The sequence below is a fragment of the Coregonus clupeaformis genome, unplaced genomic scaffold (genome assembly GCF_020615455.1).
Source record: "Coregonus clupeaformis isolate EN_2021a unplaced genomic scaffold, ASM2061545v1 scaf3279, whole genome shotgun sequence".
Lineage (NCBI taxonomy): Eukaryota > Metazoa > Chordata > Actinopteri > Salmoniformes > Salmonidae > Coregonus > Coregonus clupeaformis.
This window is the reverse complement of record NW_025536733.1, coordinates 1-50700: the sequence shown is the minus strand read 5'-3', so window position 1 is coordinate 50700 and position 50700 is coordinate 1. Positions and strand designations below refer to the sequence as shown.

The 50700-nt window shown below is 44.0% G+C and overlaps 3 protein-coding genes and 1 pseudogene across 3 annotated transcripts; 1 reads left to right on the top strand and 3 right to left on the bottom strand.

Annotated features, from left to right (window-relative positions):
* Positions 1 to 14489: 14489 nt before the first annotated feature.
* LOC123489774 (zinc finger protein 135-like) lies at positions 14490 to 15588 on the top strand (the record flags this gene model as incomplete). Its single annotated transcript, XM_045220172.1, has 1 exon — positions 14490 to 15588. A coding segment is annotated over one exon (864 nt), but the record flags the coding sequence as incomplete, so codon positions are not given.
* A 2184-nt stretch (positions 15589 to 17772) lies between these two features.
* On the bottom strand, positions 17773 to 18792 carry LOC123489773 (annotated as a pseudogene).
* Positions 18706 to 25430, bottom strand: LOC123489771 (zinc finger protein 771-like). Its single transcript, XM_045220170.1, has 2 exons — positions 24993 to 25430; positions 18706 to 18911 (listed from the first exon to the last, which is right to left on the bottom strand). The coding sequence occupies exons 1-2, from the start codon at positions 25174 to 25176 to the stop codon at positions 18802 to 18804; spliced, it is 294 nt and encodes a 97-aa protein (XP_045076105.1). The 5' UTR covers positions 25177 to 25430; the 3' UTR covers positions 18706 to 18801.
* Positions 25431 to 30707: 5277 nt separating this feature from the next.
* Positions 30708 to 45668, bottom strand: LOC123489772 (zinc finger protein 251-like). Its single transcript, XM_045220171.1, has 5 exons — positions 45457 to 45668; positions 41169 to 41266; positions 40850 to 41033; positions 35486 to 35996; positions 30708 to 30909 (listed from the first exon to the last, which is right to left on the bottom strand). Exons 1-5 carry the CDS (start codon positions 45623 to 45625, stop codon positions 30708 to 30710), a joined length of 1164 nt encoding a protein of 387 aa, XP_045076106.1. The 5' UTR covers positions 45626 to 45668.
* Between the last annotated feature and the right edge of the window lie 5032 nt (positions 45669 to 50700).

The window sequence follows — 50700 nt, the reverse complement described above, 5'->3', positions numbered from 1 at the left end:
CTTAAGATAACAGCCGAGAAACAGCCTTTAAGAGTGTTCTGAAGACTGTTGCTAAAATGGAATCGAGTTATCTTCAATCTTGTCCGTAAAGTTATCGCACCCAAATTGTCCGACTCTGTTGGGCTGTCACTAGTTACCACAGCCACAAGGTCCCAACGCGGATGTTGAAGCGGCGACCTGCCAATGAGAGCTGGGGTTTCTGGGATATCATCTTCAAATCTAGAAAAGTACTGCATTCTTGCCAGAGAGGTCTCCAAAAACACCTGTACACACATAGTTACCCATTTTTACATTTTACATTTACATTTACATTTACATTTTAGTCATTTAGCAGACGCTCTTATCCAGAGCGACTTACAGTTAGTGAATACATATTTTTTTTATACTGGCCCCCCGTGGGAATCGAACCCACAACCCTGGCGTTGCAAACGCCATGCTCTATCAACTGAGCTACATCCCTGCCGGCCATTCCCTCCCCTACCCTGGAGGACGCTGGGCCAATTGTGCGCCGCCCATGAGTAAGTACCCTGTACACACATAGTTACCCAGTGCACACATAGTTACCCAGTGCAGGTTTACATTTGCACTACACCAAAAGCATTGTGAATGTGACTTTCAATTACTCTTCATTGAATTTAGCCTACTGTTAAACAATGAAACAGTGTACATTCTGGAGCAATAACCTTATTAAACATGCTTACTTAAACGACAAAAACGTTGGTCAACAATAGACAATACAATAGTGTAGTAGGGTATTCACAGGGGGTAATAGTGTAGTAGGGTATTCACAGGGGGTAATAGTGTAGTAGGGTATTCCCAGGGGGTAATAGTGTAGTAGGGTATTCACAGGGGGTAATAGTGTAGTAGGGTATTCACAGGGGGTAATAGTGTAGTAGGGTATTCACAGGGGGTAATAGTGTAGTAGGGTATTCACAGGGGGTAATAGTGTAGTAGGGTATTCCCAGGGGGTAATAGTGTAGTAGGGTATTCCCAGGGGGTAATAGTGTAGTAGGGTATTCCCAGGGGGTAATAGTGTAGTAGGGTATTCCCAGGGGTAATAGTGTAGTAGGGTATTCACAGGGGGTAATAGTGTAGTAGGGTATTCCCAGGGGGTAATAGTGTAGTAGGGTATTCCCAGGGGGTAATAGTGTAGTAGGGTATTCCCAGGGGGTAATAGTGTAGTAGGGTATTCCCAGGGGGTAATAGTGTAGTAGGGTATTCACAGGGGGTAATAGTGTAGTAGGGTATTCACAGGGGGTAATAGTGTAGTAGGGTATTCACAGGGGGTAATAGTGTAGTAGGGTATTCACAGGGGGTAATAGTGTAGTAGGGTATTCACAGGGGGTAATAGTGTAGTAGGGTATTCACAGGGGGTAAAAAACGAACTGTATAATAACACAGGTCTAATGGTAAAATGAACATAAGGCAGTATATAGCAGGACTGTATTAATCCCCATGGGTACAGTCATGTGATAGGGGCAGTATATAGCAGGACTGTATTAATCCCCAAGGGTACAGTCATGTGATAGGGGCAGTATATAGTAGTACTGTATTAATCCCCATGGGTACAGTCATGTGATAGGGGAGTATATAGCAGTACTGTATTAATCCCCAAGGGTACAGTCATGTGATAGGGGAGTATATAGTAGTACTGTATTAATCCCCAAGGGTACAGTCATGTGATAGGGGAGTATATAGTAGTACTGTATTAATCCCCAAGGGTACAGTCATGTGATAGGGGAGTATATAGTAGTACTGTATTAATCCCCAAGGGTACAGTCATGTGATAGGGGAGTATATAGTAGTACTGTATTAATCCCCAAGGGTACAGTCATGTGATAGGGGAGTATATAGTAGTACTGTATTAATCCCCAAGGGTACAGTCATGTGATAGGGGGAGTATATAGTAGTACTGTATTAATCCCCAAGGGTACAGTCATGTGATAGGGGAGTATATAGTAGTACTGTATTAATCCCCAAGGGTACAGTCATGTGATAGGGCAGTATATAGCAGTACTGTATTAATCCCCATAGGTACAGTCATGTGATAGGGGAGTATATAGTAGTACTGTATTAATCCCCAAGGGTACAGTCGTGATAGGGGCAGTATATAGCAGTACTGTATTAATCCCCAAGGGTACAGTCATGTGATAGGGCAGTATATAGCAGTACTGTATTAATCCCCAAGGGTACAGTCATGTGATAGGGGCAGTATATAGTAGTCCTGTATTAATCCCCAAGGGTACAGTCGTGATAGGGGCAGTATATAGCAGTACTGTATTAATCCCCAAGGGTACAGTCATGTGATAGGGGAGTATATAGTAGTACTGTATTAATCCCCAAGGGTACAGTCGTGATAGGGGCAGTATATAGCAGTACTGTATTAATCCCCAAGGGTACAGTCATGTGATAGGGGCAGTATATAGTAGTCCTGTATTAATCCCCAAGGGTACAGTCGTGATAGGGGCAGTATATAGCAGTACTGTATTAATCCCCAAGGGTACAGTCATGTGATAGGGGCAGTATATAGTAGTACTGTATTAATCCCCAAGGGTACAGTCATGTGATAGGGGAGTATATAGTAGTACTGTATTAATCCCCAAGGGTACAGTCATGTGATAGGGGCAGTATATAGTAGTCCTGTATTAATCCCCAAGGGTACAGTCATGTGATAGGGGCAGTATATAGTAGTACTGTATTAATCCCCAAGGGTACTGTCATGTGATAGGGGCAGTATATAGTAGTCCTGTATTAATCCCCAAGGGTACAGTCATGTGATAGGGGCAGTATATAGTAGTACTGTATTAATCCCCAAGGGTACTGTCATGTGATAGGGGCAGTATATAGTAGTACTGTATTAATCCCCAAGGGTACAGTCGTGATAGGGGCAGTATATAGTAGTACTGTATTAATCCCCAAGGGTACAGTCATGTGATAGGGAAGTATATAGTAGTCCTGTATTAATCCCCAAGGGTACAGTCATGTGATAGGGGCAGTATATAGTAGTACTGTATTAATCCCCAAGGGTACAGTCATGTGATAGGGGCAGTATATAGTAGTACTGTATTAATCCCCAAGGGTACAGTCATGTGATAGGGGCAGTATATAGTAGTACTGTATTAATCCCCAAGGGTACAGTCATGTGATAGGGGCAGTATATAGTAGTACTGTATTAATCCCCATGGGTACAGTCATGTGATAGGGACAGTATATAGCAGTACTGTATTAATCCCCAAGGGTACAGTCATGTGATAGGGGCAGTATATAGTAGTTCTGTATTAATCCCCAAGGGTACAGTCATGTGATAGGGGAGTATATAGAAGTTCTGTATTAATCCCCAAGGGTACATATGATAGGGGAGTATATAGTAGTTCAGTATTAATCCCCAAGGGTACAGTCATGTGATAGGGGAGTATATAGTAGTACTGTATTAATCCCCAAGGGTACAGTCTTGTGATAGGTGAGTATATAGTCAGTGGCGACGTGTCATTCAGGGCAGGTGGGGCATTAATACGTGTCACAAATCAGTTTGCAAACAATGTAAAAAAAATATATATATTCATTGAGTTAATGAAGCCACATACAAACATGGTCTCTTTTTTGCTTTCTTGAGTAAGGCAGCTCCAAAATGTTTCAGCCTAGCTCAGTGATTGGCTCAGCGCTTTCTGTCACTCATGGGGACACTACGTCGCTACGGGGAGAGATCGAAAATTCAAGCCCCTTGGGTGCTGCAATAGACTTACATTAGAAGTGCCCATCCAAGAAGCTCAAGGTCATTGGCCACAGATAAAATGACGTCAAATCACGTTATATCTACCGTAGCTTTGATTGGACTGATCATGTCAACATCATACTTTCAAAATCTTAGCTAGCAAGCTAGACAAGCAGTCATCATCATGAATCAAGTCGACAATCTACTGGCAAATCCTTTTCAGTCCTTGTCATATGAAGATACATTATAGATAAAACGTATCGGTAAACATTACACAACAAAGTTGGAAATCGCAAATTCAACAATGAGTGCTGAGGCGCGACTGCAACCTCTGTTTCGATCCCAGGCTGTGTCACAGCTGGTCGTGACCGGGAGACGCATGGGACGGCGCACAATTGGCCCAGCGTCGTCCGGGTTAGAGAGGGTTTGGCCGGCCCGGGATTTCCTTGTCTCATCGTGCTCTAGCGACTCCTTGTGGCGGGCCGGGCGCCTGCAAGATGACTTCGATCGTTAGTTCGACTGTGTTTCCTCCGACACATTGGTGCGGCTGGCTTCCGGGTTAAGCGAGCAGTGTGTCAAGAAGCAGTGCGGCACTCGACCTTCACCGAGTCCGTAGGGGAGTTGCAGCGATGAGACAAGATCGAAGATTTGGCCGATGGCGTTGTATGTGAATGTTTATCCTTTTACATTTTTTTACCCCCTTTTTCTCCCCACTTTCGTGATATCCAATTGGTAAAGGGCGGCAGGTAGCTTAGTGGTTAAGAGCGTAGTGCCAGTAACCGAAAGGTCGCTGGTTCTAATCCCCGAGCCGACTAGGTGAAACATCTGTTGATGTGCCCTTGAGCAAGGCACTTAACCCTAATTGCTCCTGTAAGTCGCTCTGGATAAGAGCGTCTGCTAAATGTCTAAAATGTAAAATTTGAATATATTGGCCATGCTGTCAATTCAGCATGACTTCTGCCGCGTTCAAAACAACTGGTCGACAGATTGTTTTTTTTCAGAGTTCCCAGTTGTCTTGAACTCACCGACGTCTGAGATTTCCCAATTCCGAGTTTCCAGTTGTTTTGAACGTGGCAGAAGTCATGCTGGATTGACAGCATGGCTAATCACTGAGCAACTAGAGAAGATTACCAGCCCCAACGCTCTGTATTTTCCGCTGGCTGCCCCTCCACCACAGAAAGCACGGAGCCTGGCTGAAACACCTGCATTTTGGAGCTGCTTTACTCAAGAAAGCAAAAAAGAGACCTTAATGCCCAAATAACATGCAAAATAATAATATATATATATATATTGGATTTTATGTATTCATTTTTTGCCTGTTAATACGTGTCACATATCAGTTTGCAAACAATGTAAAAAATATATATATTGAGTTAATAAAGCCCCAAACAAACATGGTCTCTTTAATTATTATATTATTATTATTAGTTTCAGTTTTTTCAGCTAAACAGGTGGGGCTCAAAACAGGTGTGGCTCTGATGGCAGCCATCCAATATGCTGTAATACAAATAAGGCCTCATAAAGAAAATGATGGCACCTACCGCAACTGGAAAGTATATATATCCCAAAGACAGATACACATTATGTAGCTAACTACTGTGTGTGTGTGTATATGTGTGTATATATATATATATATATATATATATATATATATATCACAGTTGAAGTCGGAAGTTTACATACACTTAGGTTGGAGTCATTAAAACTCGTTTTTCAACCACTCCACAAATTTCTTGTTAACAAACTATAGTTTTGGCAAGTCGGTTAGGACATCTACTTTGTGCATGACACAAGTCATTTTTCCAACAATTGTTTACAGACTATTTCACCTATAATTCACTGTATCACAATTCCAGTCGGTCAGACGTTTACATACACTGCTATCACATTGCATGTGATGCATTTGCTCTATTGTTTACAGGATGAGTTGTATCTTATAGAGCGTGGCTTCAAGGGAATAGTATGGTCACATCTAGATAAAAACGAATGTGAAAAATGAACAGAGCAAATGTGTATTAACACATTACCTATTCATGTAAGTATTTATTAATAATCTACATATTCATATTAAGCTTCTACGTCTGTGTTCAGGAAAGTATTATTTGTAAGACGTAAGAGAAAATATATCAGCTTATTGTTAAATTATTACGACATTCTCTGCCAATACGAACGATGTAGTAAATATTGTTTCCAAACTGCGTTACCCACTCCAGTCAGCAGATGGCGATGTGCGTCTTTCAGGTGATGATTCTTGCGTGACGTATAATGGACTGGACGGGACACTTCTTCAGCAACAACCAAACGGCTACTCTTTCAACCACCTCGGTAGCTTGCTAGCCAACATAAAACCGAAAGATTGAGGCTTTAGACCATGTTTATGTACATTAGCTAATCTCAGTGTTTTAAACACATTTCATTTGACGTAACATTAACTACTGGGTAACTTTAACCTAATTGGAAACGTGTTAAAGATTGATACTGAGCCTAGCACTAGGCTAGTCGCTAATGCTAACTAGCTAGCTAACTAGCTTACATCCCTGACCATGAGCTCACTAAACTACTCCTCCCCTGCTAAAGAAGAGGAGGTCTGGTCTATGGAGAAAGAAGCTCTGGGGCTCAACATTGCCGTGAAACAAGAAGAGGAGGGTGTTACAGTGAAAGGAGAGAAAGATCCGTTTGGAGTGAAAGAGGAAGAGGGGATAGAGGCTGTCACAGTGGAAGAGGAGGAGGTAGAAGCTTTCAGAATGAAAAAGGAAGTGGAGGCTGTTATAGTGAAAGAAGAAGAGGAGGTCTGGTGTATGAAGAAAGAAGCTCTGGGGCTGAACATTGCCGTGAAAGAAGAAGAGGAGGGTGTTACAGTGAAAGAAGAGGAAGAAGCTTTCAGACTGATAAAGGAGGAAGAGGATGGTATTACATTGAAAGAAGAGGAGGATGTTACGGTGAAAGAAGAGAAATATCCGTTCGTAGTGAAAGAGGAAGAGGGGATAGAGGCTGTCACAGTGGAAGAGGAGGAGGTAGAAGCTTTCAGAATAAAAAAGGAGGAAGAGGAGGCTGTTACACTGAAAGAAGAAGAGGATGTTACAGTGAAAGAAGAGAAAGATCCGTTTGGCGTGAAAGAGGAAGAGGGGATAGAGGCTGTCACAGTGGAAGAGGAGGAGGTAGAAGCTTTCAGAATGATAAAGGAGGAAGAGGACGCTGGTGTATTGAAAGAAGAAGAGGAGGATGTTAAAGTGAAAAAAGAGGAAGAACCTTTTAGAGAGGAAGAGGATGCTATCTCAATAAAGGTGAAGGAAGAAGATGTATTGGGAGTGAAAGAGGAGGAGGAAGGAGAGAAGGAGGAGACTGAAGATCTGATTAACACCAGTGAGTATTGTCTTAAAAACAGTGGCACAGACTTTCTACACATGAATAGGTTGTTCAGTACTGTAGGAATTGTTAAAGGGGCAATCTGCGATTGGTACATGGACATTTACATTAATAATATAAAAGCTCTTCGAAAACCCTTCTCTGTATGTAATGTTTTCAGCCATTACATTCTCCCACATTTGGCTCCATGTAAACTACAATTCTAACGCTGTGTTCTGACGGTTTTAGAAACATATGCCCCTTATAGTTCATATCAGCGACAAAGACTCTTTCAAAAAAAAAAATATAGACTTACTGTAGCAGTTTTGCACAGATCCAAACACTGTGTGCCTCCAGTTGACGAACAAAACCTCCTCCCCAGTTAGTTTACACACAGGTGTTCGGAGCATGCTAAATAATCAAATCATATCAAGCTTTATTTATACAGCACATTTCAGACATGGAGTGTCCTTCTCAGGATTTATTTTTTATAAAACAATGAAAATACAAACTGAAATATTTATTACACAACATAAGAGAATAAAAAAACTAAAGAATAACTAAAGAATAACAACTGAACGACTAAAAAGCAGCCTGAGGAAAAGCAAAGCTAAAAATGTGTGTTTTAAGATCTCTTTTAAATATGTCCATAGTTTCCTTCCCCCTCAGGTTCTCTGGCTATTCCAGAGGCTGGGGGCATAGTAACTAAAGGCTGCCTCTCCATGCCCCAGAGGCTGGGGGCATAGTAACTAAAGGCTGCCTCTCCATGCCCCAGAGGCTGGGGGCATAGTAACTAAAGGCTGCCTCTCCATGCCCCAGAGGCTGGGGGCATAGTAACTAAAGGCTGCCTCTCCATGCCCCAGAGGCTGGGGGCATAGTAACTAAAGGCTGCCTCTCCATGCCCCAGAGGCTGGGGGCATAGTAACTAAAGGCTGCCTCTCCATGCCCCAGAGGCTGGGGGCATAGTAACTAAAGGCTGCCTCTCCATGCCCCAGAGGCTGGGGGCATAGTAACTAAAGGCTGCCTCTCCATGCCCCAGAGGCTGGGGGCATAGTAACTAAAGGCTGCCTCTCCATGCCCCAGAGGCTGGGGGCATAGTAACTAAAGGCTGCCTCTCCATGCCCCAGAGGCTGGGGGCATAGTAACTAAAGGCTGCCTCTCCATGCCCCAGAGGCTGGGGGCATAGTAACTAACGGCTGCCTCTCCATGCCCCAGAGGCTGGGGGCATAGTAACTAAAGGCTGCCTCTCCATGCCCCCAGAGGCTGGGGGCATAGTAACTAAAGGCTGCCTCTCCATGCCCCAGAGGCTGGGGGCATAGTAACTAAAGGCTGCCTCTCCATGCCCCAGAGGCTGGGGGCATAGTAACTAAAGGCTGCCTCTCCATGCCCCAGAGGCTGGGGGCATAGTAACTAAAGGCTGCCTCTCCATGCCCCCAGAGGCTGGGGGCATAGTAACTAAAGGCTGCCTCTCCATGCCCCAGAGGCTGGGGCATAGTAACTAAAGGCTGCCTCTCCATGCCCCAGAGGCTGGGGGCATAGTAACTAAAGGCTGCCTCTCCATGCCCCAGAGGCTGGGGGCATAGTAACTAACGGCTGCCTCTCCATGCCCCAGAGGCTGGGGGCATAGTAACTAAAGGCTGCCTCTCCATGCCCCAGAGGCTGGGGGCATAGTAACTAAAGGCTGCCTCTCCATGCCCCAGAGGCTGGGGGCATAGTAACTAAAGGCTGCCTCTCCATGCCCCAGAGGCTGGGGGCATAGTAACTAAAGGCTGCCTCTCCATGCCCCAGAGGCTGGGGGCATAGTAACTAAAGGCTGCCTCTCCATGCCCCAGAGGCTGGGGGCATAGTAACTAAAGGCTGCCTCTCCATGCCCCAGAGGCTGGGGGCATAGTAACTAAAGGCTGCCTCTCCATGCCCCAGAGGCTGGGGGCATAGTAACTAACGGCTGCCTCTCCATGCCCCAGAGGCTGGGGGCATAGTAACTAACGGCTGCCTCTCCATGCCCCAGAGGCTGGGGGCATAGTAACTAACGGCTGCCTCTCCATGCCCCAGAGGCTGGGGCATAGTAACTAAAGGCTGCCTCTCCATGCCCCAGAGGCTGGGGGCATAGTAACTAAAGGCTGCCTCTCCATGCCCCCAGAGGCTGGGGGCATAGTAACTAAAGGCTGCCTCTCCATGCCCCAGAGGCTGGGGGCATAGTAACTAAAGGCTGCCTCTCCATGCCCCAGAGGCTGGGGGCATAGTAACTAAAGGCTGCCTCTCCATGCCCCAGAGGCTGGGGGCATAGTAACTAAAGGCTGCCTCTCCATGCCCCAGAGGCTGGGGGCATAGTAACTAAAGGCTGCCTCTCCATGCCCCAGAGGCTGGGGGCATAGTAACTAAAGGCTGCCTCTCCATGCCCCAGAGGCTGGGGGCATAGTAACTAAAGGCTGCCTCTCCATGCCCCAGAGGCTGGGGGCATAGTAACTAAAGGCTGCCTCTCCATGCCCCAGAGGCTGGGGGCATAGTAACTAAAGGCTGCCTCTCCATGCCCCAGAGGCTGGGGGCATAGTAACTAAAGGCTGCCTCTCCATGCCCCAGAGGCTGGGGGCATAGTAACTAAAGGCTGCCTCTCCATGCCCCAGAGGCTGGGGGCATAGTAACTAAAGGCTGCCTCTCCATGCCCCAGAGGCTGGGGGCATAGTAACTAAAGGCTGCCTCTCCATGCCCCAGAGGCTGGGGGCATAGTAACTAACGGCTGCCTCTCCATGCCCCAGAGGCTGGGGGCATAGTAACTAAAGGCTGCCTCTCCATGCCCCAGAGGCTGGGGGCATAGTAACTAAAGGCTGCCTCTCCATGCCCCAGAGGCTGGGGCATAGTAACTAAAGGCTGCCTCTCCATGCCCCAGAGGCTGGGGGCATAGTAACTAAAGGCTGCCTCTCCATGCCCCCAGAGGCTGGGGGCATAGTAACTAAGGCTGCCTCTCCATGCCCCCAGAGGCTGGGGGCATAGTAACTAAAGGCTGCCTCTCCATGCCCCAGAGGCTGGGGGCATAGTAACTAAAGGCTGCCTCTCCATGCCCCAGAGGCTGGGGGCATAGTAACTAAAGGCTGCCTCTCCATGCCCCAGAGGCTGGGGGCATAGTAACTAAAGGCTGCCTCTCCATGCCCCAGAGGCTGGGGGCATAGTAACTAAAGGCTGCCTCTCCATGCCCCAGAGGCTGGGGGCATAGTAACTAAAGGCTGCCTCTCCATGCCCCAGAGGCTGGGGGCATAGTAACTAACGGCTGCCTCTCCATGCCTCTTGGTCCTAGGCTTTGGGGTAGTTAAAAGGCCTGAGGACCTGAGGAACCTACTGTGTATCTAATTTAACAGCATGTCTGACATGTATTGGGGTGCACAATCATGGATTGATTTAAAAACCAATAGAAGGAATTCTAAAACTCACAGGCAGCCAGTGAAGAGACCTTAAAACCCGGTGTAGTGTGTGCTCTCCGTCTGGTCTTGGTCAGTACCCGTGCTGCCAGCATTCTGTATGTTTTGCAGTTGACCAATGGCTTTCTTGGGTAGACCAGACAGGAGAGCATTACAGTAGTCAAGCCTGCTTGTAATAAAAGCATGGATGAGTCTCTCTGTATCAGCCTGAGATAGAAACGGCTGCACCTTGGCAATGTTCCTCAGGTGGTAAAAAGCCATGTTGGTCACATTCCTAATGTGTGATTCGAAATTGAGTTCAGAATCTAAAATAACACCTAGGTTTTTTTACCTGGTGTTTTATCTTTATTGCCCATTAATTAAAATGTGAAGCCAGATTCTCTCTGTGTGCTTTGGCTCCAACAATAAGTACATCGGTCTTGTCTTGATTTAGCTGGAGGAAGTTGTGAGCCATCCAAGTATTTAAATCACTAATACAGTCTAATAACTTATCCATTGAGCTAAAAATCCTCTGGTCACACAGAAATGTAAAGTTGTGAATCGTCTGCGTGGCAGTGAAAATCAATGATGTGCTTCCTAATAACGCTGCCAGGGGGTAACAACACACTGATCCTCAACACAGGGGCCCCTCAGGGGTGCGTGCTCAGTCCCCTCCTGTACTCCCTGTTCACCCATGACTGCATGGCCAGGCACGACTCCAACACCATCATTAAGTTTGCCGACGACACAACAGTGGTAGGCCTGATCACCGACAACGATGAGACAGCCTATAGGGAGGAGGTCAGAGGCCTGGCCGTGTGGTGCCAGGATAACAACCTGTCCCTCAACGTGACCAGGACAAAGGAGATGATTGTGGGCTACAGGGGAAAAAAAAGAGGACTGAGCACGCCCCCATTCTCATCGACAGGGCTGTAGTGGAACAGGTTGAGAGCTTCAAGTTCCTTGGTGTCCACATCACCAACGAACTATCATGGTCCAAACACACCAAGACAGTCGTGAAGAGGGCACGACAAAGCCTATTCCCCCTCAGGAGACTGAAAAGAGTTGGCATGGGTCCTCAGATCCTCAAAAAATTATACAGCTGCACCATCGAGAGCATCCTGACTGGTTGCATCACCGCCTGGTATGGCAATTGCTTGGCCTCCGACCGCAAGGCACTACAGAGGGTAGTGCGTACGGCCCAGTACATTACTGGGGCCAAGCTTCCTGCCACCCAGGACCTCTATACCAGGCGGTGTCAGAGGAAGGCCCTCAAAATTGTCAAAGACTCCAGCCACCCTAGTCATAGACTGTTCTCTCTGCTACCGCACGGCAAGCGGTACCGGAGTGCCAAGTCTAGGTCCAAAAGACTTCTCAACGGCTTCTACCCCCAAGCCATAAGACTCCTGAACAGCTAATCATGGCTACCCAGACTATTTGCACTGCCCCCCACCCCATCTTTTTACTCTGCTGCTACTCTGTTAATTATTTATGCATAGTCACTTTAAATCTACCCACATGTACATATTAGTTCAACTACCTCAACTAGCCGGTGCCCCCCGCACATTGACTCTGCACCGGTACCCCCCTGTATATATAGCCTCCCTACTGTTATTTTATTTTACTTCTGCTCTTTTTTTCTCAACACTTTTTTTGTTGTTGTTTTATTTTACTTTTTTTATTAAAAATAAATGCACTGTTGGTTAAGGGCTGTAAGTAAGCATTTCACTGTAATGTCTGCACCTGTTGTATTCGGCACATGTGGCCAATAAAATTTGATTTGATTTGATTTATATAAAAATAGCTGATTAGCACAGGTGGCGGCATATGTCTTCTGTAAACAAGCGCTGTAACATGGAGATATGAACACTAACCCTATAAAGGTGGGTAGTAATTTACTGTTTAAAAATAAATATAAAGTATTTCTCGCTGATATGAAAGCTACGTTCCTTATGCTTCCAAAACAGTACCGCTGCGATGCGTGTTAATGTGTAGAGCATCGGGGCTCTTAACAACACTCCCCCGATCAGAAGATACTACCGTCAATAGGCACAAAAGTAGTGAGTGTCTATCCATGGGGTCAGCCTAGTCCATGGGGTCAGCCTAGTCCATGGGGTCAGCCTAGTCCATGGGGTCAGCCTAGTCCATGGGGTCAGCCTAGTCCATGGGGTCAGCCTAGTCCATGTGGTCAGCCTAGTCCATGGGGTCAGCCTAGTCCATGGGGCCCATTCATAGATGCTAACTACTTTTAGTGCCTATTGAAGATAGTATCTACTTTACTGGGGAGTTTTGTTTTGAAAGATTATTTCTCGCTGATATGAAAGATAAGGGCCATATGTCTCGAAAACCACTTCGCAGGCGATGATTATTTACATTTATAAATCTTAAAACACAGCGCCAGGATTGTAGTTCGGACGGAGCCAGCCATGGGCGAAACTAACCGAGAGCTGTATATATCTATAATTTATTTTAAACAGATGGATTCCCTAAACTGTTCGTTCGTCGATTATTTATCACACACGGATAATTTATTGGCCAGAGAGAGTATTTTAATGATAATATATAATACAGATAATCTGTCGGCCAGAGAGAGCGCGCAGCTCTCAAACAGGTTGTTGTGTGGAGCAGCTCGGCCTTAACTGAAAGTTACGTTCCAAGTTATGATCTACCAGTAAATGCTAAGGCTAGAATGTAAAAAAATATTAACTTTTATTAATTCAGGGTAGCCCAATTGAGACCAGTGTCTCATTTACAATAGTGCCCTAAGGACATTATTTCCATCAATACTACAACAACAACAACAAGACAGCTATAAATACATTACATCAGGTTATTACAACAAGTTATAATAATCAATTGAAACAATCACACCAGTGAATTCATTTAACATTTTAAACTAACCTATCGGCACCAGGGAATTTGTTTTGTAAGGTATTCCATAACTGTGGTGCGTTAAAACTAAAGGCGGATTTACCAAACTTTGTGGAGACAAGCGGGACCTCAAGAGTTAAACAACCCTGCGAACGGGTTTGGTATCTCATGTTGTTATATTTCAACAGGGAAGTGAGGTATGTTGGAAGCTTGTGGAGCAGAGCTTTGTAAACAAGAAGGGAGTAATGAATTGATCGACGGGACTTTAGTGACGTCCAGCTGACCTTCTGATACAGGATGCAGTGATGAGTATTACAACTGTCACCTGTAATAAAGCGAAGGGCGCTATGGTAGACACCATCCAATGGTTTAAGAGTAGTGGCTGCTGCATTCTGGTAAATGGTGTCACCATAGTCAAGAATGGCAGGAAGTTGTAATCTGCTTCCTGCTGTTGGTGGAGAGCCAAGATAATCTGCTTCCTGCTGTTGGTGGAGAGACAAGATCATCTACTTCCTGCTGTTGGTGGAGAGACAAGATAATCTACTTCCTGCTGTTCGTGGCGAGACAAGATCATCTACTTCCTGCTGTTGGTGGAGAGGCAGATCTATTTCTAAAAAGAAGCCTACTTTACATTGGAGCTTTTTAACTAGCTCATCAGTATGTTTTTGTAAAATCTAGATCTTTATCAATCCAAACGCCCGGATATTTATAGCCGGAACCCAGTCGATGAAAGAACCATCCAATGAGTGAATATGTAGGCCATCTGAGACGTTTTTACTATCACTGTTGTGGTTGTCTCACCTAGCTGCCTTAAGATGGATGCACTAACTGCATGTTGCTCTGGATAGTGACCATACTATTCCCTTAAAGCCACACACTAAAATACATGGGCAATGCAAATGTAAACAATAGAGCAAATGCATCACATGCAAAGAGCACTTGACTGTAAGTCTCTCTGGATAAGAGGGTCTGCTAAATGACTCAAATAGAAATGGATGTGGAGATTTCATTCAGGTCTCCCTGTTTAACCACTCTGTTTGTCTTTGGCAGAAGAGAGACCAGACTCAGAGGAACCAGAGACGTCTGAACCAGCGAGACGACACCACTGTTCCCAGTGTGGAAAGAGTTTTACCCATTTAGGGTACCTTCAAAACCATAAGAGAACACACACAGGGGAGAAGCCTTACAACTGCTCTCAGTGTGGAAAGAGTTTTACCCAGTTAGGGCACCTTCAAAACCATAAGAGAACACACACAGGGGAGAAGCCTTTCCAATGCTCCCAGTGTGGAAAGAGATTTATCCAGTTAGGGAACCTTCAAAACCATAAGAGAACACACACAGGGGAGAAGCCTTACAACTGCTCTCAGTGTGGAAAGAGTTTTACCCAGTTAGGGAGCCTTCAAAACCATAAGAGAACACACACAGGGGAGAAGCCTTACAACTGCTCTCAGTGTGGAAAGAGTTTTACCCATTTAGGGAGCCTTCAAAACCATAAGAGAACACACACAGGGGAGAAGCCTTACAACTGCTCTCAGTGTGGAAAGAGTTTTACCCATTTAGGGAGCCTTCAAAACCATAAGAGAACACACACAGGGGAGAAGCCTTACAACTGCTCTCAGTGTGGAAAGAGTTTTACCCGATTTGGGAACCTAAAATCGCATGAGAAAAGACACACAGGAGATAAGCCTTACCACTGCTCACATTGTGAAAAGAGTTTTGCACGGTTAGGCACCCTTAAACTACATAAAAGAATACACACAGGGGAAAAACCATTCCAATGCTCTCAGTGTGGAAATACATTTTCCCGATCAGGGGACCTGACATCACATGAGCGAATACACACAGGGGAAAAGCCTTACCACTGTTCCCATTGTGAAAAGAGTTTCAGCTGGTCAGGGCAACTGAAAGAGCATGAGAGAACACACACAGGAGAGAAGCTTTTTCAATGCTCTCAGTGTGCAAAGTGTTTTGCTCAATTAAGGAGCCTGAAAAGTCATGAGAGAACACACACAAGAGAAAAGCCTTTCCAATGATCTCAGTGTGGAAAGGGTTTTACCCGGTTAGGGTACCTGAAAACACGAGGTGACACACAAAGGAGGGTAGCCTCACCTCTGCTCCCAGTGTGGAAAGTTTTACCCAATTAAGGGTCCTGAAAGAGCAGAATACATACTCTTCATGTCACTACTCATTTGTCAGAGGACCTGAAATCATATGAGAGAAAAGAGGCTGTGTTCTGACATTTTTGACTGAAATATATTTTGATTTGTTAAACACTTTCTTGGTTGTGTTATTTCATAATTATGATGTCTTCACTATTATTCTACAATGTAGAAAATAGTACAAATAAATAAAAACCCTTGAATGAGTAGGTGTGTCCAACCTTTGACTGGTACTGCATATTAAATCATACTCACAAATATGGCTACATTTTTTGTCTGTCTTTATCTTGAGGCATGGTCAAATCGAACATCAGATTTAATCAAATTAAATGTGTTTTGATTATAAACTTTGATTGATTGGTTATAAACTCTTAGCTAATGTTCATTCTATATAATGTGGATATTTCAAAATGTAAATGAACAAATAGATTATTATAATTTGCATTTCTTGATTCTAACCTTCAAACCTCTTTAATTTAGTTGTATTTCATTAAGTTAATTTGTGTACTAGTCATCAAGATAAAGGAGTATGAAACTGTGATTACTTGTTCTGATAACAGTTTTACATGTTAATCATTAGGACGCTCTCTATCCCAGGGCGACTTACAGAAGCAATTAGAGTTCAGTTCCTTGCTCAAGGGCACAAAGACAGATTTATCAGCTAGTCGGCCGGGGATTGAACCATCAACCTTTTCGGTTACTGGCCCAACGCCAGGTTACCTGCCGCACTAAAGTCTTTCCTCGATTCCTCGCATCCTCATTGGAGGAGAGTTCTGAGGGTGATGATCTCCTCCAATGAGACCTGAGAGAGGTGCACAGAGAGGACAGAAATCAAGGAAAGACCTGAGATATTCACCCTAGTAGATAGCCGTTCTACCGATAGGGAATGGAACCTCTAAAACAGTCACAATCTCAGGTCAATCCAAGTAACATTTCAGGCCCGCCTAACCCCACAGTTTAAAAACATACAATGACATGAGGACATCCAGAGTTTTTAAGGGATAGTTTAAGAACACTGATGTTTTGCTACAGAGGCCAACCGAGAAAACATTTTTAAAACAGGCTTCAAAATCAACAATCATACACTACATGACCAAAAGTATGTGGACACCTGCTCATCGAACATCTCATTCCCAAAATCAATGGTATTAATATGGAATTGGTCCCCCTTTGCTCTATAACAGCCTCCACTCTTCTGGGAAAGCTTTCCACTAGATGTTGGAACATTGCTGCTGGGACTTACCTCCATTCAGCCACAAGAACATTAGTGAGGTCGGGCAGGTAGCGTTCTCCTGGCAGCCGCCAAACCCAGATTCATCCGTCGGACTGCCAGATGGTGAAGCGTGATTCATCACTCCAGAGAACGCGTTTCTACTGCTCCAGAGTCCAATGGCGGTGAGCTTTACACCACTCCAGCCGACGCTTGGCATTGCGCACGGTGATCTTAGGCTTTCCTCGGTTGCAACACTCACTACCAAGTTCCAAACTGCCACTGGAAGCAACATCAGCACAAGTGTTCGTCGGGAGCTTCATTAAATAGGTTTCCATGGCCGAGCAGACGCTCACAAGCCTAAGACTTGAGATAGTGACTGTTTTAGAGGTTCCATTCCCCATCGGTAGAACAGCTATCTACTAGGGTGAATATCTCAGGTATTTCCTTGATTTCTGGCATCCTCTCTGTGCACCTTCTCAGGTCGCATTGGAGGAGAAGATCACCTCAGATCTGATTTTCTCCTCCTATGAGTTTTGGGGAGTCGAGGAGGGAGGATGCAAGGGAAGACTTTAGGGTGACAGATAGTCTAGTGTTGGGCCAGTAACTGAAAGGTCGATGGTTCGAATCCCCCGGCCGACTAGCTGATAAATCTGTCTTTGTGTCCTTGAGCAAGGAACTTAACTCTTATTGCTCCTGTAAGTCGCCCTGGATAAGAGCGTCTGCTAAATGACTAACATGTAAAACTGTTATCAGAACAAGTAATCACAGTTTCATACTCCTTTATCTTGATGACTAGTACACAAATTAACTCAATGAATACAACTAAATTAAAGAGGTTTGAAGGTTATTGTTTAATTTACATTTGGAAATATCCACATTATAAAATTAACATCTAGCTAATAGTTTATATCCAATCAATCCAAGTTTATAATCAAAACCAAATACACCTTTCATTTGGTTAAATCTGATTTTAGATATGACCATGTCTGGAGATGAAAAAATCAAATCAAATGTAGGCCATATTTGTGAGTATGATTTAATACATACAATTAGATTTCATGACAAAAACACATTCTCAGTCAAAACCATGTCAGAAAACAGCCTCTCTTTTCTCTCATGTGATTTCAGGTCCTCTGAAAATGTCTCTCCACAATGAGTAGAGTGACATGAAGAGTATGTATTCTCTCATGCACTTTCAGGACCCTTAATTGGGTAAAACTCTTTCCACACTGGGAGCAGAGGTGAGGCTACCCTCCTTTGTGTGTCACCACATGTGTTTTCAGGTACCCTAACCGGGTAAAACTCTTTCCACATTGAGAGCATTGGAAAGGCTTCTCTCCTGTGTGTATTCTCTCATGTGTTCTCAGGTTCCCTAACCGGGTAAAACTCTTTCCACACTGAGAGCATTTGAAAGGCTTATCTCCTGTGTGAGTCATCTCATGCGTTTTCAGGCTCCGCAACTGGGTAAAATCCTTTCCACACTGCGAGCATTGGAAAGGCTTTTCTCCTGTGTGTGTTCTCTCATGCTCTTTCATTTGCCCTGACCAGCTGAAACTCTTTTCACAATGGGAACAGTGGTAAGGCTTTTCCCCTGTGTGTATTCTCTCATGTGATTTCAGGTCCCCTGATCGGGAAAATGTATTTCCACACTGAGAGCATTGGAATGGTTTTTCCCCTGTGTGTATTCTCTTATGAACTTTCAGTTGTGTTGACTCGATAAATCTCTTTCCACACTGGGAGCATTGGTAAGGCTTATCTCCTGTGTGTCGCCTCTCATGCATTTTTAGGGTTGCCTAAATGGGTAAAACTCTTTCCACACTGAGAGCATTGGAATGGTTTTTCCCCTGTGTGTATTCTCTTATGAACTTTCAGTTGTGTTGACTCGATAAATCTCTTTCCACACTGGGAGCATTGGTAAGGCTTATCTCCTGTGTGTCGTCTCTCATGCATTTTTAGGTTGCCTAAATGGGTAAAACTCTTTCCACACTGAGAGCATTGGAATGGTTTTTCCCCTGTGTGTATTCTCTTATGAACTTTCAGTTGTGTTGACTCGATAAATCTCTTTCCACACTGGGAGCATTGGTAAGGCTTATCTCCTGTGTGTCGTCTCTAATGCATTTTTAGGTTCCCTAAATGGGTAAAACTCTTCCCACACTGGGAACAGTGGTGTCGTCTCGCTGGTTCAGATGTCTCTGGTTCCTCTGAGTCTGGTCTCTCTTCTGCCAAAGACAAACAGAGTGGTTAAACAGGGAGACCTGAATGAAATCTCCACATACATTTCTATTTGAGTCATTTAGCAGACCCTCTTATCCAGAGAGACTTACAGTCAAGTGCTCTTTGCATGTGATGCATTTGCTTTATTGTTTACATTTGCATTGCCCATGTATTTTAGTGTGTGGCTTTAAGGGAATAGTACGGTCACTATCCAGAGCAACTTGCAGTTAGTGCATCCATCTTAAGGCAGCTAGGTGAGACAACCACAACAGTGATAGTAAATACATTTTCCCTCAATGAAGTAGCACATGATTTGGTCACAGTAATTTTTGGGATAATTTTTTTAATAATTAATAATGGCCTGGCCTGTTTCCCATAATAGAACCAGGCTAATAATGACTAGCCATCTTTTAAACTAGCATTACATTGTGTTCTTCCATTTATTTGGATAGATGTACTGTAGCAGCAAAGAAAATAATGCGGGGAGAAGGACTGATTCTTTTCCAGGTTTTTGCTTTTTTCAAAATCACACTTTAAAAAAAGAAAAACAACTAAATTGGATGTTCTAAGTCCACAACCGTTTTGTGTGTAGTTACCTTTAAATTCAAGTGCCACCAGCCAGACAGTCGTGTTTGTCTAGCAGTGTTTCTGTAGCGTAGTTGTGATGGGAGTTTTCAAAACAAAATGGCCACGGAATTGACGCAAATAATCCCGATTCTGCCAGGTAGTCATAGCCTACTTTGTAGTTACCTTTTAATTGCCTTTCCGTCTCCCCGAAGACATTAGCGTCGCTAACGGCGACACAAAGTGGTAGACATATAGGCCCTATGCATAACGCACACACAGGGCTCAACATTCAGGTACACAGGGCTCAACATTCAGGTACACAGGGCTCAACATTCAGGGACACAGGGCTCAACATTCAGGGACACAGGGCTCAACATTCAGGTACACAGGGCTCAACATTCAGGGACACAGGGCTCAACATTCAGGTACACAGGGCTCAACATTCCAGGTACACAGGGCTCAACATTCAGGTACACAGGGCTCAACATTCAGGGACACAGGGGCTCAACATTCAGGTACACAGGGCTCAACATTCAGGGACACAGGGCTCAACATTCAGGTACACAGGGCTCAACATTCAGGTACACATGGCTCAACATTCAGGGACACAGGGCTCAACATTCAGGGACACAGGGCTCAACATTCAGGTACACAGGGCTCAACATTCAGGTACACAGGGCTCAACATTCAGGGACACAGGGCTCAACATTCAGGTACACAGGGCTCAACATTCAGGGACACAGGGCTCAACATTCAGGGACACAGGGCTCAACATTCAGGGACACAGGGCTCAACATTCAGGGACACAGGGCTCAACATTCAGGGACACAGGGCTCAACATTCAGGGACACAGGGCTCAACATTCAGGGACACAGGGCTCAACATTCAGGTACACGGGGCTCAACATTCAGGGACACAGGGCTCAACATTCAGGTACACAGGGCTCAACATTCAGGGACACAGGGCTCAACATTCAGGGACACAGGGCTCAACATTCAGGGACACAGGGCTCAACATTCAGGGACACAGGGCTCAACATTCAGGGACACAGGGCTCAACATTCAGGGACACAGGGCTCAACATTCAGGGACACAGGGCTCAACATTCAGGTACACAGGGCTCAACATTCAGGGACACAGGGCTCAACATTCAGGGACACAGGGCTCAACATTCAGGGACACAGGGCTCAACATTCAGGTACACAGGGCTCAACATTCAGGGACACAGGGCTCAAAATTCAGGGACATTTGCTCAACATTCAGGTACATTTGCTCAACATTCAGGTACACAGGGCTCAACATTCAGGTACACAGGGCTCAACATTCAGGGACACAGGGCTCAACATTCAGGTACACAGGGCTCAACATTCAGGGACACAGGGCTCAACATTCAGGGACACAGGGCTCAAAATTCAGGGACATTTGCTCAACATTCAGGTACATTTGCTCAACATTCAGGTACACAGGGCTCAACATTCAGGTACACAGGGCTCAACATTCAGGGACACAGGGCTCAACATTCAGGGACACAGGGCTCAACATTCAGGGACACAGGGCTCAACATTCAGGTATATTTGCTCAACATTCAGGTATATTTGCTCAACATTCAGGTACATTTGCTCAACATTCAGGTACATTTGCTCAACATTCAGGTACATTTGCTCAACATTCAGGTACATTTGCTCAACATTCAGGTACATTTGCTCAACATTCAGGTACATTTGCTCAACATTCAGGTATATTTGCCAGTGGCAGACTGGGCCAGCACCAACTGTAATTTACTGGCCTGAATAAAAAATGTAAAACTGTCCGACAAGATCTGACAGGAAAGTGAATGATGCGTGCAACATTTCAATAGCAGATGATTTTATCTTTCATTTACAGGCTGAGCAAGTAGCCTATACAGGGTTCATACAGACATTGGCAAGTCAAATTCAAGGATTTAATTGTAATTTAAGGACCTACATGTTATGTTTAATTGTTGTAATAGCCTGTAGGAGAACAAAAATCTATGTATCTATTTATTTGCCTAGTCAATGGCATTATGCATTAACGTTCACATAATTAACATTGTAAAACATGTCAGAATAATGTGGGCCTGACTAAATAGACAGCATGATCCCCACACAAACACACTGATGAAGTCTGTCCATGTGGTAGTAGTCTCGCCATTTGAGATGTTAAAGAGTTATCGAGGTGTTATTGTGTCATGTTTTAAAATGAGAAAGCGACCAAAAACCGGCTTCCCTTTGTAATGGAACGCTTTGTATGGAAAACGACGTCAACATTCGATGTTGTCTCACTCATAATAACCGCACAACAAGCGCAACACCCTTCAATTGAAACGGCGGGAAACAAAAACGTTTTTCTTCGAAGATATGGTTGTGTATGCCATTGCACCAACTGTTGACCAAGCTTCAGTATGTTAGAGCTGAGATCTGATTACAGAAAGCCCTTGTTGATTTAAAACGTGTACTTAATGCAGGCAAAAGTAAATATGTTTTTCTCTAATTCACATAAAAATGTCTCAGATGGGCTACATATTCACTCATTGGATGGTTCTCTCATCGAGCAGGTTCCCGACTAAGTATCTGGGCGTTTGGATTGATAAAGATCTAGATTTTACAAAAACATACTGATGAGCTAGTTAGAAATGTAAAGTAGGCTTCTTTTTGAAGTAGATCTGCCTCTCCACCAACAGCAGGAAGTAGATTATCTTGTCTCGCCACCAACAGCAGGAAGTAGATTATCTTGCCTCTCCACCAACAGCATATTATCTTGGCTCTTCACGAACAGCAGGAAGTAGATTATCTTGTCTCTCCACCAACAGCAGGAAGTAGATTATCTTGCCTCTCCACCAACAGCATATTATCTTGGCTCTCCACCAACAGCAGGAAGCAGAATATCTTGGCTCTCCACCAACAGCAGGAAGCAGATTATCTTGGCTCTCCACCAACAGCAGGAAGTAGATGATCTTGCCTCTCCACCAACAGCAGATTATCTTGGCTCTCCACGAACAGCAGGAAGTAGATTATCTTGTCTCTCCACCAACAGCAGGAAGTAGATGATCTTGCCTCTCCACCAACAGCAGGAAGCAGATTACAACTTTCCTGACATTCTTGACTATGGTGACACCATTTACCAGAATGCAGCAGCCACTACTCTTAAACCATTGGATGGTGTCTACCTTAGCGCCCTTCGCTTTATTACAGGTGACAGTTGTAATACTCATCACTGCATCAGAAGGTCAGCTGGACGTCACTAAAGTCCCGTCCATCAATTCATTACTCCCTTCTTGTTTACAAAGCTCTGCTCCACAAGCTTCCAACATACCTCACTTCCCTGTTGAAATATAACAACATGAGATACCAAACCCCTTCGCAGGGTTGTTTAACTCTTGAGGTCCCGCTTGTCTCCACAAAGTTTGGTAAATCTGCCTTTAGTTTTAACGCACCACAGTTATGGAATACCTTACAAAACAAATTCCACCCGGGAATCCCTGGTGCCGATAGGTTAGTTTAAAATGTTAAATGAATTCACTGGTGTGCGATGGTTTCAATTGATTATTATAACTTGTTGTAATATATAATGCATTTATAGCGGTCTTGTAGTTATCTTTTTGTTGTTGTTGTATTGATGGATTTTTCTTTGTCCTCAGGGCACCATTCCATATGAGACACTGGTCTCCATTGGGCTACCCTGAATAATAAAAGGGGTGTAGTAATTAACCTTTTATTAAATATATATATTCTGACCGGGGGAGTGTTGTTAAGAGCCCCGATGCTCTATACATTACCTTTTATTAATATATATATTCTGACCGGGGGAGTGTTGTTAAGAGCCCCGATGCTCTACACATTAACACGCATCCCTTGCAGTACTGTTTTTGGAAACATAAGGAACGTAGCTTTCATATCAGCGAGAAATACTTTTATTTTATTTTTTAAACAGTAAATGACTACCCACCTTTATAGGGTTAGTGTTCATATCTCCATGTTACAGCGCTTGTTTACAGAAGACATATGCCGCCACCTGTGCTAATCAGCTATTTTTTATATATATATATGTTACCCCCTGGCAGCGTTAATAGAAAGCACAGCATTGATTTTTCACTGCTACGCAGACGATACACAACTTTACATTTCTGTGTGACCAGAGGATTTTTTTAGCTCAACGGATAAGTTATTAGACTGTATTAGTGATTTAAATACTTGGATGGCTCACAACTTCCTCCAGCTAAATCAAGACAAGACCGAGGTACTTATTGTTGGAGCCAAAGCACACAGAGAGAATCTGGCCGCACATTTTAATTCACGGGCAATAAAGATAAAACACCAGGTAAAAAAACCCAGGTGTTATTTTAGATTCTGAACTCAATTTTGAATCAGACATTAGGGATGTGACCAACATGGCTTTTTACCACCTGAGGAACATTGCCAAGGTGCGGCCGTTTCTCTCTCAGGCAGATACAGAGAGACTCATCCATGCTTTTATTACAAGCAGGCTTGACTACTGTAATGCTCTCCTGTCTGGTCTACCCAAGAAAGCCATTGGTCAACTGCAAAACATACAGAATGCTGGCAGCACGGGTACTGACCAAGACCAGACGGAGAGCACACACTACACCGGGTTTTAAGGTCTCTTCACTGGCTGCCTGTGAGTTTTAGAATTCCTTCTATTGGTTTTTAAATCAATCCACGATTGTGCACCCCAATACATGTCAGACTTTTAAGTTATATACCGAGAAGGTCCCTCAGGTCCTCTGGCACTGTCCTTTAAACTACCTCAAAGCCCAGGACCAAGAGGCATGGAGAGGCAGCCTTTAGTTATTATGCCCCCGGCCTCTGGAATAGCCAGAGAACCTGAGGGGGGCTGAAACTATGGTCATATTTAAAAGAGATTTTAAAACATATTTTTAGCGGTGCTTTTCCTTAGGGTGCTTTTTAGCCGTTCAGTTTTTGTTGTTATTTTTAGTTTTTTATCCTCTTATGTGTTGTGTAGTAAATATTTCAGTTTTATTCTCATTGTTTTTATTAGTTTTTTCCTGAGAAGGACATTGTATTGCACTCTATGTCTGAAATGTGCTGTATAAATAAGGCTTGATATGATTTGATTATTTAGCATGCTCCGAACACCTGTGTGTAAGCTAACTGGGGAGGAGGTTTAGTTCGTCAACTGGAGGCACACACAGTGTTTGGATCTGTGCAAAACTGCTACAGTAAATCTATCTTTTTAATTTGAAAGATTCTTTGTCGCTGATATGAACTATAAGGGGCATATGTTTCTAAAACCGTCAGAACACAGCGTTAGAATTGTAGTTTACATGGAGCCAAATGTGGGAGAATGTAATGGCTGAAAACCTTACATACAGAGAAGGGTTTTCGAAGAGCTAGGCTTTTATATTATTAATGTAAATGTCCATGTACCAATCGCAGATTGCCCCTTTAACAATTCCTACAGTACTGAACAACCTATTCATGTGTAGAAAGTCTGTGCCCTTGTTTTTAAGACAATACTCACTGGTGTTAATCAGATCTTCAGTCTCCTCTTCCTCTCCTTCCTCCTCCTTTTTCACTCCCAAAACGTCTTCCTCCTTCTCTTTTATTGAGATAGCCTCCTCTTCCTCTTTAAAAGGTTCATCCTCTTCTTTCACTATAACCTCTTCATCTTTAAATGTGATAGCCTCCTCTTCCTCCTTTTTCATTCTGAAAGCTTCTACCTCCTCTTCTTCCACTATGACAGGCTCTCTCCCCTCTTCCTCTTTCACTCTAAAATGTTCTTTCTCTTCTTTCACCTTAACATCCTCCTCTTCTTTCAATGTAATACCATCCTCTTCCTCCTTTATCGTTCTGAAAGCTTCTTCCTCTCCTGTCACTGTAATATTCTCCTCTTCTTCTTTTACGACAATGTTCAGCCCCAGAGCTTATTTCTCCATACAGCAGACCTCCTCTTCTTTAGCAGGGGAGGAGTAGTTTAGTGAGCTCATGGTCAGGGATGTAAGCTAGTTAGCTAGCTAGTTAGCATTAGCGACTAGCCTAGTGCTAGGCTCAGTATCAAATCAATCTTAACAAATTAGTAAATTGAACAAGCAAATTAACTTAACTAGTAGATACGTAAAAATAATTGTTTAAAACATAGTTTAATATACACAAAATGGTCAAACGAGCTTCAATGTGTTGGTTTTATGTTGGCTAGCAAGCTACGGATGTGGCTGAATCAGTAGCCGACAGCCGTCCAGTCCACTAGATTACACGTCACGCATGAAGAATCACCTTAAAGACTCACATCGCCATCTGCTGACTGGAGTGGGTAACGCAGTTATTCACTACGTTGTTTATTCTAGGAAACAAGTAAGACAGATAATTTCAAAATTAGCAAATACGTTTTTTTGTCTTACCTCTACAGCCAATACTTTCTTTCTACACAAGATAAGATAATGACTTTATTATCCCCACGGTGAAATGTTGCCTGTGTACATAAAAACATATCATCAAGAATACAAAGGACATCAAGACAACTGCAGACAACAAATATGATTCATATTGATTCAACTGTGCACTATATACATCAGTACATTGCCAACCACATTGTCCAAACACATTAAGGCACTTACATTACATGTGAGTGAGTGTAGAAGGCGTGTGCTAGCGCTTGTATGTGTGTCTGTACCTGTGTGTGTGTCTCTTCACAGTCCCTGCTGTTCCATAAGGTGTATTTTTACCTGTATTTTTTAAAATCTGATTCTACTGCTTGCATCAGTTACCTGGATGTGGAATAGAGTTCCATGTAGTCATGGCTCTATGTAGTACTCTGCGCCTCCCATAGTCTGTTCTGGACTTGGGGATTGTGAAGAGACCTCTGGTGGTATGTCTTGTCAGTCTGTTCTGGACTTGGGGATTGTGAAGAGACCTCTGGTGGTATGTCTTGTCATAGTCTGTTCTGGACTTGGGGATTGTTTAGAGACTTCTGGTGGCATGTCTTGTGGGGTATGCATGGGTGTCCGAGCTGTGCGCTAGTAGTTTAAAACAGACAGCTCTGTACATTCAGCTTGTCAACACTTCTTACAAAAACAAGTAGTGATGAAGTCAATCTCTCTTCCACTTTGAGCCATGAGAGATTGACGTGCATATCATTAATGTTAGTTCCCCGTGTACTTTCTAAGGGCCGGCCGTGCTGCCCTGTTCTGAGCCAATTGTAATTTTCCTAAGTTTCCACAAGACTTAACAGTAGTCCAGGTGCGACAAAACTAGGGCCTGTAGGACCTGTCTTGTTGATAGTGTTGTTAAAAAGGTAGAGCAGCGCATTATTATGGACAGACTTCTCCCCATCTTAGCTACTGTTGTATCAATATGTTTTGACCATGACCATTTACAATCCAAGGTTACTCCAAGCAGTTTAGTCACCTCAATTTGCTCAATTTCCACATTATTCATTACAAGATTTAGTTGAGGTTTAGGGTTTAGTGAATGATTTGTCCCAAGTACAATGCTTTTAGTTTTTGAACTATTTAGGACTAACTTATTCCTTGCCACCCATTCTGAAACTAACTGCAGCTCTTTGTTAAGTGTTGCAGTCATTTCAGTCGCTATAGTAGCTGACGTGTATAGTGTTGAGTCATCCGCATACATAGACACACTGGCTTTACTCAAAGCCAGTGGCATGTCGTTAGTAATGATTGAAAAAGTAAGGGGCCTAGACAGCTGCCCTGGGGAATTCCTGATTCTACCTGGATTATGTTGGAGAGGCTTCTGTGTTCTGTTAGACAGGTAACTCTTTATCCACAATATAGCAGGGGGTGTAAAGCAATAATACATTTTTACAGCAGCAGACTATGATCGATAAAACGTTTAGTAAGGGTTGGTAACAGGCTGATTGGTTGGTTATTTGAGCCAGTAAAGGGGGCTTTACTATTATATAGGTAGGGAAATTATTTTTGCTTCCCTCCAGGCCTGAAGGCACACACTTTCTAGTAGGCTTAAATTTAAGATATGGCAAATAGGAGTGGCAATATCGTCCGCTATTATCCTCAGTAATTTTCCATCCAAGTTCTCAGACCCTGGTGGCTTGTCATTGCTGATAGACAACAATCATTTTTTCACCTCTTCCACACTCACTTTACGGAATTCAAAATTACAATGCTTGTCTTTCATAATTTGGTCAGATATACTTGAATGTGTAGTGTCGGCGTTTGTTGCTGGCATGTCATGCCTAAGTTTGCTAATCTTGCCAATGAAAAAATCATTAAAGTAGTTGGCAATATCAGTGGGTTTTGTGATGAATTAGCCAACTGATTCAATGAATGATAGAGCCAAGTTTGCCTTTTTGCCCAGAATTTCATTTAAGGTGCTCCGAAGCTTTTTACTATAATTCTTTATATCATGTATTTTTGTTTCTTCTTATTATTTTTATTTAGTTTAGTCACATGATTTCTCAATTTGCAGTACGTTTGCCAATCGGTTGTGCTGCCAGACTTATTTGCCATACCTTTTGCCTCATCCCTCTCAACCATACAATTTTAAATTCCTCATCAATCCAAGGGGATGAACCATTTTTTTACAGTCATTTTCTTAATGTGTGCATGCTTATTAGTAACTGGAATAAGAAATGTCATAAATGCATCAAGTGCAGCGTCTGGTTGCTCCTCATTACACACCACAGACCAACATATATTCTTTACATCTTCAACATAGGAATCACTACAAAACTTATTGTATGACCTCTTATACACTATCTTAGGCCCAGCCTTTGGAACTTTGGTTTTCCTAGATATGGCTACTAAACTCAGCAAAAAAAGAAATGTCCCTTTAATAACTTCACAGATCTTCATTGTAAAGTGTTTAAACACTGTTTCCCCATGCTTGTTCAATGAACCATAAACAATTAATGAACATGCAGCTGTGGAACGGTCGTTAAGACACTAACAGCTTACAGACGGTAGGCAATTAAGGTCACAGTTATGAAAACTTAGGACACTAAAAGAGGCCTTTCTACTGACTACTGAAAAACACCAAAAGAAAGATGCCCAGGGTCCCTGCTCATCTGCGTGAACGTGCCTTAGGCATGCTGCAAAAAGGCATGAGGACTGCAGATGTGGCCAGGGCAATAAATTGCAATGTCCGTACTGTGAGACGCCTAAGACAGCGCTACAGGGAGACAGGACGGACAGCTGATCGTGTAACAACACCTGCACAGGATCGGTACATCCGAACATCACACCTGCGGGACAGGTACAGGATTGCAACAACAACTGCCCGAGTTACACCAGGAACGCACAATCCCTCCATCAGTGCTCAGACTGTCCGCAATAGGCTGAGAGAGGCTGGACTGAGGGCTTGTAGGCCTGTTGTAAGGCAGGTCCTCACCTGACATCACCGGCAAAAAGTGCTCTTCACTGACGAGTCGCGGTTTTGTCTCACCAGGGGGGATGGTTGGATTCACGTTTATCGTCGAAGGAATGAGCGTTACACCGAGGCCTGTATTCTGGAACGGGATCGGTTTGGAGGTGAAGGGTCCGTCCGTCATGCTCTGGAGCGGTGTGTCACAGCATGATCGGACTGAGCTTGTTGTCATTGCAGGCAATCTCAATGCTGTGCGTTACAGGGAAGACATCCTCCTCCCTCATGTGGTACCCTTCCTGCAGGCTCATCCTGACATGACCCTCCAGCATGACAATGCCACCAGCCATACTGGTCGTTCTGTGCGTGATTTCCTGCAAGACAGGAATGTCAGTGTTCTGCCATGGCCAGAGAAGAGCCCGGATCTCAATCCAATTGAGCATGTCTGGGACCTGTTGGATCGGAGGGTGAGGGCTAGGGCCATTCCTCCCAGAAATGTCCGGGAACTTGCAGGTGCCTTGGTGGAAGAGTGGGGAACATTTCACAGCAAGAACTGGCAAATCTGGTTCAGTCCATGAGGAGGAGATGCACTGCAGTACTTCATGTAGCTGGTGACCACACCAGATACTGACTGTTACTTGATTTTGACCCCTCCTTTGTTCAGGGACACATTATTCCATTTCTGTTAGTCACATGTCTGTGGAACTTGTTAAGTTTATGTCTCAGTTGTTGAATATTGTTAAGATTGCTGAAAATAAACGCAGTTGACAGTGAGAGGACATTTCTTTTTTTGCTGAGTTTATATTGTGATCACTACATCAAATGGATTTGGATACTGTTTAAAAGCAAATTTCTGCAGCATTAGTAAGGGTGTGATCAATACATGTTGATGATTTCATTCCTGTGCTGTTTTTAACTACCCTGGTAGGTTGACTGATAATCTGAACCAGGTTGTAGGCACTAGTTACAGTTTGAAGCTTTTTTCTTGAATGGGCAGCTTGATGAAAGCCAGCCAATATTTAAATCACCCTGAAAATATACCTCTCTGTTGATATCACATACATTATCAAGCATTTCACACGTTATCCAGATTACTGACTGTTAGCACTTGGTGGTTTATAGCAGCTTCCCACCAGAATGGGCTTCAGGTGAGGCAGATGAACCTGTAGCCATATTACTTCAACAGTATTTAACATGAGATCCTCTCTAATCTTTACAGGAATGTGGTTCTGAATATAAAACGGCAACAACCCCCCCTCCCATTGGCATTCCGGTCTCTTCTGAAGATATTGTAACCATGTATTACTACCACTGTATCATAAAAAGGTATTATCGAAGTGAGTTTCAGAGATAGTCAGTACATGAATGTTGTCGGCAAGTTATCAATTTCATTAACCTTGTTTCTTTAGGCTATATACGTTATTGTGGGCTATTTTAGCACTTTTCTGGGATTCTTGATTGTTTTTTAACGATGGTACAGGACCTGAAATAATCGGCTGCTTTTTTGTTCAGCAGTTCCGAGCTAAGCCCCCCCCCCCCTAATGTTGTTTGCCCCCACATGGACGGTAGGAAGGAAGCAGCCTCGTGCTCCGTGATTCCATTTTGGTTTCTGCCTTTTGGGAACTGAGATGTTTCTCACCATAGAGCAGCTGATGATGTCAGCTGGTGAAAAGGCCTGGGAAGTCCGGAACATCTCTTCGCCTCGAGGGTGCCGGAGTCTCACAGACACCATCATGGCCGATGAGGGGGGGGGGGGAGCTTGGAAGATCTGAACCCGAGGTAGGATCCCCCTGGGTGGGAAACAGGGTAGAGGGCGATGGTGCAGCAACCTCCGAGGCCAGGGGGGGGGCGAAGCAGTTTGATGTCTGGATTGGGCTTCCCAAAGCTAAAGAAGCCCTATTCACCACTGCCTTCCATTAGGCTTACGGCGGGTGACGTGTTTCCATTGCTGGATAGCGGGATTGGAGCCTGTGGCATCCGCTAGGTCCTCTAGAAGCATCGGTCCTGTTCCATTTTCTACAGGCGGGGGGGGAGACTTCCCCGGGGAGATGTTCCATTTTCTACAGGCGGGGGGAGACTTCCCCGGGGAGATGTTCCATTTTCTACAGGCGGGGGAGACTTCCCCGGGGAGATGTCCCTGTGAAGCCAGTTAGTCAGTGGTGACAGGGCGGTGATTCTCTCACCGTAGCGGAACCATGTCCAGCCTGAGTTCTAGAGAAGATAGACAGCTCACCGTAGCGGAACCATGTCCAGCCTGAGTTCTAGAGAAGATAGGCAGCCGTAGTTTCTCCCTCTCACCGTAGCGGAACCATGTCCAGCCTGAGTTCTAGAGAAGATAGGCAGCCGTAGTTTCTCCCTCTCACCGTAGCGGAACCATGTCCAGCCTGAGTTCTAGAGAAGATAGGCAGCCGTAGTTTCTCCCTCTCACCGTAGCGGAACCATGTCCAGCCTGAGTTCTAGAGAAGATAGGCAGCCGTAGTTTCTCCCTCTCACCGTAGCGGAACCATGTCCAGCCTGAGTTCTAGAGAAGATAGGCAGCCGTAGTTTCTCCAGCAAATTGTGCAACGCTGAGATTTTACATTTTACATTTTAGTCATTTAGCAGACGCTCTTATCCAGAGCGAATTACAGTTAGTGAGTGCATTCATTTTTTCATACTGCCCGGCAGGGATGGTTGGTAGAGCATGATGTTTGCAACGCCAGGGTTGTGGGTTCGATTCCCACTAAAAAATTAAAATAATAATGTATGCACTCACTAACTGTAAGTCGCTCTGGATAAGAGCGTCTGCTAAATGACATAAATGTATATGTAAAAGCTAAACGTGTCGCGGAATCCGTGCAAAAACAAGCAGTCTATACTGCTCCTACATGGTGTAAAAATACATCATGTAGATGTATATAATGAACAGACTAGTATAAAGTGAACGTCCACTATAGAGTAATACAGTAAAAATATGTTGCATTAATCAAATCCTTTTTACAATCTGCACCTGTGTTTTCTCTGACAGAATAATACTGATAGGAACATTCATGAGGTAGTGAATGTTTTTCATGTCAACTTTTTTAACAACAATTTTGGTATCAGAACAACGTCATCACATTTTCAAACACGTTTAGCTCAATGATTACTACACGACTTAACTCAACGAAACAGTGACTAAATTCAAGAAGTTTCAAGGTTAGAATCATGAAATGCGCATTCTATTTATCTAAAAATAATTTACATTTTGAAATACCAATATCCAAATCATATAATAAACATAGCTGGGTAAATCTCTTTCCACAGTCGGAGCAGTGCCTGTGTGTGTTCTCTCATGCGTTTTCAGATTCGCTAAACTGGTAAAACGCTTTCCACACTGGGAGCATTGATTATGGCTTCTCTCCTGTGTGTGTCATCTCATGCATTATTAGGTTCCCTAAATAGGGAAAACGCTTTCCACACAGCGAGCATTGGAATGGTTGTTCTCCTGTGTGTATTCTCTCATGATCTTTCAGATGTGATGACTGAATAAATCATTTTCCACACTGAGAGAATTGGAAAGGCCTCTCTACTAAGTGTGTTCGCTCATGTGATTTCAGGTCCCCTGATGAGAAAAATTCATTTTCACACTGGGAACATTGATATGGCTTCTCTCCAGTGTGTGTTCTTTCATGCGCTTTTAGATGCCCTGAGTATCTGAAATCTTTTCCACACTGGGAACATTGATATGGCTTCTCTCCAGTGTGTGTCATCTCATGCACTTTTAGATGCCCTGAGTGCCTAAAACCTTTTCCACACTGGGAGCAGTGATGAGGCTTCTCTCCTGTATGTGTCCTCTCATGCATTTTCAGGTTTCCTGAGTGTGTAAAATTCTTTCCACACTGGGAGCAGTGATGAGGCTTCTCCCCTGTGTGTGTCATCTTATGCGTTTTCAAGTTCCCTAACTGGGTAAAACATTTTCCACACTGGGAGCAGTGGAAAGGCTTCTCTCCTGTGTGTGTCACCTCATGAATTTTCAGGTTCCCTAAATAGGTAAAACTCTTTACACATAGGGAGCAATGATGAGGCTTCTCCCCTGTGTGCGTTCTCTTATGTTCTTTCAAGTGCCCTAACCGGATAAATCTCTTTCCACACTGGGAGCAGCTGTGTGGTCTTGCTGGTTTGATCGTCTCTGGATCTGGTTCCCCTGAAGGACTCTTCCCGCTGTCAGAGTGAGAGTCTGGTCTCTCTCCTGCTAAAGACAAACAGAGTATTTGGTTAAACAGAGAGACCTGAATGAAACCTACAAGGTTTAATCTAGACTAGATCCCTCAATAAAATGCATCATCTTCAAGACCCTGGTGCTTGGTTCTGGAGCAGCAAGGGGAACTTCTCCTCCCTTCCTTCAGGCTATGCTGGATGCAAGAGATCAGCTGAACAACTTCTATATTTAAGAGTTTTATTAAACCAAGATGTGCACAAGGAGACTGCAGAGAGACTGAAATGACTCTTCTGCAAGGTTTGTAACAATGTGCCACCCTCCTGAGGGGAGGGCAGACCTAAATACTCTGGCCTTCACTGTTCGTTGTTTCATCCTTCCCTGCCCTGGGTCAAAACATTAAATCAAGGCTGCCTTGGGGGTTGAATAGACTATACATTTGAATCACTTCTGGACACCCATGGCCGATTGACCAATCACTAAGACCTGCTTTATGGTGACCTCTGTCCTTAGAGAGGGTACCTGGGGCCAAATTCCAATAGGGGATTATCATCAGAATAGCGTTCTTAACAACCCAACCCAAGCACTCCGTTCTGCTACGTCTGGTCTCTTGGCCCTCCCATCCCTACAGGAGGGCAGCTCCCGCTCAGCCCAGTCAAAGCTCTTCTCTGTCCTGGCACCCTAATGTCAGAACAGCGGAGTCCCTACCCATCTTCTGAAAACATCTGAAACCCTACCTCTTTAAAGAGTATCTTAAATAAATCCCATGTTGCCCTCTCCCCTACTTACACCGACTTTGTTGATAACAACTTTGTTGAGGGAAAATGTACTTTTGCTACAATTGTGATATGTTGTTGTCTCACCCAGCTATCTGACTGTGAACGCACTAATGTAAATCACTCTGGATTAGAGCATCTGCTCACAGAGTGCGTCATCAGTGTGGCTGTAGTGTTTAAGTGATAATGCCAGAGAAGCCAGTGTTAGAAGGTTATATATTGGTACAGGTGTTCTGTCTCGGCCCGGCAAACCGTGCCAATATATCCTCCAAACACCGGCTTCGAGGGCATTATCACTTTTATACAACAGGTTACCAACATATTCAAATAATGATTAACATATTTTCCTTAAAATCTCTATTTTAATGAATCACAAAAATGGATCTGTATTTTCAAGTATTGTGGTGGCAGCATCATGTTATGGGTATGCTTGTCACCGGCAGGGACTGGGGAGTTTGTCAGGATCAAAATAAATATGAAAGGAGTAAAGCCCAGATAAAAAGTTAGAAGAAAATCCGCCTCAGTCTTCTGAAAACCCTGAGATAGAAAAATATAACTATATCATTATCATTGATGGGAAAGAGCTCTCAAGGTAAGAATTTCACTGTACTGTTGTAGCCCTGTTGTATCCCTGTTGTATCCCTGTTGTATCCCTGTTGTATCCCTAAGGACCTACTGTAATAACACCATTGTGCAAGTCCACACTTGATTGTCCAAAGATATAGAGTGGGTTCCAAAGGAATTGGGATAGTGACCAGTGTTATCCCAGTGTTTGTGTGTTTTGGCTTCTGTACTCCAGCACTTTTGGATTTGAAATTATACAACGACTATCAGGTTAAAGTGTAGACTGTCAGCTTTAATTTGAGGGTATTTTCATCCATATCGGGTGAACCGATATGAAATTACAGCACTTTTTGTACATAGTCTCCCCACTTTAGGAGACCAGAAGTATTGAGACAAATTCACTTATTTATGTATTAAAGTAGTCAAAAGATAAGTATTTATTCCCCAATTCATAAACACAATGACTACATCAAACCTGTGACTCTCCAAACTTGTTGGATGCATTTGCTGTTTGTTTTGGTTGTATTTCAGATTATATTGTGCGCAATAGAAATTAATGGTAAACAATGTATTGTGTTATTTTTGAGTCCCTTTTATTGTAAATAAAGAATAGAATATGTTTGTAAACACTTCTACATTAATGATTACGGATAGTCCTGAATGAATCGTGATTAATGATTAGTGAGAAAGTTAGACGCACAAATATCACACCCCCAAGGCATGCTAACCTCTCACCATTACAATAACAGGGGATGTTTGCATTTTATATCACACCCCCAAGACATGCTAACCTCTCAGGTAGCAGACTAGTGGTGACTATTCAGCATGATAAATGTCCATTGGGGGTAAAATGTCAGTTGAGGTGGGGGGGGGGAGAAAATAATTGTCCATAGGGACAGCAGCGGGGGTAAGAAAGTATTTTCACACTGGGAGCATTGATAAGGCTTCTCCTTCCCTGCATGTATTCTCTCATGCTCTTTCAGGCACTTTAACGTAACAAAACCCTTTCCACACTAGGAGCAGAGGTGAGGCATCTCTTCTGTGTGTGTCCACTCATGTGTTTTGAGGTTACATAAGTAGGTAAAACTCTTTCCACACAGGGAGCAGTGGAAAGGCTTCTCTCCTTTGTGTATTCTCTTATGTTTTTTCAGGTTCCCTAACTCAGTAAAACTCTTTCCACACTGGGAGCAGTGGAAAGGCTTCTCTCCTGTGTGTGTTCTCTCGTGTCTTTCCAGGTTCCCTAAACGGGTAAAACTCTTTCCACAATGGGAGCAGTGGAAGGGCTTTTCTCCTGTGTGTCTTCTCTCATGTTCTTTCAGGCTCCCTAACTGGGTAAAACCCTTTCCACAATCATAGCAGAGGTGAGGCTTCTCTCCTGTGTGCCTTCTCTCATGTGTTTTCAGGTGCCATAACCGGGTAAAACTCTTTCCACACTGGGCACAGTGGAAAGGCTTTTCTCCTGTGTGTGTCCTCTCATGTCTTTTCAGGCTACATAAACGGGTAAAACTCTTTCCACACTGGGAGCAGTGGCAAGTCTCCTCTCCTGCGTGTATTCCTTCATGCCTTTTCAGGGACCCTAACCAGAAAAATCTCTTTCCACACTGGGAGCAGTGGTGTCGTGTTGCTGGTTTGGACGTATCTGGCTCTGGTCCCTCCGAGTCTGGTCTTTCTCCTGCCAAAGACAGTGTTTATTTAAAGAGAGACCTGATTGAAACTGCCACTTGATACAACTGTCTTGCTATGAGGTTTAATCCAAATCAGATCCCTCAATAACCTGAGGCCATTTTTTTTTCATCATTTAAACAATCTTTGTGTGATAAAAGAGCTTCAACAATATTGTTCTCATGGAATGTTATGTTTTGAGCAGAGCACTATAATAATAGTATGTGGACACCTGCTCATCCAACATCTCATTCTAAAATCATGAGCGTTAATATGGAGTTGGTCCCCCCTTTGCTGCTATAACAGCCTCCACTCTTCTGGGAAGGCTTTCCACTAGATGTTGGAACATTGCTGTGGGGACTTGCTTCCAGTCAGCCACAAGAGCATTAGTGAGGTCAGGCACTGATGTTGGGCGATTAGGCCTGACTTGCAGTCAGCGTTCTAATTCATCCCAGAGGTGTTCGATGGGGTTGAGGTCAGGGCTCTGTGCAGGCCAGTCAAGTTCTTCCACACCAGTCTTGACAAACCATTTCTGTATGGACCTTGCTTTGTGCACGGGGGCACTGCCATGCTGAAACAGGAGAAGAGCCTTCCCCAAACTGTTGCCACAAAGTTGGAAGCACAGAATCGTCTAGAATGTCATTGTATGCTGGAGCGTTAAAGATTTCCCTTCACTGGAACTAAGGGCCTAGCCCGAACCATGAAACACAGCCCCAGACCATTATTCCTCCTCTACCAAACTTTACAGTTGACACTATGCATTGGGGGCAGGTAGAATTCTCCTGGCATCTGCCGAACCCAGATTAGTCCGTAGGACTGCCAGATGGTGAAGCATGATTCATCACTCCAGAAAATGCGTTTCCACTGCTCCAGAGTCCAATGGCGGCGAGCTTTACACCACTCCAGCTGACGCTTGGCATTGCTCATGGTGATATTAGGTTTACGTGCGGCTGCTCAACCATGGAAACCCATTTCATGAAGCTCCCAACAAACGGTTCTCCGTGCCGACGTTGCTTCCAGAGGCAGTTTGGAACTCGGTAGTGAGTGTTGCAACCGAAGACTGACGATTTGTACATGCCACATGTTTCAGCACTCGGCGGTCCCGTTCTGTGAGCTTGTGTGGCCTACCACTTCACGGCTGAGCCGTTGTTGCTCCTAGACATTTCCATTTCACAATAACAGCACTTACAGTTGACCTGGGCAGCTCTAGCATGACAGAAATTTGACAAACTGACTTGTTGGAAAGGTGGCATCCTATGACGATACCACGTTGAAAGTCACTGAGCTCTTCAGTACGGGCCATTCTACTGCCAATGTTTGTCTATGGAGAGTGCATGGCTGTGTGCTCAATTTTATACACCTGTCAGCAACAGGTGTGGCTGAAATAGCCAAATGTTCTAATTTGACGAGGTGTCCACATACTTTTGGCCATGTAGTGTATATTGAAGACTAGTATTTCAATCAATGCCATTGGCTGCATTTGATCCATTGTTAATTATGTTTTGTTGGTGACCCACTCTTTGATGGTAAACACATCTTACCACATTGTGGCTTTAAAGGGATACTGCAAGATTCCAGAAACAGTTTGAAGTTCTATGTGGTTTGGTCTTTCAGTATTTCAATCAATGCCATTGGCTGCATTTGATACATTATTTTTGTCCACTGGTTTGGTGAATAATGACTGCTGCTGTTGATTTATCCACTGGTTTAGTGAATAATGACTGCTGCTTTTGCAATCTAGTCTTGAGCCCTCTCATCTTCCCAGACCACACACACTGCTACCAAGAGGGACAATCACGTTTGAATTTGCGCTTGTGTATTGTGGTGAACCGCATATCAAGCACACACAATTGCTTGATGCTTTGATTGGATGGTTTGATTGGATGCTTTGATTGGATGCGTTGATTGGATGCTCTGATTGGATGCTTTGATTGGATGCTCTGATTGGATGGTAGTCGGGAGCTTTCAGTGTCAGATTGTTGTGAGATTTGTTTTGCGGTGGGAAAACGTGAACGTGAAAAATGATGTACCTGCAATCGACCTGTTGGAGACCTCTGCTGTAGAGTATATTATATTCAACAATATATAGAAACATTTGCCAAACCAATATTATTATCTATATATTATTTTTCTATTTTTCTGTATTCATAAGTTCATGTAAGAAAATTGCTATTGAAATTAAAATACTGCTCATACAGATCAAGTGGTAAAGATTCATATGACCCATTGTTGCTTTGTAGCATATAATGATGAAACATTATGGAGTCTTAAAGGAGGACTGTAGCATCTAATGATGAAACATTATGGAGTCTTAAAGGAGGACTGGAGCATCTAATGATGAAACATTATGGAGTCTTAAAGGAGGACTGGAGCATCTAATGATGAAACATTATGGAGTCTTAAAAGGAGGACTGTAGCATCTAATGATGAAACATTATGGAGTCTTAAAGGAGGCCTGTAGCATCTAATGATGAAACATTATGGAGTCTTAAAGGAGGACTGTAGCATATAATGATGAAACATTATGGAGTCTTAAAGGAGGACTGTAGCATCTAATGATGAAACATTATGGAGTCTTAAAGGAGGACTGTAGCATCTAATGATGAATCATTATAGAGTCTTAAAAGAGGACTGTAGCATCTAATGATGAAACATTATGGAGTCTTAAAGGAGGACTGTAGCATCTAATGATGAAACATTATAGAGTCTTAAAGGAGGACTGTATCATCTAATGATGTAACATTATAGAGTCTTAAAGGAGGACTGTAGCATCTAATGATGTAACATTATAGAGTCTTAAAGGAGGACTGTAGCATCTAATGATGAAACATTATGGAGTCTTAAAGGAGGACTGTAGCATCTAATGATAAAACTTTATGGAGTCTTAAAGGAGGACTGTAGCATCTAATGATGAAACATTATGGAGTCTTAAAGGAGGACTGTAGCATCTAATGATGAAACATTATGGAGTCTTAAAGGAGGACTGTAGCATCTAATGATGAAACATTATGGAGTCTTAAAGGAGGACTGTAGCATCTAATGATGAAACATTATGGAGTCTTATGCCTCCTTGCATGACCTAGAGCAGTGTTTCCCAACTCCAGTCCCCAGTCCCCCCAACAGCCCAACTCCAGTCCCCCCAACAGCCCAACTCCAGTCCCCCAACAGCCCAACTCCAGTCCCCAGTCCCCCAACAGCCCAACTCCAGTCCCCCCAACAGCCCAACTCCAGTCCCCCAACAGCCCAACTCCAGTCCCCCAACAGCCCAACTCCAGTCCCCCCAACAGCCCAACTCCAGTCCCCCCAACAGCCCAACTCCAGTCCCCCAACAGCCCAACTCCAGTCCCCAGTCCCCCCAACAGCCCAACTCCAGTCCCCAACAGCCCAACTCCAGTCCCCAGTCCCCCAACAGCCCAACTCCAGTCCCCAGTCCCCCCCAACAGCCCAACTCCAGTCCCCCAACAGCCCAACTCCAGTCCCCCAACAGCCCAACTCCAGTCCCCAGTCACCCCAACAGCCCAACTCCAGTCCCCCAACAGCCCAACTCCAGTCCCCCAACAGCCCAACTCCAGTCCCCCCAACAGCCCAACTCCAGTCCCCCCCAACAGCCCAACTCCAGTCCCCCAACAGCCCAACTCCAGTCCCCCAACAGCCCAACTCCAGTCCCCAGTCACCCCAACAGCCCAACTCCAGTCCCCCAACAGCCCAACTCCAGTCCCCCCAACAGCCCAACTCCAGTCCCCCAACAGCCCAACTCCAGTCCCCCCAACAGCCCAACTCCAGTCCCCCAACAGCCCAACTCCAGTCCCCCAACAGCCCAACTCCAGTCCCCCAACAGCCCAACTCCAGTCCCCAGTCACCCCAACAGCCCAACTCCAGTCCCCCAACAGCCCAACTCCAGTCCCCCAACAGCCCAACTCCAGTCCCCCAACAGCCCAACTCCAGTCCCCAGTCCCCCCAACAGCCCAACTCCAGTCCACCAACAGCCCAACTCCAGTCCACCAACAGCCCAACTCCAGTCCACCAACAGTACACATTTTTGTTGTAGCCCCAAACAAACTCCCCTGACTTAACTCATTGAGGGCTTGATGATTAGTTGACCAGTTGAATCAGGTGTGCTTGTCCAGGTTACAATACAAATGTGTGGTGTTGGGGGGTACTGGAGGACAGGAGATGGGAACCACTGACATAGAGAACTAAAATCACTTGGAGCGCTGATGTCCCTAACCCATGAAACACACATTAGAATTCCCATTTAAATCAATATTTCTGGTAGTAATTCTAATTGTTAATATCTTCCTAGCCACGTGCTAGAGATCTACAGACCAGTTTCGTGGTTCCCTCTCCTTTGTTCTCCACTCTACGGAAATTACTTTTAACAAAAAGCGTCTCGCAAGTAGTTTTATAACGGCCCGCGACTTGGTTTTACGAATGTAAAATGCGGACGCGCGAACTAGCGATATAAATAAATATTTTTAAAAACAGTTGAGCCGACAGTTTGGGCGATAACTTCTGAACGGATTGGGCTAGAAAGAAGCCGTTTCCTCTGTAGTAATGGGGCAAGCGTTCAGTGTGCTCAGTGTATTCTCTACGGCACTCAGAGGCTACACTGCAGCCAAGTCTTCTGGGGGAGTTATTTCCCCCCCAGGCGCTATAGTGCTCCCAAATTACAATTCCAGGTCGCACAGCAAAGTATTTAGGAGCACACGTGACCCCTGTGTAGCACTGTAGAGCCCTGCCAGATGAACTGCTATACAACACTGAATAGAAACGTTTTGCAAATATGGGTCAATGGATAAATATTGATCGATCAATGAACTGTAACAGAAGCAGATTGTAGTCTAATCCACCCATTGTTCTTACTTGATGACATTGGATCTGAATCTCCATCCTCTTCTCCTTCTCCTCCTCTCACAGTTCCACTCAGCCCCGTTGTTTTCCTGCAGTCCACCAGCCGCACAGACAACCTCTTCAGACCCAGCAGTAAGGTGCTACTGGGAGAGGTACGACACGGGGACTCTGGGAGGGAGGAAGGGCTAGCGTTGTCCTGGTAACCATAAAGAGGGGACACAGACACATATCATTATGGATGCTGATGTCACTGTTGTCATAAAGTGCTTTACAGAAACCCAGCCCAGACCCCGATAGAGCAAGCTGTATGCTAGACCAGACCAAGCTGTACCATCTGGTGTTCTGATCTGGAGAGACTCTTCTCTGCCTCGTCAGCATCAGGATGTTGTTGAGGCTCTCCAGAGGATCCATGATAGTCATGTCTCCCTCCTGTATGAACGAGAACATCAAACAGATGGTAAACTTATGACCTATTGCAATCATTTGGTCTTAAAAGAGGCATATTCAGCGGGGTCTGAAATTATTGACACCCTTGATAAAGATGAGCAATAAAGACTGTTTAAATAATTCAATACTGAGCTACAGTATATTTTATGTTTAAAAAATTGGGAAATTATATTATTTTATGCTGATACAATTCCTCAGATAAAGAGATTTTGTTTAACAAGTAAAACGTTTTTTCTCTCAAAAAGGTAGGGTTCAAAATTATTGACACCCCTAAAGATTATTATATAAATAAAGTAGTTAAAATATTTAGTATTTGGTCCCATGTTCCTAGCACGCAGTGATTACATCAAGCTTGTGACTCTTCAAAGTTGTTGGATGCATTTGCTGTTTGTTTTGGTTGTGTTTCAGATTATTTTGTGTCCAATAGAAATGAATAGTAAATGATATATTGTGTCATTTTGGAGTTACTTTTATTATAAATAAGAATAGAACATGATTCTAAAGACTTCTACATTAATGTGGCTGCTACCATGATTACGGATAATCCTGAATCAATCGTGAATAAATTATGAGTGAAAAAGTTAGAGGGTCAATGATCATACCCCCAAGACATGTTAAACTCCGCAGTTATTGGTAAGGGTGAGAGGTAAGCATGTCTTACAAGAGGCATGAATATGTCTGGAAAGGGCCTAAAATGGCCACTTTCATCATGATTTTCTAAAATATTGTTTGTGATGCAAATGCCTATTATATTAAATGAAGTGCACTCTAATCTAGACCACATGAAGACTTCAATAAATCTGATTTGTAATATGAATAAAAGCTTGCTAAAGTCCCTCCGTCAACCCTGTGTCTCTTCTAGGAAGAATCCAAAAAGGTCTCCAAGTTTCACCATCATTAGTTATTTTGCTGCTTTGACAAAATCATTTCGGAAAAGTATTATTTATAGTCATGTGATTAGTGATGCATTTACATCTGTCCCTCATTTTAAGGTAAACCCTGTTATACAAACAGTTGACCTCGTTAAAGAAATGTACCATTCCACCAAGTTAAATGATTTACAGCAGGCGACATCGTTTGGGTCTTCTGAACAGGAAGTAGGCTTAAGTCTTCTCTCTCTTTTTTTATAAATTGTTTTATCATCTTTGACTGAGGTGGTCGAGCTCAACACGTCAACCCTGTTTGCTCAATTCATGTGATTCAACTTTCATTGCGTGTGGAACATATGTGTAAACACCATGTGGTCCCATGCTCTTCACCACGAGGAGTAATGGCCGATCTTCTCCTAAAACCTCAACCCTGTTATCGTCAACCCTGTTATCGTCAACCCTGTTAGAGGTCCAACGGTGACTTTATCAGTTTGACATTGTGTGTGAATTTATTTGTACAAGGGATACTGAAACAATAAGAACATTTTGGATTTATCTGAAACATGCTTTTAAAATACACTGAACAAAAATATAAAACGCAACAATTTCAAAGATTTCACTGAGTTACAGTTCATATAAGGAAATCAGTCAATTGAAATAAATTAATTAGGCCCTAATTTATGGATTTCACATGACTGGGAATACAGATATGCATCTGTTGGTCACAGACACCTTGAAAAAAAAGGTAGGAGCGTGGATCAGAAAACCAGTCAGTATCTGGTGGGACCATTTGCCTCATGCAGCGCTACACATCTCCTTCGCATAGAGTTGATCAGGCTGTTGATTGTGGCCTGTGGAATGTTTTCGCACTCCTCTTCAATGGCTGTGTGCAGTTGATGGTTATTGACCGGAACTAGAACACGCTGTCGTGCACGTCGATCCAGAGCATCCCAAACATGCTCATTGGGTGATATGTCTGGTGAGTATGCAGGCCATGGAAGAACTGGGACATTTTCAGCTTCCAGGAATTGTGTCCAGATCCTTGCGACATGGGGCCGTGTATTATCATGCTGAAACATGAGGTGATGGCGGCGGATGAATGGCACAATAATTGTGTTCGTTGTCCGTAGCTTATGCCTGCCCATACCATAACCCCACCGCCACCATGGGGCACTCTGTCCACAACATTGACATCAGCAAACTGCTCGCCCACACGACGCCATACACACTGTCTACCATCTGCCCGGTTCAGTTGAAACCGGGATTGACCCATGAAGAGCACGCTTCTCCAGCGTGCCAGTGGCCATTGAAGGTGAGCATTTGCTCACTGAAGTCGGTTACGATGCCGAACTGCAGTCAAATCAAGATCCTGGTGAGGATGACGAGCACGCAGATGAGCTTCCTTAAGACGGTTTCTGACAGATTATGCAGACATTATTTGGTTGTGCAAACCCACAGTTTCATCAGCTGTCCAGGTAGCTGGTCTCAGACCATTCCGCAGGTGAAGAAGCCAGATGTGGAGGTCCTGGACTGACTACACGTGGTCTGGGGAGGTCCTGGACTGACTACACGTGGTCTGGGGAGGTCCTGGACTGACTACACGTGGTCTGGGGAGGTCCTGGACTGACTACACGTGGTCTGGGGAGGTCCTGGACTGGCTACACGTGGTCTGGGGAGGTCCTGGACTGACTACACGTGGTCTGGGGAGGTCCTGGGACTGACTACACGTGGTCTGGGGAGGTCCTGGACTGACTACACGGGTCTGGGGAGGTCCTGGACTGACTACACGTGGTCTGGGGAGGTCCTGGACTGACTACACGTGGTCTGGGGAGGTCCTGGACTGACTACACGTGGTCTGGGGAGGTCCTGGACTGACTACACGTGGTCTGGGGAGGTCCTGGACTGACTACACGTGGTCTGCGGTTGTGAGGCCGGTTGGACATACTGCCAAATTCTCTAAAATGACGTTGGAAGCGGCTTATAGTAGAGAAATGAACATTCAGTTCTCTGGCAACAGCTCTAGTGAACATTCCTGCAGTCAGCATGCCAACTGCACACTCCCTCAAAACTTGAGACATCTGTGGCATTTTGTTGTGTGACAAAACTGCACATTTAAGAGTGGCCTTTTATTGTCCCCAACACAAGGTGCACCTGTGTAATGATCATGCTGTTTAATCAGCTTCTTGATATGCCACACCTATCAGGTGGATGTATTATCTTGACAAAAGGAGAAATGCAAACTAACAGGGATGTAAACAAATTTGTTTACAAAATTGGAAATAAATAAACTTTTTGTGCGTATGGAAAATGTATGGGATCATTTATTTCAGCTCATGAAACATGGGACCAACACTGTACATGTTGCATTAATATTTTTGTTCAGTGTAGCTATGACGCGTTCCTACACGATTCTCCAAATTCATGGTGACCAACAAAGTAAAGGAGATCTCCTTTAAGATTATCCATAGATTCCATCTGTGTAATAGCTTGATTTCTAAATATATAACTGATGTTACCAGTAAATGCAGATTTTGTGAACTAAGAAGCTGAATCTATTGAAAACGTTATTGTTTACATAGTGAGGTGTTAGGGACTAATGTGAAGCTATATATCTTGGCAACAAAATGCATACAACCATTGAAATATCTAAGTTTGATATTTTACCACACTGATTCTACAATTGAACGTCAGTATGTCATTAATCTCTTTATTTTACTACGAAAAATGTTCATACACAAATCAACATTTGAATTATTTAGAATCATTAAAACGTACGCAAAACAAACTGTCTCAAATGTATTCGCTACATGTCTGTGTTTGATTTGATATAATGTGGATTTGTTTATTTTATTTTTTTCCTCTTTGTAATTTCGTCTTTATGTAATCCCTCTGGCTGTTCTGTGTTTTGTATGTTACTGTTGTTTAATACATAAATATATATATCAGCGTAACTCGGAAAGAGTAGCTGAAGTGTAGTTTCGTAAGATCGAGGCACAAATAACTATAATGATCTGTAACTGCTACAGTAAGTGTATATTTTCTATTTGAAGGATTATTTCTCGCTGATGAAAGATAAGGGATATATATATGATTAGAAAGCCTTTTTGCAAGCGATCATTGACCTTTCTTAACGTTAAAATACAGCGTCGGGATTGTAGTTGACATGACGCAGTCGTGGGCGAAGGGAACTGTTGAGAACTGTAGGGGAGAAGACAGAATGCCGCCTAGAGTTATCAGGAGCTAACATTAGCCCAGTTCAACAACTACATAGTTTGTGCGCCTGTTTAAAAGACAAACACTCACTGGTGTTAATCAGATCTTCTGTCTGCTCCTCCATTCCTTCCTCCTCCTCCTTTTTCCCTCCGAAAACGTCCTCTTTCTCTTTTATTGAGATAGCGTCCTCTTCCTCTTTCACAATATAATAATGATCTTCTTCTTTCAATGTAATAGCCTCCTCTTCCTCCTTTATCATTATGAAAGGTTCTTCCTCTCCTTTCACTGTAACATCCTCTTCTTCTTTCAGTGTAATAGCCTCCTCTTCCTCCTTTATCGTTCTGAAAGCTTCTTCCTCTCCTTTTACTGTAACATCCTCCTCTTCTTCTTTCACGGCAATGTTCAGCCCCAGAGTTTCTTTCTCCGTCCAGCAGACCTTCTCTTCTGTAGCAGGGAGGGAGTAATTTAGTGAGCTCATGGTCGGGGATGTTTGCTAGCTAGTTAGCATTAGCCTTGTGCGGTATCAATTTAACAAATGTGCTAATTTAATTTACCAAGCAAATTACGTTTAAATTGACTGGTCGATACGTAAACAGAATTATGTTCAACACATTGAGATTAATATACATATTATTGGTCTAATTAGCTTCAATGTTTCGGTTTATATGTTCACTAGCAAGCTACCGAGATGGTTGAATCAATAGCCTGTAGTTGCTGTTGAAGAAGCTTCCAGTCCCGTCCACTAGATAAAACGTCACGCAAGAAGCATCGTCTGAAAGACTCACATCGCCATCTGTTGACTGGAGTGGTTAACGCAGATTGTGAAAATATCCATCACATTGTTTATTCTGTCAAACAATGTCATAAGAAGTCATTTAAAAACAACCAGATGCTATGTTCTCTTACTTCTTACAGCCAATACTTTCCTCCAGGGCTGACCTGCCCATTAGGCGACAGATTGAGAAGGGCAGCATTTTTCGAGCTAAATTGACCAAGAGACACCGCCAACAACACATAATAACACCTCACATAATTCTGCCCCAAAATAATGAAAACGTCTCTCACCCAGTGGCATATGGGCTAGTTAACTTAGCCGCCACATGAAGCACTGACAGATGGGGCTCTACCTGTGTAGATCACATGCCCCCTTTGCCCTTCCAGTCTTCACAGTGCCCTTTTGGGTGGTGGTATAATTTGTATAAATTTTTTGGGCGTAGTTTTGGAGGCTAAGTGAAAGTGAAAAAAAATACAACAAAATATAGCTAGCTCGCTCTCGCTCTCTCTCGCTCGCTCGCTTCTCCTTCAGTTTTGAATGTATTTGTTCGAAACTGCTAAACTATTGTCTTTCTCTCTCATTGAGTCAACTACTCACCACATGTTATGCACTGCAGTGCTAGCTAGATGTAGTTTATGCCTTCAGTACTAGATTCATTCTCTGATCCTTTGATTGGGTCGACAACATGTCAGTTCATGCTGCAAGAGCTCTGATAGGTTGAGAACGACCTCCGGAAGTTGTCATAATTACTGTGTAATTTTATGGAAGGGGGTGAGAACCACGAGCCTCCTAGGTTTTGTATTGAAGTCAATGTACCCAGAGGAGGATGGAAACTAGCTGTCCTCCGGCTACACCATGGGGCTACCCTACAGAGTGCTGTTGAGGCTACTGTAGACCTTCAATGCAAAACAGTGTGTTTTAATCAAGTATTTGGTGACGTGAATATATATTTAGTGTAGTTTTAACTAAAAATGATAACTTTTTTAATGTTTCACTATTTTTGTTATTATTTATAATTTAGCTGTCCTCATTCAATACTGCAAGAGTCATTTAGCTGTCCTCATTCAATACTGCAAGAGTCATTTATCTTTCCTCATTCAATACTGCAAGAGTCATTTAGCTGTCCTCATTCAATACTGCAAGAGTCATTTAGCTGTACTCATTCAATACTGAAAAAGTCATTTAGCTGTCCTCATTCAATACTGCAAGAGTCATTTAGTTGTCCTCATTCAATACTGCAAGAGTCATTTAGCTGTCCTCATTCAATACTGCAAGAGTCATTTAGTTGTCCTCATTCAATACTGCAAGAGTCATTTAGCTGTCCTCATTCAATACTGCAAGAGTCATTTAGTTGTCCTCATTCAATACTACGAGAGTCATTTAGCTTTCCTCATTCAATACTGCAAGTCATTTAGCTTTCCTCATTCAATACTACAAGAGTCATTTAGCTTTCTTCATTCAATACTGCGAGAGTCATTTAGCTTTCCTCATTCAATACTGCAAGAGTCATTTAGCTGTCCTCATTCAATACTGAAAAAGTCATTTAGCTGTACTCATTCAATAATGCAAGAGTCATTTAGCTGTCCTCATTCAATACTGCAAGAGTCATTTAGCTGTCCTCATTCAATACTGAAAAAGTCATTTAGCTGTACTCATTCAATAATGCAAGAGTCATTTAGTTGTCCTCATTCAATACTGCGAGAGTCATTTAGCTTTCCTCATTCAATACTGCAAGAGTCATTTAGCTGAACATTCTTATGAGAAACACTTCCTGACTTGATCAGACGATAAGCAATAAAACCCAATCCACCACATCGTCGTCTCTACCCAGTCTCTGGTGATATGATGCGTCTCTCTACCCAGTCTCTGGTGATATGATGCGTATCTCTACCCAGTCTCTGGTGATATGATGCGTATCTCTACCCAGTCTCTGGTGATATGATGCGTATCTCTACCCAGTCTCTGGTGATATGATGCGTCTCTCTACCCAGTCTCTGGTGATATGATGCGTCTCTCTACCCAGTCTCTGGTGATATGATGCGTCTCCCATTTACTGGAGTGGCCAGCTCACATCCTATTGATCACCTGGGTCCAGACGGTCTGATCTGGAGTGGCCAGCTCACATCCTATTGATCACCTGGGTCCAGACGGTCTGATCTGGTGTGTAACACCATCCTATTGATCACCTGGGTCCAGACGGTCTGATCTGGTGTGTAATACCATCTGGATGGTCATTGTAATTGCTCTCAGGATGTCCTGTAATTTCTCCCAGTAACTCTGAGTGGGGGGTAGGTGCCAAGGTTGAAACTGCAGACAAAGGACTATTTCCCTAAAGAATATTACAATGTCATGAACCTATGCTAACAATCTGCAATATGTGTTTCATATCTAGCACATGTTGCAGAGCCGCAGGCGAGCACCCACTCTCTGGACCCGGTGACAGTCAACTGAGTGGTGGGACCACTGTGTTCCACAATTTACAGACACCCAATGGATTGATAACTGGCGCATGTCGGCAGAGACTTTTCAGTTCCTCTGCAATAGGCTGCGCCCTGTTATGGAGAGACAGTGTTCCGTCCTGTTATGGAGAGACAGTGTTCCGCCTTTGTCTCCCTTTCAGAAAGCGAATGCAGAATTTCAGCAGCCTGCAGTGCCTCTTCTGGAGAGGATGAGGCCTAATGCAAACACAGTGGGTGATGGAGACTCCTGTGACACTTCAGCAACTACAGTAGGTACCCAGCTCCACCAACACCCTTTAGTACCCAGCTCCACCAACACCCTTTAGTACCCAGCTCCACCAACACCCTTTAGTACCCAGCTCCACCAACACCCTTTAGTACCCAGCTCCACCAACACCCTTTAGTACCCAGCTCTACCAACACCCTTTAGGACCCAGCTCCACCAACACCCTTTAGTACCCAGCTCTACCAACACCCTTTAGGACCCAGCTCCACCAACACCCTTTAGGACCCAGCTCCACCAACACCTTTATCACCCAGCTCCACCAACACCCTTATCACCCAGCTCCACCAACACCCTTTATCACCCAGCTCCACCAACACCTTTATCACCCAGCTCCACCAACACCCTTTATCACCCAGCTCCACCAACACCCTTTATCACCCAGCTCCACCAACACCCTTTATCACCCAGCTCCACCAACACCCTTTATCACCCAGCTCCACCAACACCCTTTAACACCCAGCTCCACCAACACCCTTTATCACCCAGCTCCACCAACACCCTTTAATACCCAGCTCCACCAACACCCTTTAATACCCAGCTCCACCAACACCCTTTATCACCCAGCTCCACCAACACCCTTTATCACCCAGCTCCACCAACACCCTTTAACACCCAGCTCCACCAACACCATTTAACACCCAGCTCCACCAACACCATTTAACACCCAGCTCCACCAACACCATATAACACCCAGCTCCACCAACACCATTTAACACCCAGCTCCACCAACACCCTTTAGTACCCAGCTCCACCAACACCATTTAGTACCCAGCTCCACCAACACCATTTAACACCCAGCTCCACCAACACCCTTAGTACCCAGCTCCACCATCACCATTTAACACCCAGCTCCACCAACACCCTTTAGTACCCAGCTCCACCAACACCCTTTAATACCCAGCTCCACCAACACCCTTTAATACCCAGCTTCACCAACACCATTTAAAACCCAGCTCCACCAACACCATTTAACACCCAGCTCCACCAACACCATTTAATACCCAGCTCCACCAACACCCTTTAATACCCAGCTCCACCAACACCCTTTAATACCCAACTCCACCAACACCCTTTAATACCCAGCTCCACCAACACCCTTTAGTACCCAGCTCCACCAACACCATTTAACACCCAGCTCCACCAACACCCTTTAGTACCCAGCTCCATCAACACCCTTTAGTACCCAGCTCCACCAACACCATTTAACACCCAGCTCCACCAACACCCTTTAGTACCCAGCTCCACCAACACCATTTAACACCCAGCTCCACCAACACCCTTTAGTACCCAGCTCCACCAACACCATTTAACACCCAGCTCCACCAACACCCTTTAGTACCCAGCTCCACCAACACCATTTAACACCCAGCTCCACCAACACCCAACACCCTCTGATGTTAGAGATGACCATGCCTCAAGATGAAAAACAGGAAAACAAATGTAGCCATATTTGTGAGTATGTTTTAATATATACAATTACATTTCATGACAAAAACACAAATTCTCAGTCAAAAACATAAGTCAGAACTCAGCCTCTCTATTCTCTCATGTGATTTCAGGTCCTCTGACTGGGAAAATGTATTTCCACAAAGAGAGCAGTGGTATGTCTTCTCCTCCTGTGTATGTATTCGGTCATGCTCTTTCAAGCCCCTTAACTGAATAAAACCCTTTTCACACTCGGAGGTGCGGCTACCCTCCTTTATGTGTCACCTTATGCATTTTCAGGTTCCCTAACCAGGTAAAACGCTTTCCACACTGAGAGCATTGGAATGGCTTCTCTCCTGTGTATTCTCTTTTGCGCTTTCAGATGTGTT

What these genes read in the sequence shown, in the direction of transcription:
- LOC123489771 (XM_045220170.1), bottom strand. Translation starts at nt 25,176, where the DNA reads ATGAAAAAGGAGGAAGAGGAGGCTATCACATTTAAAGATGAAGAGGTT. An exon ending in TGAAGATCTGATTAACACCA is followed by an intron (nt 18,912 to 24,992) that starts GTGAGTATTGTC and finishes TGTCTTTGGCAG; the next exon opens with AAGAGAGACCAGACTCAGAG.
- LOC123489772 (XM_045220171.1), bottom strand. Translation starts at nt 45,625, where the DNA reads ATGATAAAGGAGGAAGAGGAGGCTATTACATTGAAAGAAGAAGATCAT. An exon ending in AGAAGATCTGATTAACACCA is followed by an intron (nt 41,267 to 45,456) that starts GTGAGTGTTTGT and finishes TCGTTCATACAG; the next exon opens with GAGGGAGACATGACTATCAT. An exon ending in TGTGGAAAGAGTTTTACTGA is followed by an intron (nt 30,910 to 35,485) that starts GTTAGGGAACCT and finishes CCCCGCCTGTAG; the next exon opens with AAAATGGAACATCTCCCCGG.